The 71,404-nt window shown below is 47.5% G+C and overlaps 1 protein-coding gene across 3 annotated transcripts; it reads right to left on the bottom strand.

The window, feature by feature from the left end:
• Positions 1 to 12,200: 12,200 nt before the first annotated feature.
• Positions 12,201 to 58,524, bottom strand: EPHB2 (EPH receptor B2). Of its 3 annotated transcripts, none has more exons than XM_063317581.1 (15): positions 58,465 to 58,524; positions 54,051 to 54,735; positions 33,676 to 33,831; positions 31,838 to 32,173; positions 24,806 to 24,930; positions 21,590 to 21,752; positions 20,999 to 21,107; positions 19,750 to 19,814; positions 18,808 to 18,930; positions 17,749 to 17,996; positions 16,419 to 16,634; positions 15,207 to 15,356; positions 14,309 to 14,502; positions 13,297 to 13,452; positions 12,201 to 12,309 (listed from the first exon to the last, which is right to left on the bottom strand). In XM_063317581.1, the coding sequence occupies exons 1-15, from the start codon at positions 58,519 to 58,521 to the stop codon at positions 12,201 to 12,203; spliced, it is 2,892 nt and encodes a 963-aa protein (XP_063173651.1). In that variant the 5' UTR covers positions 58,522 to 58,524. The 3 variants fall into 3 exon arrangements, with proteins under 3 accessions (XP_063173651.1, XP_063173649.1, XP_063173650.1); XM_063317579.1 differs by having other exon boundaries at positions 19,711 to 19,817; positions 58,465 to 58,521; XM_063317580.1 differs by having other exon boundaries at positions 21,569 to 21,752; positions 58,465 to 58,521.
• Between the last annotated feature and the right edge of the window lie 12,880 nt (positions 58,525 to 71,404).

A 71,404-nucleotide genomic window follows, 5' to 3' on the forward strand; every position in this document is an offset into this window, starting at 1 on the left:
GGGCTGTTCTCGGGTTGGGATCCTGGATTCGAAACTTGGCTAGGCAGAGGACTGGGCTGGACGCAAGAGCTGGCAGAAGATCGGCAGCAGAGGAGGAACAGTTGAGGAGCGAACCGTTTTTCAGTCTCATTGCTGACATCCCTTTCCCTGTTGGCCTTCCTCTGGCCAGATGTTCCCCAGATATCTCACCTATATTCTGAACGACCTTGGAAGACACGTTCAAAAGAAACAGGGCTGGCTTGGTCAAAAAGGTCAAGATGGCATCCAAGCTCCGCCTGCTTTTTATGTACTCAGACGTAAAAACAGGCGGGACTTCAGTGGCATCCTCTTGGCTGCCATCTTTTTTTTTTTTTTTTGTAGAGTTGAAGTCCACACATCTTAAAGTTCCCAAGGCTGAGAAACACTGTTCTAGAGTACAGGTAGTCCCCACTTAGTGACTGCAATGGGCCTGGAATTTTGGTTGCTAAGCAAAGCTGTCATTAAGCAAATCTGACCTTTTTTACTACTAAGTGAATCACTGCGAGTGTTAAGCAAACCACATGGTCGTTAAGCAAGCCATATGGCTCCCCACTGATTTTGCTTGCCAGAAGCTGGCTGGGAAGGTAAAAAATGGCGACCCCATGAACACGGGATGCTGTGACGGTCATAAAGGCGAACCAGTTGCCACTCGCCCAAATTGTGATCCTGTGACCATGGGGACTCTGCAATGGTCATAAGTGTGAGAACCGGTCATAACTTGTTTTCTCCAGCACCGTTGTAAGTCCGAGCTGTCGCTAAACAAATGGTTGTTAAGCGAGGACTACCTGTATAATAAGAGCTGTTCAGGAAATATGTGTTTCTTTAGGCAGGGCATGGGCTGGCCGGCCTAAGTTAAGCGTCCTGCTTCTAAGTCAGCCAGAGCAAGGTGGTGCTCCAGATGTAGCTGAGTTTTCCTCCCTTGAGCTACAGCCAGCATTGCTGGTTTAGCGACAGTGGAGGTCGCAGCAACAGAGAAGACAAGACTTATGGAACAAAGTCATTTATTTTGGCTCATTCCAGGACTGTTTCGTTATTCTTCTCCCCCGCCTTCGAGCCTAGAGGAAGAGGGCACCAGCATCCGTCCGTTCAGACATTTTCTAGGGAACAAAGACCCAGCAAAGTTGGAAACTGGTTAATTCATCCCATTGTTGCCTTGTTCTTCTCTTCCTTCAAAGCACACAGAAGGGTGGCCTGAAACGACAAGGCTCTAAGTTCAGAATTGCCTCTTTGCTTAATTTCTGTTTGGCTTGTAAACACGTGTTTGAGAAGGCAGCGGCAACATCTCTGTTACTGCTGGGTGCGGCACAAGGGGCACGTGTGTGTGTGTGTGTGTGTGCCATTCCTTCCTTCTCCCCCCCACCCACCTTGAACCTGGAAGGAAGAGCCACTCCCCTGCTTTTTGATTGCCTTGAAAGTTGCCATATTCCACCCCACCGGTGGCTGCCACCTCCAAAGGACTAGGATTTCCTTCCGGAATCACTGATCCTGAGTGCAAAGCTGGGGGAGCAAGACCTTCTGGTAGACTCCCCTCTCCTGGGAAAGCCAAAAGGCACCAGTGGAGCTAAATAGGGATGTGCGAAATGAATCACAGAAGCACAGACCCATGGAACCGTGGAACCGTGGAATCACAATCATGGGATTATGGAATCACAATCATGGGATCGTGGGATCGTGGGATCGTGGAATCATGGAATCATGGAATCATGGAATCATGGAATCATGGAATCGGAATCATGGAACCGTGGAACCGTGGAACCACAATCATGGGATTATGGAATCACAATCATGGGATCATGGGATTGTGGAATCATGGAATCATGGAATCATGGAATCGGAATCATGGAACCGTGGAATCGTGGAATCACAATCATGGGATTATGGAATCACAATCATGGGATCATGGGATCGTGGAATCATGGAATCATGGAATCATGGAATCGGAATCATGGAACCGTGGAATCGTGGAATCACAATCATGGGATTATGGAATCACAATCATGGGATCATGGGATCGTGGAATCAGAATCATGGGATTATGGAAGCACAATCATGGGATCATGGGATCGTGGAATCATGGAATCGGGATCATGGGATCATGGGATTGTGGAATCAGAATCACGGAATCACGGAATCACGGAATCAGAATCATGGAATCATGGAATTGTAGAATCAGAATCATGGAATCATGGAATCACAATCATGGATCCAGAATCATGGAATCAAAGGGTTGGGAGGGACCTTGGAGGTCTTCTAGTCCAACCCGCTGCCCAGTGCAGGAGCCCTTAGATTATCCTGGACCAATGGCTGCCCACCCTTTGTTTGAAACCTTCCACTGATGGAGCCCCCACGCCTGCAGGAGGGAGGCCGTTCCACGGCTTCAGAGCTCTCACAGTCAGGAAATTCCTCCTGATTTCAAGGTTGGACCTACCTCTCTCCAGCCCAAATAGTGCCCGTGTGGACCATTCCGTGCACGGAATGGCTGATCCGGGATGGTTGGTGGTCAAGTCAAAACGCGCAGGTTCCAGGCAGAAGGTCTGGGGGGGGGGTTGGGAGGGAGACATGCCACGGGCCTCTGCAGCAGTGCACAGAGGGTTGGCATGGAGTGGTAGGAAAAGGAAAGCGGCTGGGAGCTTGGTGGGGAAGCGGGCTGGCAGAATACGCTGCCCTTGAAGCTAAGGGCATTGTTGGCAGGAAAACCAAGCGCTGGGGAGACGGGCCGGGGCCATGACACCCGCCACACGGAGGAGGGAGGGAGAGAAGCCAGAGCACAGCAGCCCTGCCTTACTCCCCTGTCAGATCCTCCTGGGGGTTCCTCAAGGTCTGGTCCAAAAAGTCCAGGGCGTGATCTTGTGATGCCATGATGTTGCCCTCAAAGCTTTCTCTTTTATGGGCAGGCAGAGCTTCAGTCGCAACATCATGGCATCCAACTGGACTTTTGGGACCACGCCGCGCACGCACACACACATCCCGAGTCCACCCCAGCTTTTATTTCGGCTGAAATCTCTAGAAACAGAACTTGCTAGGTTTCAATTCAGCGCCGAACCCCAGGCCTCCTGGGGCGGTTTCATCAGACTTCTAAAATGCAATGCGTGTGTTTTGGATGCGATACAAGGCACGTGCTCCTTTTTTGCGCAGCCCATTAGTGATCCAGTGTGGGAAGGCAGGTGGGCCTCAGGAGGTGTGAGCGAAGGAGAGCCATCCAGGAGAACAGATGCCAGAATCAAATTTGGAAGACCAAAGGACCACGTTTCCCCACTGCGGCCCAGAAACCTGAATGGGTGTGGTGTGATATTTAGAGCAGTTTAGGCGCGCACACACACACATGCACGCACCAACTCATCAGTCAGAAACCACTACTTAGTTGCAGGGGAAACGCATCAGACTTTTACAAGCAGATCTGGAGGTGGTGACATGGCTGGACCGAAACTGTGAGGAAGTCCAGCCACAGATGGTGCCAGATAGGAAAAAGTTCTTTGCTTTACAAGGACACTTGGAGTTAGAATAAGGCACATATGAAGCACTAAGAAAAACTTGGAAATGTCAAAGCTAAGATTACAGCTGCAGGCTTTAGGAAGGGTGGACTGGAATAAGCTACTTCCAATCAGATGATTTTACGATATTAAAACCATCAGCAAATGTGGCTGAAGTATATTTTGGCCATGAACGACAGGATCATACCTTAGTGGATATTCAATCAACATCAGAGTAATAGAAGTCTATATGGTGGGGGAAGACCCTGAGGAATCTGGTGGCAAAATGCAAGAATTGCTTGATGCAACGTCTAAAAATGGTGTAAAGGACGATTGGAGAAATGGAGGAATCTGGAATGCCAGGAAACAGTGACTGAGTAAACATAATACTGGAAAAGAGTTTTCATAATTCTGTTTTATGGATAGAAAGCTTGTTCACTGACCGTGCCTACTTCAGGCAAAGTAAATGCAGAGGCTACCAGGGGGATCCCAAAATGACAACCTCGTGATGTCATTGCACCAAGGATGCAATGTGCATTTGGGTCACGTTGCATGATGCATGGGGCAAGTATTGTGAATTGTGTCATGCCCTACATAAGGACATCCTGCATTTGCTTATCGTCAGGTCAACAACATCAAAATCACATCAACTATTTAATATGAAGGTGGAGGATTGTAATCCAGCGGCGTAAGGACAATTTTAGGCGCAGAGTGTAGAACAGACCATGAATTATTGACATCAAGTAAATGGGTTAAAGTTAAATTTAAAAAGACTAAGCGTTGAACATCTGATTATTCTTTTGAGGAACCTCAAAAACAACCAGAACATCTGATTATTCTTTTGAGGAACCTCAAAAACAACCAGAACATCTGATTATTCTTTTGAGGAACCTCAAAAACAACCAGAACATCTGATTATTCTTTTGAGGAACCTCAAAAACAACCAGAACATCTGATTATTCTTTTGAGGAACCTCAAAAACAACCAGAACATCTGATTGATTATTCTTTTGAGGAACCTCAAAAACAACCAGAACATCTGATTATTCTTTTGAGGAACCTCAAAAACAACCAGAACATCTGATTGATTATTCTTTTGAGGAACCTCAAAAACAACCAGAACATCTGATTGATTATTCTTTTGAGGAACCTCAAAAACAACCAGAACATCTGATTATTCTTTTGAGGAACCTCAAAAACAACCAGAACATCTGATTATTCTTTTGAGGAACCTCAAAAACAACCAGAACATCTGATTATTCTTTTGAGGAACCTCAAAAACAACCAGAACATCTGATTATTCTTTTGAGGAACCTCAAAAACAACCAGAACATCTGATTATTCTTTTGAGGAACCTCAAAAACAACCAGAACATCTGATTGATTATTCTTTTGAGGAACCTCAAAAACAACCAGAACATCTGATTATTCTTTTGAGGAACCTCAAAAACAACCAGAACATCTGATTATTCTTTTGAGGAACCTCAAAAACAACCAGAACATCTGATTATTCTTTTGAGGAACCTCAAAAACAACCAGAACATCTGATTATTCTTTTGAGGAACCTCAAAAACAACCAGAACATCTGATTGATTATTCTTTTGAGGAACCTCAAAAACAACCAGAACATCTGATTATTCTTTTGAGGAACCTCAAAAACAACCAGAACATCTGATTATTCTTTTGAGGAACCTCAAAAACAACCAGAACATCTGATTATTCTTTTGAGGAACCTCAAAAACAACCAGAACATCTGATTATTCTTTTGAGGAACCTCAAAAACAACCAGAACATCTGATTGATTATTCTTTTGAGGAACCTCAAAAACAACCAGAACATCTGATTGATTATTCTTTTGAGGAACCTCAAAAACAACCAGAACATCTGATTATTCTTTTGAGGAACCTCAAAAACAACCAGAACATCTGATTATTCTTTTGAGGAACCTCAAAAACAACCAGAACATCTGATTATGGGAGCAAGAAAACGAAGCAGCTTGTACATGGAATGGCATGATTGAAAGAGTTGAGAGCTGGAGTCAAAACTGGAGCTCCAAGGACTAACCATTTTGCGATCTACAGACCGTATCTCTTTGTTATTCCAAAAGAAAGAAGAACAAAGTCTTATTAGAGAAGATGGAATGAAAAATGAAATATCTGTTAAATATTAAGAAGAGAAAAGTCATGCCAACTCCATCCTTCGTGAGCTCACATTTGGCAGTGAGGAAGTTTTGTTTCTTTGGAATCAAGAATAAACAACAATGTACATGGTGCTAGGGAAGAAAGCAACAATAAAGTTAGATAACGATCAGGGACGTTTTTCAGGGTTTTCCTGAATGGGAATGCACGGCTGTGAAAAATGAGAAAAAGAAGAGAAATGCCTTTGAAGTATGGACCCGAAGAATCCATGGGCTCGTAGGAGTACCACAAATCACAGGAAGAACCTATTATTTGGTCTTGGATCAAATGAAAACTGCTTTCTTGAGGTGATCATCAAGACAACAGAAACTCATATGGCAGGTGGTGGATTAGAAGAAAAATGGCCACGCTTGACCAAGTTGAGGGAAGAGAAGACAAACATGACTGGAACATCACCGAGGGCCAGTCAAGGTGGTGGCCCTGTCCGTACTTTCTCCAGTTGTCTCATTTGAAGCTGACCAATTCGATTTTGACAAACCTGAATGCACCAACTGCGTCACTCTGAAGGTCAACGGTTTCATTGGACGGACTGAAGAACTGAAAACGTCCATTCAGCACAGGAAATTGTCAAAGCCCTGTTCAATCATTTCAGCAGGAGATTCACACCACCTCAACGTGCCAATTACTCTTGCGTTTCTTTCCTTCTGCTCTAGACCACACGCATCCCATGAAAGACCAAGGCCAGCTCTCCTCTTGTTGCTTGATACAACCAAACACCACCACTTCGCTGCTGTCCACCATCTCTCGAGAGGGATTTTGAACTCCAGAACTCACAGCGGACACACCCAACCTAATTTTGGGACTTCCCCTGTTTCTTCCCATCCCCTTCTGCCCTCAACCTCACCCTAGCTGACCAGGTTTCCCAGAAAACTTTATGGTGGTGTCACTCTCAGGGGCCTTTGGCATCACATCCCCCAGGTGGACCCAGTGGAGGCAGAAATGTGCCATCTGCAGATGTTTCCAGCTTTAGCACTGAGTGTGGTTTCTCCTTCTATTCAACAGCGGAGCCGTGCCTGGGAGATCAAAGGTGCCAAGAGTCAACAGAAAACAATGGAGGAAGGACCAGTTTCACACTTCACATTTATTTTGGAAAAAAAAGTCTTCTTAAAAATACTCCTACAAAGATATCGGAGTAGCGGGTTCTGCTTGTCCTTTATAAATACATCTCGTTTCATTTCTTCCTTCTCCCCTTCCCAACAACATCCAAAGATGTCTGATGAAGTCAGAAGAAAGCCCTGGTTGGAATGGAAGACACGCCCTTGGGTGACAAGGGCTGGCAAACCACCTATTATTCACATTTTTTTTTCTTTTGTAAAAATACAAATACTGTCAAGGGTAAAGGACAAATGTTGCATGTGAGGCCACGGCTCGTGACCAGCCAGAGATAAAGCAGTATCCCTGAGATGGGGACCTGCCAATGAATTGAGTCACATTTTCATGAAGGTTCAAATCATTCAAAGCCATAAGAAAGAAGCAGGTGGACATCTGATGGTCCATTCAATGTTCTAGACACTCCAATTCCACCCCCCCCCAAAAAGATTACAGACAAAACTCTTAATTTTTTTGATTTTAAATAAATACTTGCTACTGTTTGCAGTCACTTCCCCTCCATATTCTTTCAGCACAAATCACCCATCTCCCTGTTCCAAGTTCACATCCAACTGAAAGCCAAGAGCTTGGCTGAAGATGGCACCCAATTTATCTGAGCAGCATAATGCCCCCTTCTAGATTAAGGACGGCGTTTCCCACATTGCTCAAATGGGCAATTCTTGTCAATCCCCCACTTTTCTTCCAACTCTGAAACAGAATTAGCCCTTTTTATTCATCCCTACACTTCCTTTCTTGGATGGAAGTCGAATTCTAAGAGCAAAAACTATTTATTGAATTTGGGACGGGGCTTTAGCGACAATGTCAGGCGTCTTTCCCCCCTACGTGAATTCCTCAAGGCTCACACACACCCAGTGAAACAAAACCCATCGATCAAACAAGCAGAGATTCCTGGATTAGATGATGTCCTCTGAAGCAGGGTTTATCAACCTTAACAACTTTAAGATGGTTGGACTTCAGCTGCCAGAATTTTGGGAGCTGAAGTCCATGGATGCTGGCTGGGGAATTCTGGGGGTTGAAGTCCATGGAAGCTGGCTGAGGAATTCTGGGGGTTGAAGTCCATGGAAGCTGGCTGAGGAATTCTGGGGGTTGAAGTCCATGGAAGCTGGCTGAGGAATTCTGGGGGTTGAAGTCCATGGAAGCTGGCTGAGGAATTCTGGGGGTTGAAGTCCACATTTCTTAAAGTTGCCAAGGTTGAGAAACTCTGCTCTAAAGCTTACATTTAGTGATTCTATGGGAGACCAAAAAAAAAAAAACAGATTCAGGCCAAGTAGCCTAATACAAACTAACATGAAACCAAGCCAGCTAGCTCCCTTCTGTGTCAAGGTCTATCAAGACTACTTTTGAGGTATACCTCATTTGTGGTGTCAGTCCATGGTCAACACTATTCCCACTGAGAAGAGTGTCAGTTATAGCCCTTTCTCCAGATCCCACCCTTGCTATTAACCATGTTGACTGAAGAGACACAGGAGGAACAAGGTTCTAGCATGCCAACACTTCAATCCAACCCACATGAGCAAACTGGTCTGACAAGCAGCATGGAGGGGTCCCCTCTTCCTTGCTCCAGAATCAGCTAGATTTATTTTCTTGGGAGAAATTTTGAAGTCTTTCCAGTTCTTAGAAAGACAGGGAAGGCCATTACGAGTGTCTCCCTCGCCTCAGCCTAATTTTCAGCCCCCCTTTTCCCAACCATACATCATTTCGTTCAAGGGGCCATGCAATTATATCTCAGCTTTAAGTGCAAAGGGTTGGCACGTGCCAGCCCAGAATCCTTCCTTTACTGTAGCCCACCCCATTCTGGCATGGAAGGTGTGGCTCACGCTTACCTACCACCAGCTCCCTCTGCCTTGCATTCACCCCACTGCAGTCCACAAACTACCAGTGAATAATCTGGAGCAGGGTTACTCTGGTGGCATAACCACAGTTTGTTGAGAAGCATCTTCCAGGACAGGGTGGCCCCATCCATCTTCAGTTCCCTCCTGAGAACAGGCTTTGTCACAGGAGCAAATTTTAACCCAGAAATATTCCTTCTAATTTGGAGAATGCCATGCTGAAAATTTCCCCGGCGTTTTCCCACCGTTCGCCTTCCGTTTAATGAAAAGCATTTGCTTCTGAGGATCAAGGGACAGCCGGAGGGACATGATCCTGAATACTTTCACTTTATGGGATTACAAGGTGGGGGGCAATCAGAGAGAACAGACCCTTAACAGCAGCTTCCTCTGCTGTCTTCAGTGATCAGTGCAGCTCAGAAGCGCCCCTGAAGAAATTTGGAAGAATTCTCAAAACCCCACCCCCCAATCCCCTGAATAAGGTAGAAAAAACAGTTGTGAGTTTTCTTGGTTTGATTTTGAGGGGTGAAAACTTTTGGGAACAATTGCAAGGTGGAATTCTACACGGCCTCTCTTATTGTCTGGCTTCTTGCAAACAAAATCACAGTGAAAAGCCTGGCTTGGTCTTATAAGCTCTCTGTTCTCTGTTTTCTCCTCCAAGGGGTGGCCTTTGCAGGAAAAACCTGGACCCCTCCCTGCACAAGCATCCCTCCCAGCTGGATGGCAGCATCCCCAAGCCTGGCATTTTATTGCTTTGTCTGGCAGAATGGGGCAACCACATTGCAGTCTCAGGACGGTGGGCATGGGCTTGGTGAAGCAGATGGGGGGCGGGGGTGGGAATGAGAGGATGGGGAAGAATGGGCGGGGTTTAGAAGAGGGCCAAGATGTTGGGGTGCAAGCCACAAAGGCCAACGCCGGCATGCCACTGGCACGCCGAGATGCTCCAGGTAAGATCAGCTGAGCTCACATGCTTGAAAAGCACTCTGTTGGCCAGCGTACGGATGGAAAAGCTCATTTGGTTTAAAAGAGTTTGGCACTGGGAGCCGAGCCCCCCCAACTTAAAGCGGAAGAAACAAGGCAAGTTTTGAGCAGCATTCTCATGCAAAGCCGTCAATGTTGAATTTTTGATTTGGGGGTGCCTCCCCTTCTCACGCATGTGTGAAATGTTCCGTGTGTGTGCGCATGTGTGTGTTCTTCCTTCCTCTCAGAGCAGCAAGATATAAGAATCAAAGGGCCTCCTTCTGAAGCAGTGTTTCTCAACCTTGGCAAGTTTAAGGTGGGTGGACTTCAACTCCCAGAATTCCCCAGCCTGGCTGGGGAATTCTGGGAGTTGAAGTCCACCCACCTTAAACTTGCCATGGTCGAGAAACACTGATCAAAGGAATAAAGAGATAGAGTCTTATGCAAAGCAAAGACACTTTCCTTGCTCCTTCATAAAAAACATCCAAGAAAAATATTTTTTTTTTTTGTTGCCTGAAACGAGAGCTCTGTCTTGCCATAGTGTGGAGCAATATCCTCAATTTGAAAATCAACGTGTCTAAACTGCTTAAAAAGGAGGCTTGTTTGGACAATATGCTTTGCTCAATGAAACTTGCTTGCAGGATTCAACACCCTTAAACCAAAGGGCTGTGTTCACACATGCATACAGAAACCGTACCAGGTTTAAAACTTTCCAGAGTTCGCATGTTGTGTCTGATGCAGCCTTTAGATCTTTAATTAGGCTGCAAATGTTGTGTGAATCCAGCCAGTTTGCCTTTTGGGTATATCTCCCACCTTCCCATCCTGATGTTGGAAGTTTACTTTCCGGTTCAGACATACTGCAAGAAGCTATGGTACAAGTTGGGTCTTGCCTGCATAACAGCTCAGCATGAAGGCTGAATCCAGCACTGGGGCTGCTTCAACCAACCATGGTTAAAGCAAACCATGGTTTAGCCGAGTATGAAAAATCGGGTGAAATAATGGGTGGTGTCCTCGTTCCTGGCTTGGCACGTTGTGTGCATGTGGCCCCTGGGGCTGATAAATCACAGCTTAGGGTTCCACAAATTTCAGCCGCTGTGATTTATTCCATCCAGCTGTCTTAAACCAACCCTGGTTTAAGTTGGTTGAACCAACCAAGGACATGGCAATGGTTGGACAACTCTGTGGGGGTTTTCCCCTGCTTTTTACCATGCCAAGGCCAGAACCTGGTCAAAGGGGACAGAATTGGCAGCGGTCTGACACACACACACACATGCTTTGGAAAATATGAGGACTGCATGTGACAAATATCTCAACCGACTGGAGGCCTGCCCTGTGGCTGCTAAGCCTGAGCTCTGCCAGGCTGTTCTGAGCTTCTACAACCTTGCATTTTCACTGACATTCCTTAATTTTCCTTGTAAATTCCCCAGAATCTGAAGGAGACTGGTGAGAATCCCAGATTACTCATTTCAGTGTCTGCTTCTTACTCCGAGCTGGCCTTCTCCATTCGTGGTTCCCTGGGAGCGTTTTTTCCCCCTTTTTTGCACATGTAGGAGAGATCAATTCAGCCAACATCTGCTCCTAAGATCCTGTGTGAGGAGGCAGAGGGCAGGCAACGGTTTTCTTGCGATGAATATCTGGCAGGCCCATTGACTGCAAAGGAAAATGAGAAAAGAAATAGGACCTCGCACGCACGCACACACACACACACACACCTGGGAGCATCCTGGCCAACGGACCAGGGTGGGTGTAAATCCTTGCACCCCTTGGAAGTGGAGGAAGAGGAGTGGGCCCCCCAGACACACAAAGGAGGTCATTGTTGCATTTGAGGGGGGGCGAAAACAACGCAAAGCAGCCCAAACCGTCCTCGGGACCCATTGCAAAATGAAGGCGGAAACATGGGACGACCACAACAGAAATGCACGTCAAGTCTACAGCACGCTATGGGGGGGAAGGCCTGGTGGACATCTCGAGGGTGTCCGAGCTGCCGCTGGGGGTGCGGGGGAAGCGGTCCAGGGAAGCACCGGACTCGATGCAATCCCAACACAATCCCAACACAACAGGGTCCCGAACCGTAGGAGGCCCCTCTGCGAGGCAAAGATGGCTCTGTCCCCAGGAGAAAGGCCGGAGAGGAGATGAATCTAAAAAACCGCTTCTTCGGGTTTCTGTCCGTCAAAGGAAAGAGGGTTTAAAAAGACCCGTCCATCTGAGAAGTCCCTTGCTATGGAAAATAGCTTCCCGTCTCTTCCCGGTCTTCAGTCCAGCCCAAAGAGCTGTTGGGGGGGAATCACGTCCAGCAAAGCTTGAAGGCAACGGAGCTTCCCCAGCCCCATTCCAGATGTTCGGGGCCCTTCTGGGAAGGTTGGGGGACCGAGAAGAGCCGTTTGCAATCCCTTAGCCCTTGAGGAGAAGGCCCACGTCAATGACGTTGTGTTGGGAGCATCCTTCTAAATAAGAATCCCCGGTTGCCCTGCTCTGCTCAGAGTCTGCAGCCGCTCGGCACTCCGGTCTCCGCAGCGGCCATCTCCTTTGGGGGCCCCAGGGCCCGTGGAAAACCTGGACACACACTAGGACAGTGAGGGAGCAGGGCCTCAAGCTCGTGGCCATGTGCAAGCACCACGTCTCAAACTTCCACGGACTGGATCTGGTTCATCTGCGTGCGCATCACTTGAATGCTGTTCAGGATCTTCTTTTGGTGGCCGGCCAGCGTCACTCCGACTCGCAGGATGTCTCTGGGGCCGGGAAGAAGAGTGGGGGGGAGAAGATTAGCAGGAGGGAAGCCAGCCTAGTTTCGCTTTCAGTTCTTGCTTTAAGAAACAGAAGTAAAGGCAAAATGCAAAAAAGAGAAAACAAAAATACAGGGTGCCCTCGACTTACGACCGTTCCTCTAACGACGGTCCGAAGTTACGACGGTCCCAAGTTACGACAGCTTCGGAGTGGGTGCTTTACAGCCTTTACAGCCTGTAAAGCACTGCTGAGTGTCACAAAACATCACATGCACCCCATGGTCACATGACCGACTCACATTTATGACTGGTTGCAGCATCCCATGGTCACATGACTGCATTTGCAATGTTTTTTGCCGTTTTCTGGCAAAAAACGCCCTTTGGGGAAGCTGGATTCGCTTAACGACTGCAATGATTCACTTAACAACCTGTGATTCACTTAACGACCCATGATTTGCTTAACCACCACCATAAAATCGTCTTAAACCAGGTCTGGTCATGTGGCAACTCAACTTACAACTGCAATGACTTACAATGGAAATTCCGGTCCCAATTGTGGTCATAAACAAAGGATAACCTGTAGGACATTTCTGGGGCCAGGAAGAAGACTAGAAGATAAGTGGGAGCGAAGCATCAGGTCACTGCCTGATGTAGGCTTTGTTTTGTTTTATTATTTTTTATTTATTTTCCCCATAAAAACAGGCAGAGCTTCAACTGCACCGCCACGGCTCCATCTTGACTTTTTTGACCACACCCCATGGACACCCCTGCCAGTCCCTGTCTATGAATCAGCCTCCCCATTTTGATACCATTCAGGTGTGCTGATAAAATTCCCAGTACCAGGTCAGAGCAAGGTGCTGTAAACCTCAGAGGTGCCTGCAGGGGAAGGTCAAACGAGTCAAGATGGCGGCTGCAACAGAGCAATCCAAGCCCCGCCCCTCGTTAATGCGGGACGCGTCACTTTGCGAATCCGGGGCCAAGACCTGTCCTTACTCCATGGTCATCTGGGAAACCAGGTCGAAGCTGGTGAAACCGTTGCTGGCAAAACTGTCTTTATATTGGCCCATCTTGATCGCTTCAAGCCATTCATCGACCGTGTTGAAGCTGGAATAGTCCGGGATCGTGCGGTCCAACAAGGGGAGATTAATCCTGCAAGACAACCACAACAGACTCTGGTCCCAACCTGGCACATTTCTAAACTACACAAGCCTGGGAATGCTTCCAAAAACTGCCTCCTCAAGTCCTCTTCTTTTAAACCAGGTCAACACTTAGCAAATTCTCCACTTTTTCATTTGTTATTGTAGAATTTTATCAGCCCCTCCAATTCCCTAATTCTCCTCTAATTTATGCCCTCAATGGAAATGGTTCATCCTTGAAAACCTTGGTACAATGCTGCAGTGTCGCAACACCACAATTTTGGGCTGAGTGCAACGACCTGCACATACGTTTCCACGCATTACCAAAATAACCGCCCAGAGGGATGGGCGGGGACAAATTGGATAAATAAATAAATTCAATAAATAAATAAAAATGCTGTAAGAAAACAACTTAATTTTATTGCATAGTTAGAGGTATTAGATACACACACACACACACACACACACACACATATTTCCAGATAAGTTTTGTGCAGTGTTTTACCATGAAACAGAACCAGGGGAATAAAAGATGCAACGGGCTGAACAAACTGAACGCCGAGGGAAGCTGGGGAAAACCAGTCTGGGGAAAACTTTTAGAAATTCAACCATGAGAAAGGTGGGCTTTCGTGGCACAAAAGAAACAGAAGCGTGTGTGTGTGTGTGTGCGTGGGTGTGGGTTTGTGTTTCGGGGAGGGAACCTTATTCCAGCTTTTCCTAACCTTGGTGACCGTCTTCCATTTCTAACCCCGTGATAGATCCCCACGTTGCACATCCAGCCATCCCACGTGAAAGACCTCTTCCAATCCATGAAGAAGACACAAGGTCTTCTTCAGTGTCAAAGTCAAAGGCTTGCTCTGCTTCCTTACCCTGAGGAAAGGGGTGCCATGGCTTTCAGGCTGTTGGGGTTTCGGATCATCTTGTCTAAGGTGTTGACAATCTGTCCAAATTTGGGCCGGTGGTTGCGGTCCTTCTGCCAGCAGTCCAACATGAGCTGATGAAGAGCATTGGGACAGTCCATGGATGGTGGCAATCGATAGTCTTGCTCAATGGCATTGATTACCTGGAAATGAATGACTCATGGGTGGGCACGAGCTTTACACCAGCGGGGGCCTCTCGAACCCTGAGTGAATGTTATGCTCGATGGCCCCAGCTTTGTGTTATTGGGGTTCTACTTCCAAAAACGAACAAGCTGCACCCATCCACCGCTTCACTTTCTGAGAAGGCTTTTTGCAAGTTTGGAAAGAGAAGGGTCTGAGAAATGGAACTGCTGAAAGCATAACCTTCAGCATTAGGAAGACAAAAAAAATTGTCCTCCTGCCTTTGAGGACCATCAACCCTTCCAGGCTAGCACAATCATCTTGTTTGAAGAACAGGGAGGTGGTCTAAAGGGTGGTTAGAGGGTAGCAGGTTGAAAATGGTGCTTTAGAAATCAAATCAAATCAAATCAAATCAAATCAAATCAAATCAACCTGTATTATGGTCACAAACCAGCAGAGTTTAGATGACAAAGATTCTGAGTTAGGAGGGATGGTTTGGATTAAAGCCTTTCTCTCACCCCTCTATAGAAAAGCAGGAGCAGCATCCCAAACAATGCAAGATTCCCACAAGATTCCCTTCCCCTTTTTTCCCGAAGCAGCCAATTATTTCTGAAAATCCCCCGGTTTCTGCTGTCTAGGCTGACAGGTGAGGCCACTCCTATCACTCGAAGCTGTACCCATCTACCACGCCCAGTGATTCCCCAGATGTCCTGGAGCTGCGACTTACGTCCTGGTTGGTCATATCCCAATAAGGCCTCTCCCCATAGGAGGTCACCTCCCACATGACAATGCCGTAGCTCCACACATCACTGGCGGAAGTGAACTTTCGATACTGGATGGCTTCAGGCGCCGTCCAGCGGATCGGGATCTTCCCACCCTGCAAAGGCGAGGAGAAGAATTGGTTCAAGAAAAGGATATTCAGTGGGTGGGTGGGGTGGATGCACTACTTGTCTTTTGAGGGAGGGGACAATTCTTGGTTGCACAGTGAGAAAGAAAAGTTTTGGGGAAGAGGGACCCATGCAGAGCACCCTGACACTTCCTTGGTTAGACAGCCTGTTCTGTCTCTCTTCTTTGAGACAGGTAGTCCTCACTTAATGACCACAATAGAGACCGGAAAACTGGTGGTGAAGTGGTGTGGTCGTTAAGCGAGTCACCACACGACTGGACCTGATTTTATGACCATTTTTACGACAGTCATTAAGCGAATCCAGCTTCCTCAATGGAGGTTTTTTGCTGGAAACCGGCAAAAAAGGTCACAAATCACGACCACGTGACTTGCAGGATGCTGCAACGGGTCGTAAATGCAAGTCGGCTGCCGAGTGCCCAAATTGTGATCGTGTGACTGCAGGTGCGGTGTGATGTTTTGTAATGGTCATAAGCGGGAGTACAGGTCGTAAAGCACTTTTCCGGAGGCCATTGTAACTTTGGACCATCATTAAACGAACGGTCGTTAAGCGAGGACTGCCTGTATTCAAGACTGACCATTCCCAGCCTCCTTCAAGAGCCACTGATCCACTTGGACTTGGAGAAACTGAGGGGGGAGTAATGGGCTGGTCACAGCATAGCCACAATTCAGTGACGAGGCACTTGTCTTGCGTGCGAGGCCTTGGTCTCGTCAGGGAAGAAGAGCCTTCACCCATCGGAGGAGATCAGAATCCCATAACCTGGCCCTTTTCAGCCATTTTGGACTACAATTCCCAGGCTTCCCATTGCTGTCTGGAAACTGTCATTCAGCACGTCTCCAGAGGGCCAGATCAGGGTTGGCTGGCATGAACTAGACACGGCCAGTCTACAGCCTGAGGGCCGTATGTCAGCTCCTCAGGAGAAAGAGAAGAAGCAGGAAGTGTCAGGAAGGAAGTCTTGGCCTGCCCCCCGTCTTGCCTCAGTAAGCTTTCAAATTCTTGGCCCACCACCTCCACCCCTCCTTGCAGCATCTTACCAGAGCGCTGGTATAGGTGGGGTCCGAGGTATCGTCTTCCAAAAAGCGGGAGAGCCCAAAGTCAGAGACCTTGCAGACCAGGTTGCTGTTGACCAGGATGTTGCGTGCCGCCAAGTCACGGTGGACGTAGTTCATGTCAGCGAGGTATTTCATGCCAGCGGCGATGCCCCTTAGCATCCCCACCAACTGGATCACAGTAAATTGCCCATCATTTTGCTGAGGAGAAGAACATGAGGACAGGAAAGCTGGGTGGCATCCAGGGCAGGTGATGGGAGGTGTGAGCTGGCCACTGGGGTTCAAGGATCTCCTAGCCAGGAGACCTGGTTTCCCTCATCTCAAAAGCTGAACTTCAGATAGCTGTAGAACAAGTCATCCTCAGTCTTGCCTGTGGACCTTCCTGATGCATCGGAGTGGCCTCTACGTGACATAGACCTTTGGCCTGATTCAACAGGACTCCTGTTCACACAACCTCCTCAACCTAGTCAACCACTAACCCATTCAAATCTCCTAAAAGCATAGAATCATGCTAACCAGGACATAAGCCATCACTGGGGAGAATGTGCTCAGCTGTTCCTCTACTCCAGCAATTTTCTCAGAAGGTGAGGTAGACCATCAGAGGTGGCTGAATGGCCTTCAGTGTCCCTAAACCATGGCTGGTGAACATAGTTAATTCCACCTCAGGCAACTGACTCTTTTTGACATGCTCACAACCCTGTGGAGTCCTTGGTGTCCTCTGAGCTTGGTTCTTTTCTTGCAGATGTTTCGTTGCCCAACTAGGCAACGTCTTCAGAGAACCAAGCTCAGAGAGCACCAAGGACTCCACCATTCAACCTTGAGCTGCAGATACTCTGTTCTGTTGATTCGCACAACACGCTTAACCAGGTCAATGCAGGTCCAGTGGGTGCATTCACACAGAACCCCACATGTGCTTACTGTTGGCTATTTTTTTTCACAGAATCAGGGAGTTAGAAGAGGCCCATGCGGCCATCAAGACCAACCTCCTGCCCAATGCCAGAATCCTGGGCAGATGTCCTTCAAGCCTCTGCTTGAACAGAAGAAGTTCACTGGCAAACCCTTCTCATTTAGGACACCCTTCTTTTCATCTTCTGTTGGGGTTCAATGTATCACGCAAACCAGGCAACCCAGGTTTGGGATGTTGTGTGAACGACTCCATTGAGCAAAACGATTGCTTTGCGGGAGGGGGGCTAGAAAAATAAATGCTTTCTTTGCTTGTGCAAATGGAGGTCGAGAGTCCCGTGCCCCCTCTTTCCCTAAGGGCGGGATGTGACCTGCGAGGGAGAAGCTGCTGCACCCCGTTTTGGGATCTTACCCGGAGGAAGGAATCCAAGGAACCGTTCTCCATGAATTCGGTGACTATCATGACTGGGGAGCTCTTTGTCACCACCCCCTCCAAGTGGATCACGTTGGGGTGGTCGAACTGACCCATGATGCTGGCTTCGCTCAGGAAATCCCGCCGCTGCTTCTCGGTGTACCCCGATTTCAGAGTCTTGATGGCCACAAAGCTCTCCCTTTTGCCCGGCAACTTCAGGTGGCCGCTGCACACCTCACCAAATTCTCCTGGTGGAGTGGGGGGGGGGATCAAGAATAGAGAAACACACTTGGCCCCTCTGAAACCTCAGCTTTCTACATTTCGGTCCCCAAGAGATCCTCGGATGCGGCTTCATCCTGTCCCCGCCGCTGTTCAATGAACCATTTCGTTGATCCCCTGTACGGCGAGGGGGGGGGCAGTTCATCATCCCCCCCACTTGATGGGGTCCCCCTTTGATGGGGTGGCCCCCGCTCTCTGCACAATTCATTTCTGCTTTCGGATGTTCGTAATCCGCCCCATAAGTGAGATCACAGATTGACTTAGAACGCTAGGAGCAGCAATAATGCAATAAAACACGTTCAACCAGAGGGGGGAAGACTCGAGATTAAAATGATTTAAAAGCCACTATATTCTGGCGCAAGATAAATGCGCTCCTGGAAGCTTCATGAGCATTGAAGACGATTGCCGGGGATATTCCTTCGGATTTCCAGTGAAAAGAAAGGGAAAAAAATCAGGTCCAAGACTGCTTAGCTTTTTCAAGATCAGTCCCGTGATATTGGGGCATCCACTGAGGGTGGGTGGGGAGGTCAAAATAGTCAAGATGGTGTGAGTGACCAGCATTGCAGACACCATCTTGACTTTTTTGACCCCCTTTGCAGGAAGCCCATACAAGCTGGGCCAGGGTGAGCCTCTACATTTCTACCCCAAATGCCTCAAACTAGTACAGGTCATTCCAGGGGGCTAAAAAGGTTGTTGAATGGATTTTCTTGGGCCGTTTAAAAAGTCAGCAGCAAAAGAAGATAAATTCCCAGCAACCAGGGTTCCTGATGTTGGCCTTACCTGCCCCAATCACCTGCTCGATTTTGACACACGAGATGTCAATCTCCTTCGCAAACTCCCTGACGGCCTCATTGGGGTCTTCGTAGGTGAAGGGATCGATGTAGATCTTCATGCCAGGAGTAACTGCTCCAAGGAGAAAAAGCAGATTTTTGTCATTTGCTCACCCCATTACAGGTAGTCCTCGCTTAACAACCATTTGTTTAGCGACGGTTCGGACTTATGACAGTGCTAAACCCAACTTGCAGCCGTCCTCACGCTTACGACCATCACAGCATCACATGGTCTCGGGATCGACATTTTTGACCTTCCTGGCCAGCTTCCGGCAAGCAAAATCAATGGGGAACCGTGTGATTTGCTTAACAACCATGTGGTTCACTTAACAACCACCACAAAAAAGGCTGTAAAATTGGGTTGGATTTGCTTAATGACCGCTTTGCTTAGAACTGAAATTCTGGTTGTTAAGTAAGGACTACCTGTACACCCTGCGAGCATGGGTCAGGGCACCCCAAGTTTATTGGGGGAGAGGTGTTTTGTTTTCCCCTTCCCACAACAACCCTGCAAGCTAGGCTATGCCAAAAGTTAGTTGTTAGTTAACATCAACCCAGCTTAACCAACCCCACAAGCCACATTGCTGGGTCTTAACACTTTCTTGCATGATTGCAGGAAATGCAATCGCCAGCCTGTGGTTTCCCATCACACCGAATGCATTCTTACAATCAAGTGCACCTTCCCAGTCATGGCCGGGCCTAAATCTAAAAGTGGGACCCCCCCAATCAAAAAGCAAGCAGGGTGTAAATGACTAAACGGCATCTATGTGAGTGTACGGTAGTGGCGTTCGCGTTTTGGTGCGCGGGTTATCGCTCCGATGCCAGCCCGCCTTGCGGTGAACGCTGCTCTTCCCACTGCCCCCGACTGGCCCAAATCTGCCCCCTTCATACATACTGTGGCCACTGGTGTAATGCTGCAGCTTGTCGGTGTACTCAGAATCGGCGCGCTCAAATCCACGTCTTCTGGAAGGAGAGCATCGGGCTGAGCGGTGGGCAGATGGACTAGCAGAGCAGGGGGCAAGGCTGGGCTTCAGCAGTCAGCCCAGAGGCAGCGTCCCCCCACCCCAGCCAAGACCTCCCCAGCCCTTCCTTCCCCAGCGAGACTGAGCTCGCCCCCCTCGAATGCAGCTCAGAGCTGCAGAGTTGCAGGTCCGCGCAGATAAGGGTGCGCAGTTAACTCACAGCCTTCTCAACCACCTGCACACAGGTAAAATCTCTCCCGTATCCCTCCCTCCTGCTTTTGAATTCCAGAGTCTCCCTGGCTTCATCTCAAAGGAAAATGTTGGGGGGGGTTGTCTGCAAGGCATGGTCAAAAAAGTCAAGATGGCCACTGCCATTGTGCAATCGAAGTGCTGCCTGAGTTTTACTATTTATCTATTTACAGGTAGTCCTCACTTAACAACCACAGTTGGGATCAGCATTTTGGTTGCTAAGCAAAGCAGTCATTCAGTGAATCTGACCTGATTTTATGACCTCTTTGTGATAGTTGTTAAGTGACTCACCACCGGCCTTAAGCAAACCATGTGGTCGTTAAGTGAATCACGCGGTTCCCCATTGATTTTGCTTGCCAGAAGCTATCTGGGAAGGTTGAAAACTGAGATCATGCGACTACGGGATGCTGCAATGGTCAGAAATGTGAACCAGTTGCCAAGTGCCCAAACTGTGATCATGGGGATGCTGCAATGGCTGTAAGTGTGAGGACCAGTCGCAAGTCGATTTTTTCAGCACCGTCGTAAGTCTGAATCATCACTAAACAAATAGTTGTTAAGCGAGGACTACCTGTATTTCCAATTTAGACACGGCCTGACTCCAACTGACTCTGGGTGCTTCACAGAAAAACATAGATGGCACTCCAATCACACCACGGCAGCTGCCATCTTGACTTTTTTGACCACACCCTGTGGACACCCCTGACTGGGAGCTTCTCCCAGGGAGGGCTTGAAAAATCAGAAAATGGGGGCGGCCAGGGAAGCTGTAGAGGGGGGGAAAGGAAACCGACGCCAGGCATCCAGGGAGTGTGGGATATTCAAACTGTATCCTGGGCAAGAGGCAGAAAAACGGAAGCCTCTTTAAAATGGTCTACCTCTTCCTGCTTTTTCCAAATTTCCCTCCCTGAGAACCCCTTGGGCCAGATCTCTGCCTACCTGTTGCACACAAGGACGATGACCACCAGGGCAATGAGGAAGACCAGGCCTGCTGCTGAGGAGCCAATAATCAGGGGCAGCTTCTCCTGGATGCTGGTCTGGTACTCAGCTGCCACGACACGGAGAAAAAGTTTAACTGTCAGCTCAGCAAGGCCTGCCTCCGTGGTGGGCATCAGCAGGGAGGCAAGGCATGTCACTTCTGCTAGGATGTCATAGGATCATAGCAGGGAAAGGCCAGAAGGGATCTCCGAGGTCATCCAGTCCCACCCCATGCTCAGTGCAGAAATCCACTTGCACAGCATTCGTGACAGCCTCAGTTTAAACATGGCCAGCCAGAGGAGTGTGGAACCATTCCTCCCCTTAGGAAAAGGTGTCCGACTGAAATCTACTTCTCGTAATTTCAAAGAATCATGACATGGAAGCAGGTAAGGGACACTGGAGATCATCTAGTCCAACCCCCTGCCAGTGCAGAACTCCACCACTGCAGCACCCCAACAGACAGACAGCCCTCCAGAGACCAGATATACGTGTGGCCTGATGGATGCCCATGACTCCCTAGGCCAGCCCAACCTCGGTGCCCCCGCCTCTCACCTTCTGTCATGGTCTGGAAGTACATCTTCCCGCTGTAGCGCCCGTAGCCGGCCACCGTGCGGGCTCGCACCTGGAAGACGTAAATGGTCCCGGCCTTGAGGTTGGGGATGGTCACGGTGTTGGTGGGACTCTTGACCGCCGTGGCATTGAACTCGCTCAGATCCTGCTGAGGACAGACAACCACGGTTATTCTGGGAAAGAAGGAGAACAGGCAGGCTGATGTGGCCTTGGCGAGGCCACCGGACCGTGATGTGGCGTTGGGTAGAATATCACATCTTGGAGTTGGGAGGGGTCCGTGAGGCCATCCAGTCCAACCCCCGCTCGGGGCAAGGCTACAAAGTAAAGTATCCTGAGCAATGGCTGCTCACCCTCTGCTTGATCCCATGAAGGGAACCCATTTCTTCTCTGGGACATCCTTCACATATGGGAAGAATCCTAGGGTCTTTTCTTAAGGGCACATCTGTATCTGGCTCCCTCAATCTCTGTTCACAGGGTCAGTTTCTGCCAGCCTTGCCAGGTAGACCAGACAGGACGCACGGACAGATGAGCTCATTCTACTTTATTGTAAGGCTACATTGACAGAATCTTGCAAGTCTGAAAGGACAAATCTCCCCTGTCTCTTTTACAGCCCGAGAAACCAGGGAGGGTCCCTCCTGAGCCTCTTTCTCCACCCGTTATGCAGCTGTGGGCTAAGCTCCCTCTTATCCGACAGTTCCCTTGGCAAGATCTCTTTGCTCCATCTCCCAAGGTCTTTCCCACATACATTACATCTTCTAAACCAGCCCCCCTCCCCCCCACAATCCTCACTGGCCTTCTTTGAACCTGTCCCCATTTCCCTGACTCTTTCTTCAAGGTTGGGCCCAGGACATAAAATGGGGTCTGACCAATACATAAGAGAACCGCATCTGCCTGTTTTGCAGCAACGTAACACTGCTGGCTCAACACGTGAAATCCATTATTACCCCAAAGTCTTTTTCGCAGTAATCTAAATCTGCCATCCCCCATACTATACTTGGAAATTTGATTTGGGTTTCATTTATTGAAGACCTTTGCACCTCATTTCTGTTTCAGTGTATCGTAGGAATCTATATATTATCTTGGCACGTTGTACAGACTAGTATGGTTTAATTGTATGAGCCTGTTAATGGGACGCAGCAATTGCAGAGGGGGTGGGTGGGATTCAAAGTCCCAGGAATGGAGCCTTCCAGAGAACTCTAGAATATTATTTTCCTCCTCCAGACCTCTCCTGTCTCATCTAAACATCACGCTGCTTCCAGTTTGGGGAATTAACTTCCAGGAAACCAGCTGAACTTTCAGCCTGGTGAAGCCTGAAAGACAGGACATTTCATACCAAAGGTCTCTAGAACAGGGTTTTTCAAACCGTGGTACATGAGAGTTTGTGGGATACGCTGGCTGGGGAATTCTGGGAGTTGAAGTCCACACATCTTCAAAGTTTCCAAGGTTGGAAAACACTGACTTGAATGTCCTAGGGCATCTGTTGCAATTTTTCAAAGGAACAGCAATCACGTCCCAGTAACTGAACATCGATTTGTTTGATTAAAACATTAAAATCCCAAATAACGGTGACTTTTTTCAATTTTGTGCATTGGAAAGATTAATTTTGCCTTTACCATAAACAGTTCACTTTTTATACCTACAATAAGTGATGCTTTAGGCCATTAATTGGGGCATCCATTTTTGTGAAATTCAAGTAACTACAGTATATCCATACGGTATACAATATATACAGTATATATTACAATGAATAAAAGTTCCCCTTTATTGTCAATTTTCTGTCACTAGACCTTTGATCAGGGATTTCAAAAGTTTTTTTTAAACAAGTTCTGCAGCCTGAAACAGCTTGAAAACCCTTGCTCCATTCCCGCGATGTTCAGATTTTCTTTTCCCTAAATTCCTGCATTCTGTCAAACCCAGGTTTACGGTTTAGCATCTTGCAGAATTTTGTTCTCAGCTGAAAAGCCTCCATTGTGGGTTGCAAGGGGCGTGGCTGGCAATATAACCCAGCAGCTGGGCCAAAATATTTCAACCTGTTTTCTGATATTTAATTGTGTTTAGAATCTGAAAATATTGGTTTACCTCTGCCGGAGACTGGTGCAGGTGCCTGGCCCACTTTCCAAAATCTGCAACTGTCACACAACCCTCTTAATTTTACAGCAGATCTTGTAAAATTATGGGCTTGCTAAGAGAGTGAGCAGAGTTGGTGTTTTGAGTTTGCAAAAATTGGGTAAAAGGAGAAATGCACCGGAAGAGAGAAAGTGTCCCTTTGCCACAGAGCAGAGAGCTGATTTCTGCAAGAGAGCGGGGATGAATTATGCAGCATCAACTCCCCCTGCATTTTTTTCCTCCTGGCAATTGAAAATAGGTCACTGAGCGGATAGAGCATTTGGCTTTTGTAATCTCAGATGGGGAGTGTGTCTGGTGGCCTCTTTTAAGCGCGGTTTTAATTAGCATTTTTTTTAAAAAAACACACATTCTCACCTCCACCAATATCCATGTTCTATTTTCTTGTGCAATGGAGAAGTCTTCCTAACCCCACCACCCTGAGACAAATAGATTCTTATTTCGATCTGTCACAAAAAGGGGCATCTTGGGGGGGAAGGCTGTCCAAAAAAGTGAAGACAATGGCTGTGATGGTGTAATAGATGCCCTGCCCCCTTTTGTATGTGTAAAAAGGCGTGGGGCATCAACTGCACCATCATGGCTGCCATCTTGACTTTTTTGACCCCGTTGCAGGTGCCCCTGGTGATAACAGCATCCTCTTTGGTTGAACGAGATAGGCTTCGAACCTCTCCACAGCTTTATTGTTTTGTTACTGTTTTCATTGTTTCTGGACCACGTCAACTTCACACACGGTTACTCCCTCCCTGCCCTTTCCCCACCTAATGACATGGTTAGTTTATGGCTTGATGTATTGTGCAAGTCCAGAAAACGGATTAATTCAGTAACCATGTTAAACATGCTGTGGGGGAGGATGCAAAGTGGTGGGCAGGACCTTACAGTCCCTGTGTGATTATCTCAAGGGATAAGCTCTGTTTGTGCGGTTATGCGGCACGACCATTCCTGGAAGATATGACCACCGATCAGTGATGGTGGGGACCATGGGAAAAGGAGTAAGGGTAGGGCTTCATTGTGCAGGTCACAATCCAGATGTGGACCATCTTCACCTCCTGGGTCCCCAACCTCTTTCCTTGTTACCTTCTCATAGTACTGCAGTTCATAGTCCAGGATGACCCCATTGGGCTGGTCCGGCTGAGACCACGAGAGGGTGATGCTGTCCACCATCCGGCTCACTTGATGCATGATGGACACCGCTGAAGGAGCTGCAGGAGAAAGAGGTGAAGGTCATCTAAGCACCATTGTTTGATCGTGGGAAGGAAGATCTTTGGTAGAAGCTCTTGAGATACTGCCATGGACTTTTTGGTGACCTTCTAATCAACGCTTAGGGAACATTGCCATGGTGCCTTCATATCAAATATTTACTGCCACACCAACAATGCAGAGTGAGGCTGGGATGTGAAGGGAACAAAGCATCACTCCAGGCCCAGTAGGGAAGGGTGTTGGGATCTCTGGTGGATCAAAGAAAGACCAGTGTCTACAACTACATGATCCTCAATGGGTTGGCCTGATTTCCCCCTTGAAAACTTCCAACAGGGGATCTCTGCTCCTTGTAAGATCTGAAGCTCTAGGAGAGTGCCATTCCAGAGGGCAGAGCAAGCAACATTTTCCCCTTTTTTCAAAATTTAAATTTAACCTTGCCTCCTTCAGTGGAAATAGGGTGAGTTGCCAGATCTCTCTTGAAAATGCCAATGAACGAAATTAAAAGGGGGTGGGCAGGCCAAAGCCAGAGAGAAGCCAATGGTCAAATCAATCCCTCTGTTTTTGCTATCTTCCTCTTCCTCACTGGGTTTCTGGCCTGACCCTGGATCCCATCTGACATTAACATCCAGAAGAAGACCTAAGTGGGCCATCGTTGATCCTCCACTCACTCCAGGCTTTCTCACTTATGTGGAAAAGTAGGAGAGAAGGCGACTTTCAAGGGGAAGAGGAAGTTGTGTTCAGACCACGGTGGGTGTCTGTGCGTCTGTGTGTCTGTGAAGGGGATGCTGAAATGCTCCTTGGCATCTTCCGGGGCATGGTGCCATTCCCCCACAGGTAACGCAGAATGACTTGGTTTGGAATCAGCTCAGGATGTGGGCACTGTTCCCCCTCGAAGGCGGGTAAGTCTACGTAATTCAAGCCCCGGTGGGCAATACCATCAGTGTGTATGCACAACAACACAACAGCCCCGTTGCCTGCAAGTCCATTGCCCCCGTGGCTTTGCGTATCTGCAGGGGGGTTCTAAGTAAAGAGATTCACATATCTACTTTTTGGCTTAAAACAAAAAAGTTAGTTTATACATGTGCCAAATAGTGAAGGGGCTTTTCCCCATGCTCAATTTTTTTTCCCCCAATGTTGCTAGACTGGAATGGAACTGTCATGAATAATAATAGCAATAATAATAGCAATAATAATAGCAATAATAATAATAATAATAATAGGAACAGCTTACATCCTGCAACGATCCTTTAATATTATTAAAAAACAACATCTGCCTATCCCAGGTCCTTGGGAAGGACTCGATAGGTGGAGAAAAATGCCAAATCTTGTCTGAACATCTGGCTGACTGTATGATCAACCATAATATATTATAATGAGGGTCACTTGTGTTTGCAAGTGTCTATATAAGCAGTTAGAAAGAAGCGTGCTCTATTGTTTAAGGTGTTGGACCGGGGGCCAGGAGATTGACTGGGCGACTTTTTATTTTTTAATTTAATTATTCGGTAAATGTCTCTAGCTGCCGCTCCATTCCGTTCATTTTCTTGGCTCTGGAAAAATAAGGTATCAAAATATGCAAATTGCTGCATAAACAGGAGAAGGAGAACTTGAGATTTAAACGGTGAAAAAGGAAGACGGCAGAGGGAAAGCTAAGACGCGCATCTGTAAATCCATTTATCACAACTGGGGGATGCTTTCCATGCTCCTGGCTCAGCCAGATGTTGAAGGATGCTCCTTCGCTCCGTCAATCACCCCATCGACTAAGCCTGGATGTTCCCTGGCACAACCAAGTTGGTTTTGCAATCTATCCCCAGTTGAGGATGTTCCTGGTCTCTGGGAAAGGGCTGCATAATGCTCACTAGCATTTTTGCCCCCCACCCAAAGCTAGAACAAAGTAAGAATCTCTTTCTTCTCATCTCTCATCTATCTGTCTCTATCTAGCATCTGTCTATCTAGCTGTAAGTCACTTTTTTCAGTGCTGTTGTAACAGTCGCTAAACGAATGGTCATAAGTCGAGGACCGCCTGTATATTAGTGTTACGATATTTCAGATTTACTGTTTATCTGTCCGTATTTCACTACCTCTACCTGATTCTTCTATTTATACTGTCTAATTCTTATTCTTTCAAAAATATATCACAATAAAATGAAGAGGGGGAAATGGTGTGTCAGCTGGGTAACCAGGCTGAGTGCATTGTGCAAACACAGGCTGGGATTGAGTTGGATCCTCAACTTTGATCCTCAATGTGGAGGATCCTCAGCTTTGATCCCTGAGTGGGATCCCCAACTTGAGGACAGCTCTGGCTTGGCCAAAGGGGTCAGAACATGGCTTATCCTTGGCTTGGTGCAGGCATCTGGATCCTCTGATGTTGTCAGCCTATTTGCAGCAAGACACACCGCCTGTGCTTCCTTGGATACCAAGAAAAGAGAATGTGCACTCATGCCAGAATGCCTTGGAGCGCATGGATTTTTAAAAGCCATCCCCGCCTTCTGTTGCTATGGGAACTGTCTTTGATTGACATCACTGCTGGGGGGAGGAATGGGGCCGGGGGGGGGCTGGGGAAGAGGTCCAGCAGAGAAGCACCATCCCACTCCGTCCCGTCCCACCAGAAAGTCCATTTGCAAACTAAAGTTAAAAAATGATTATTTTTCTTCCCTCCCACCACTGCAACCTTCAGCTATGAGACAGACCACCTTTCTCTCTTGCTGTCTGTCTTATGTGGGGGGTGGGGGGGAGGGCTCAACTGTTAGGGGTCTATCAGGACCCCGGACACATGCCCGGCAGAATAACTGCCACCATCTCCAGTTTCTTTTTAAGGCCTGAAAGGCTGCCAGCTCCAATCCATCCTGTCCTCCCGCAATGCCTGTCTGGTGTCAGCTGCCAATTCTGCCAGCAAACTCCCCCTGCCCCCCAAGTCAGTCCTGGATTAATCAAAGCAGCCCAGCCAGCTTGGATCGCGTTAATCCTCATAATGCGGGTGATGTCTCGGGAAAGAGCTAGGAATGGGACGCAGCAAGGGGGAAGGAGGGGGCAGCTGGGGGGGTCTTCCCCCCTCCCAACCTCCATTCAGAAGTTCTTCTCGGAGTGTCAGGTTACCAGCGGCCACCGCTGAGCCAAGAGGGAATTTTGCTATTTTCAATTACCGTCCGGCAGACAGGGCTCTGCTCAGAGCTCAGGTCAGAAATGTGGCAAGGGGTGGGGGGGTGGGGGGCTGGGAAGGCAGCGGGTGCAGCAAAAATTGGGGAGGGGGGCTGTTGAGGAAGGCTCTGGAGAGGGAGGGAGCTGCCTTCAAAAAAGAACCTGGGGAAAAGGGAGGTTTATGATTAATCGTTATTAATGATCATGCTTGTGGCGTTGGGGTGCAGAAATGCAAACGGTGGGCGCTTGGCCATGCGATCCTAGGCAAGGTTGGGCCCAGTTAGCAACTTTGAAGCCGGACTTTGCTCAAGAGAGCATGGATGTCTTATTTTGGTGTTGCGCCTCTCCTCTTTCTTTGTTTGGCAGAGAAAAAGGGGGATGCTCGCACCGGGATTGGGTTAAGCCCCTGGCGTGCATCGCCCGGAAGGTCGAGATAGACTGCCTTTGAACAGGGGTGCTCCATCACAGTCAAGGGTTGTGGCTAGAAGCATCCTCCATCACTGTGTTTAATCAGAGGGATGCGGAGGTTGAGTTGTGAAGCCAATCATGGAAAGCTGGTTACTAGATAGACCAGTGTTTCTCAACCTCAGCAATTTTAAGATGTCTGGACTTCAACTCCCAGAATTCCCCAGGGTCTGGCTTCTTTAGAGAACAGACTCTATGATTGCTGGAGCTCAGTGGGTTGGTTTACCCAATGCTTTAAGCTAATGTTTCTCAACCTTGGCATCTTTAAGATGTCTGGACTTCAACGCCCAGAATTCCCCAGCCAGCCATGCTGGCTGGGGAATTCTGGGAGTTGAAGTCCAGACATCTTAAAGTTGCTGAGGTTGAGAAACACTTAGATAGACCAACCTGACATACTGGATTGAATGGGAGGAAAACCAGCAGATTTCCAAGTCTTCAGAAGATTCAACAACACCCAAATCACTGCCCGGAACGGAGTTGCCAAAATTATTCATTGGAAACTTTGCCTGAGGTTTGGATTTGAGGGGAGGAAGAACCACTGGGACCATCAAGTTGAGAAAGTTTTGGAAAATGAGTGGGCTAAATATTACGGGACTTTAAAAACCAAACAGACGGGCACCTTCTTCATAACACACCTGATATAACAGTCATTGAAAAGAAGAAAATCTGTTTCCTTGATGTTGCTATACCGGGTAACGCTTGGATTGAGGAAAAGCAATTGGAAAAAATTAGGCAATAGCAGGACTCACAGATCAAAGCTGAACGCTTATGGAAAAGAAATCCACTGTTACGTCAATTGTGATTGGAGCCCTTGGGGCAATACCTAGAGGGCTCCCTCGATATTTGGAAATTTTGAATTTATCAGACTTGAACACCCTAATTTTACGAAAAAATACCTTGCTTGGAACTGCCTATATCCTCAGACGCCTCCTTAATACAACTAGTCCTTAACTTACGGCCAATCGTTTAATGACAGTTCGAAGTTAGGATAGCACTGCAAAAAGCAACTTATGACTGGTCCTCGCATTTACGACGGCTGCAGCATCCTGGGGCCGCGTGATCGCCATCTGCGACCTTCCCAGGGGGCTTCCAACAAGCAAAGTCAATGAGGGACCGCATGATTCACTTAAAGGCTGCAGCAAAAAAGGTTGTACAACTGAGCATGACTCGCTTGACTGCCCCACTTAGTGACGGACGTTGCGGTCCCAATTTTAATATCTCTTGGCTATATTTATATGTAACTTTGTGTATTGTTTGAATTGTTTGTTTTTTTACGATTGTCAGCTGCCCAGAGTCACTGGTCTGAGATGGGAAGCTAAAAGAATTGAATGAATGAATGAATGAATGAATAAATAAATAAATAAATAAATTGTGGTTGTAAGTCGAGGACTACCTGTAATTCTTAAGGACTTTAATTATTAAGTTTCTGCCAGTCTTTGACTGTGAATCTGATCGTAGATTACCAATAATAATAATGATGATAATAGATTACATTTTTATGCTGCCTGACTCCCAGCGACATTATGCATCGGACAACGGGGAATTTACATGTGCCGGCTGCTGGGATGAAGGAGCATTGCCGGTGTGGCCTTGAGACAGGCCAAGAGTTCAAACTAGCCAGCCCTGATGGACATGACCTAAAACTGGGGGGCTTTGATTTGACAAGCATTGGATCCCCCACCAGCTTTGGGGGAAAAAAGCAAAACAAAAGTGCTTTCCGGTCACCGCACATGGGCAGGAACCTCTTCAGCTGCTGGGGGTGTTGGAGGGGTGACGCAAGGACCTGCAACGTGGGCAGTGCACCCCTGCCCAGTGACCCTGCAGGGCGGGTGGGAAGGGGTTGATCTGGCTGTGCCACAATTCTCCTTCCTTCCGTGCTGCCAGTTCCTTATTTTTCCAAACCCTGGATCTTTTTTCCCCCTCCCTCTCCGCTTTCTGGTTGGCCTCCGCAGCTTCTGTTTCCAGCCCCTAATGAGAAACATCAAGGCTGCCAAGCTGTGCAGCGAACGCCGAAAGGATCCTGCCTCTCTAATTATAGGAGAATTAGCAAGCAGACAGATACTGTTTAGCTCTAATGAATAGATTCATCACACCAGGATAGGGGCTTGTGTTCAGAGGATAATCAGGCTGGGCCAGCCTGGAGCACGTGGGAACAGTGGAAGTGCAACGAGGGATTTTTCACTCTACCCCTCCCAAAAGCCACACACTTCCCCTCCTTCACGCTGGAAAGGTGACAGTGTTCACAGCTGCTGCAACAAGCTCACAACTGTGCGGCTTAATTGCAGCAGGCGAGATTGTGGCAAGCCAGGCAGAGTTGGGCGGGCGCTCCCCGCCCCACACAATGCAGCCCACCCCCCAGCAAACTGGAAGGTTTGATCTGGGATCCCTTGCACGTGGGCGCACACCCACCCACCCACCCACCGGGTTAATGCGTGGATGGGAATTTTCTTCTTGGATGCAACATAGTGCAAGGGATGGTAAAAGACTTGAGTAACCCTTTAAATTGGGGTCATCCGCGAGAGGTCACTCGGGGCTCCCTGGGCGATCACGATTTATTTCAAAAGTTGGTTCAAGTTTGGGCAACTTCACATTAAAGAGGGAAGTTTCGTTGGTTATTTTCAGTTTAAGACCACTGTGAGTGCATATAGACAGGCCTACCCATGAAATAAATGTAGTAATTTTATAACTTCTGGCCTCTATTTGAGCCTGAATGGGCAGGGGTTCCCTGAGGCCGGAAAAATATTTCAAGGAGTCCTCCAGGGTCGAAAGGTTGAGGAAGGCTGCTTTAAATGCTCATTTGGCAATCCTTTGCATCCTAAAACGGCAGATTCTTTTGGAAATGTTGCTGCGTGGATCCAGACCAGGACGGGATGGGGTGGGGGGATCAGCTCCCCCTGTCCCTTTGCTGTAAGCAAACACCCCAATGACATTTTCCTGCTAGTGACTTAGAGTATTTTCGGCACATCACCAAGCCCAGATGCATCAGCATGCCTTTATGTGTGAATAAAATCAAGGTAGCAGCCAGAACCACGGGATCAAAGCCACGCCCCTTCCCATGCACATTGCAATGCACATAACAAGGGGCGGGTCCTCAGCTGCACCGTCACAGCTGCCATCTTGACTTTTTTGACTCCCCGTGGCCAAGCCCTTACTGACGAGATAGAAAACTTGTTCGGGTTACTTTTCTTTCAAAGAAAAGGCTGAAAACGCAGGGAGCAAAGGCTTAAGAACAAGGAAGGAAAACAGAAGCCCCTTTCACCCAGGAAGAAAACTTTTGGATATAGCAATGAAGAGAACGTAAATTCTTACCGGCTTGGTTGGTGGTGATGTTGACGGAGGCAAAGTGGGGCGAGAAAGGGCTCTGGTCGGTGACGCCGTTCACCGCTTGGATCTCAAAGGTGTACTGCGTGTGGGCTAAGAGATCGCTGATATACACGCGGGGCTCGGTCAGGCCCAGCTGACGCGGCGTGAACTGGACATTGTCCCCGCAGCGGGTGCAGGCTCTGCGCCCAGACCCACAGCTCTTGCAGATGATGTTATAGACCAGATCCTCGCGGCCCCCAGAATCCCGGGGCGGGCTCCATTCCAGCATCAAAGAGGTTTCGTTCACGCTAGAAATGACAGTCTGGGGAGCTGATGGGATGGCTGCCAGAAAATGAAAAGGAAAGAGAAAGGGAGAAGTGCTGAAATGTCCCTTTATGTTATGTTCCTTTATGTTAGGGTTTGCAGGTCTCGGGGCAATAATACCCAAAGAGAGGGGGAGGGGGTGGACTAGATGACCTCTGAGTTCCCTTCCCACTCAATGGCTGTATGGATGCTGAAGGAGCCTTCTCCAGATGTACGATGGGAGGGGCACAGAGGGGGCAGCTCCCTTCCTCTGAACCAGCTCACCCCTCAAGGCAGGTATTGCCCCCACTGTTATGGCCATCCAGAGAATATTTGTTCTGGAATGGGTTTTGAGATTAAATCACATTTAATCTATTGTTTGATGGCTTCTTTAGATTATATGAGCTTATAATCTGGTATATGTAGTTATTTATTAGCGTTATATCCCTTTGTAACTGGAGCGCAAGGTGGCGTCCAGAGTGCCCCCTCCTCCTATTTTCCCCCACAACAACCCTGCGAGGTAGGTCAGGCCAGTTTCCATGGCTGATGGGAGGACTAGAACCTGGGTCTCCCTCCTCCTAGTCCAACACCTTCCCCACTTCACCACCCTGAGTCTCAGTTGCATTATTGCTTGGAGCCTTGGATTATGATTGTAGTTTGTACACCACCATGAATCTTGATCAATCCAAAAAATGAATCTATTATTCCGTTCCCAGGCGGGCACCAAACGCTGAGACTGGCCTGTGTTCCCACAACCGGGTCAGCCAATCACTTGTCACTTGGACACACAGTGCGGAAGGAGCGTGTGACGGGGCCATTGGCCAGAGTCTACGGGTATCACGACCCCTGGAAGGATGGAGCCCCCAGTCTGGAGCCCCCAGTCTGGAGCACAGCCTAGAATTTTGATGGGGAAAATCTCCTGGTTCAATTGTCATGTAGCCTTCCAAGGTAGAACAGACAGGAGACACGACCAGATGAGCTAATTCTACTTTACTGTAAGGCTACATTAACAAAATCTTGCCAAGTCTGAAAGTTAAATCCTCCCCCCCACACCCACCGACTCCTTTCCTGCCCGAGAAACCAGGGAGGGTCCCTCCTGAGCCTCTTTCTCCGCCCATTATGCAGCTGAGGGCTTTGCCCTCCCTTATCTGACCCTTCCCTAGGTGTCAGCCTTCCCAGGTAGACCAAACATGAACAGATGAGCTAATTCTACTTTATTGTAAGGCTACATTGGCAGAATCTTGCAAGTCCGAAAGGACAAATCTCCCGCCGTCTCCTTTACAGCCCGAGAAACCAGGGAGGGTCCCTCCTGAGCCTCTTTCTCCACCCATTATGCAGCTGAGGGCTTTGCCCTCCCTTATCTGACCCTTCCCCAGGCAGCGTCTCTTCGCCTGTATCCCAAGGTCTTTCTCACACTTGATTACCCATAGCAAAGATAGGACAGGGGGAAATTTGGCTGGCCGAGGTTCAGGAGAACCAGGCAGCTGGGATCAGGGTCCTTCCATTCACACCCTCCTCTCCGCCTTGTCGGAGGAACGTACTGGTGCAGGGCATGTCCAGCGGATCCGAGTCCGCGCGGTAATAGCTGTTCCGGCAGACGCAGTTGGTGGCACCCTCCGACGTGGTCCGGCTGTTGATGGGACAGTGGATGCAGCTTTCATCACCTTGGTTGGCTTTGAATGTCCCAGAAGGGCAGCCTGGAAGGGAAAGAAAGACAGGCCGGGTGGGCTGAGGGCATCTAACTGCGGGGAGAGATTTATATGATCCAAAGAGAATGCAGACTGTTTGGTTTGGACGCCGTAAGAATGCTCCACGCACCAGCCCAGGCAGCTCATCTAGCACAGGTTTTCCCAACTTGGCAATTTTAAGATGGGTGGACCTCAATTCAGTTGAAGTCCACCCGTCTTAAAGTTGCCAAGTTGAGAAGCACCGGCACGTTCGCCTTCCTTGTAGCTGAAGGATCTGTTTCCTCTACTTCCTTATATTGTATTTATTTATTGTTATATATTTTATTTCCTTGTATTTCCTCTTTTATCTACTATTCTTTTATTTGGCCCCCTGTGCCGTACTTTTAAGGGACGCGGTGGCGCTGCGAGTTAAACCGCTGAGCTGCTGGGCTTGCCGATCGGAAGGTCGGCGGTTCGAATCCGCGTGGCGGGGTGAGCTCCCGTGGCTAGTCCCAGCTCCTGCCAACCTAGCAGTTCGAAAACATGCAAATGTGAGTAGATTAATAGGCACCGCTTCGGCGGGCAGGTAACGGCGTTCCGTGTGGTCATGCCGGCCACATGACCACGGAGGAAGTGTCTTTGGACAAACGCCGGCTCTTCGGCTTTGAAACAGAGATGAGCACCGCCCCCTAGAGTCGGACACGACTGGACTTAATGTCAAGGGAAACCTTTACCTTACCGTACTTTTATATTCTATAAATCAATATTCTCTATCCTATCCTATCCTATCCTATCCTATCCTATATTCCATCCTCATTCCTTGCTACATCTCTTATATTTATACATACTGCTTGCCAACTTATATATATTTATGTTCACTTACTTTACAGGTTTTACACTGCTGTTTTCTGGCCTTATGGCTGTAATAAAGTGATGTGAAGTGATGTGATGTGATTTGATTTGATTTGAAGACGGGGGAGCGCACCCCAGAAGGGTCGCCAAGCCGTGGAAATCCAGCCTTGCACATTTGAGATTCCCCCAGACACTCCAAAGCTCGGGGTTTCTAAAAGTTCCTTCTCCAGTTACTTCTGGGTAATTTGCAAATCGCTCCATCCCTTGGCGACAGAGGCTGGGCCAGCTATCCCCTTACCTCTTCTGCCTGTTCTAAGTCCCTCTCCCCAGCCTCCGGTCCTCAAATCTGCAAGAACGAGAAGGGGACCCGCGCGCCTGAGTCTCCCCCCCACTGTCCCTTGGGGCCAGAGCAGCTGTAAAGGCAAACTTGAGATTCTCCTTCTCTCTGGCTCAGATTGTCCAGGGAAATGAGGCCCAAAATTCCTGTCCTGTAGAGCAGCTTCAAATCTAATCCCAGCCTTCTCTGCTTTAGTCACTTCCACTCTTTGTCAGGTGGAGATGCTGATTTATATCCCATTTTTAATTCAGGAGCTCAGGGCAAAGCACATAAACTTGCTCCTATTTTTCTGTACAACAACCTTGTGAGGTAGGGACTGCCCAAAGTCACTCAGGGGTTCTGTGTTAAGAGCAGACCTGAATCTGGCCTCCCTGTTCCTAGTTCAGCACTATAATCACAATACCACACCGGCTCTCTGTACAGGTAGTCCTCGACTTACGACCATTTGTTTAGTGACCATTCAAAGTCACAACAGTGCTGAAAAAAGTGACTTACGACCAGTCCTCACACTTATGACATCCCCATGGTCACGTGATCAAAATTCAGGCACTTGGCAACTGCCATGTATTTACAACAGTTGCAGCATCCTGGGGTCACGTGATCGCCATTTGCAACCTTCCCAGCCGGCTTCCGACAAGCAAAATCAGTGGGGGAAGCCGGATTCACTTAACGACCACAGTGATTTGCTTAATGACCATGGTAAAAAAGGTCATAAAAACAGGCACAGTTGCATGGTGTTTCACTTAATGACTGCATCGCTTAGTGACCAAAGTTCCGGTCCCAATTGTGGTCATAAGTCGAAGACCATCTGTAATCAAGTTACTTTGATATCTTTTAGCTTAGTGTCTGCTGGATCCAAGAGGTTCAGGAGCACAGTGCCCATCCAATAAGGTGGGGGACACTGACGACATAATGATGTCACCATCCTAATTTATGTACAGTCGATCCTCATTTTTCACAGATTCTGTATTCGCAAATTCGCCTACTTGCTAAAATTTACTTCCAGCCCCCAAATTAACACTCGCGGTCATTTGTAAACATGCACACAGCAGCCAAAATTTGAGTCGCTCGACACGCACATTCCCAACTGAGTTTGAACTTGTTTCAGCTCTCATACTGTAAACAAGGGTCCTTTTCACAGTCCATTAAGTGCCACAGTGTTTGCATTTTGGTGCTGAAAATTATATTAAGGTGGCTTTAACCCAAAACACACGTAAAATAAGGTTGTGCATTGACGGGGTGACGAAAATGTTGCATCCAGAAGCTCGCAGGAACCATACCTTGCATTTCCCAGGAGTAGCAAATTAATTTGCTGAATTCATTGTTCACAGCAACTTTATAGAAATGAATTGAAATGAATTTGCTAAGCATTGTTCGCAGCAATTTTATAGAAATGAATTTGCTAATTCATTGTTCATGCCAATTTTATAGAACATAACTACCGCAAATAACGAGAATCAACCTGCATTATTTGCAAATAATTTGACCTGCAAATACATAATTTGTGTCATGTCACAATGACATTTTGCTGCATACAATCGACACTTTGCCATCATGGCTTGCAGTGGGCCTCACAAATCTAGATTACCTTAGCTTAATGAGGATGCCACTTTTGGTTACTTACCTGAGGGGTAACCCCATTTTCTTCTGCCCCTTAAATTTGGGCAGCCCCACAAAGACTTGAGTGTGGCCCCCAGAAGAGATTCAAATGTTGCAACTGAATAATAATTTGGAAGAAAAAAAGATTAAATACAAGACTGGAGAAGAACCACATGAATGATCTTTCCTTTTAATTCTCTGCAAATGAAGTCCAATTTAGATTTTTATCCTGGGATTCCACCCAGAGCAGAAATCAAACCCAGGCCAAATTGGGCCTCCTGAAGTATAACTTTCGTGGGTTAGAAACGGATGCAAGCAAAAAAAAATTATATCCAAAATTTAGCAAAGAAAATGGAGTAACAGGATGCTTTATTAAGCATATTATACCACTGATAACTGAAATCAATTTACAAGAAAACTGATTTTCTTGTAAGAAAGACTCCATTGAATTCAATGGGATCTCTGCAAAAAGCCCTTTTCAGAAGAACTCAGATGGAATCAAGAATTCTCTCTTTTTTCCTTGGGAGGAGACCAAGATGGCACACTCTTTAGGATCCCTTCCTGACCCTTTTCTGCTCTGCCACACAATGGAGCCAAGACAAAGCTGTGGGAGCGTGCAAGGATGGGATTCTCTACAGCTATTACCAGGCCAAGGTTAATCAGATGAGCGAATGGCTTTTTCACAGATCACCGGAGTGTTGTGCATGCCCAGGATCACTAATTATTTATCCTGGCCTAGGTGGCTGGGCCTTGAAAAGCATCGCAACTTGAATTAGATCACCATGGCCTGGATCTCTGATCGCTTGCCCCGGCGCGGGCTGGGGTGCCCTGCAGTACATCTGGCCTGGATCTCCGATCGCTTGCCCCGGCGCGGGCTGGGGTGCCCTGCAGAACATCTGGCCTGGATCTCCGATCGCTTGCCCCGGCATGGGCTCAGGTGCCCTGCAGAACATCTGGCCTGGATCTCTGATTGCTTGCCCCGGCGCGGGGAATTCTGAGAGTTGAAGCCCACATATCTTAAAATGGCTAAGGTTGAGAAATGCTGGTCTAAGTAGTCTTGAAGAGTAGCAAAGATGGATTACAAATGTTTAAACGTGGAATATAAATGGAGCAAATGCTCTTCAAAAGAGGGAAAAAAATTTAATTATTTGAAAAATTAAAGCAAGACATTCTTTGCCTACGAGGGACTCATCAGGCAAAAAGATATTAAAAAACTGAATTATAAATCTCTGGGCAAAGAATTTATTCCGGCAGAAATAGGGAAGAATTTCCTGATCGTGAGAACTACGAAGCTGAGGAACAGCCTGCCTTCTGAATCGTGGATGTCCACCACTGGAGGTTTTCAAGGACAGGTTAAACCGCCATTTGTCTTAGGATGGCTTGAGAATTTCTGCTCTGGGCGGGGGTGGACTAGAAGACCTCCAGGGTCCCTTTCAACTTTAGGATTCTAGGATTCCACTCGAGGATCTGGATACATGATTAGTGAACCATAGCAAACAACTAATAATAAAGGCACAGCCATTTGCCCAGGATGGCTTGAGGATTCCTGCACTGACGGGGTTGGACTAGATGACCTCTGGGACTCCTTCTGACCCTATGATTCTAGGATTCTCCTGAAGTATGCAGGAAACAATTGGCAGAGATCTTCGGTGTGAGATAACTGAAGCATATCAGAGCACTGGAGTCTATCCATGGTATAATAATAAATAATAATAATAATAAATAGTAACACAGTGTCTGAGTAACAAACTTATTTTGTATCATTTTTACAGGGACCTCACAAAGTAACTCTCATGATTTCCCCTTAATTGAAAACTGAAAAAGGTTTTGGGGGGCAGGAGTTGGGAATAATGAGAGACATGTTCACCCCAACTGAGGGCACCGGGTTGGGGAAGGGTGCCCTACCTTTATTTGAAGAAGCCACGGTCCTGTGGTCAAGCCTCTGGCTTTCTACATAGAAAGCCCCCGATTCAACCCACAACGGAGCAAGTTGTCAATGCCGGCAATTTTGAGCTGATTCCTTAGATTCATAGAATCACCCAGTCGGAGGGGTGCTAGAGGTCATCTAGTCCAGCCCTCAACTTAGCGCAGGGTTCTCTAGAAGATCATTTCCGACAGATGACCACATAGCCTCTGTTTGACCCACTAAACTGGCACAAAAGATGATCTGATTCACAGGATTCTCGCCTTTCTCTCCAAGATATCACCAACTCTGAGCAGAAAATGCTGTTTTCTGGTTGAACTTCCTAACGAAACTAAACCAAATTCTCTCCACATTTAGACGAAGAGCTTGGCTTCGGAGCAATGCACGAGAGACTACATCTCTGGTGGCTAAAAACTCCAGTTTCAGGGAACTTTCTGACTTAAAATTATCTACAACTTAGCGGGTGAGGCCAGAAGCCAGCACTGAGCCAACCTTGGCTGGATTTTAAAAAGCCTGCTTAGATTTGGGATGAGGAAGAAAGTCCCAAAGCTATAGACTGCACAAATCGACAACTGCAAAGTAATCAATAGAAGCCACACACTTTACCAAGAAAAACTAACTGGCAGTGGAGTTCAATTCCAAGACCATTCATTTAGCAACAGTTCGGACTTATGATGGTGCTGAAAAAAAACGACTTACGACCAGTCCTCACACTTACAACCATCAGAGCGTCCCTGCATTCATGTGATCACCATTTTCAACCTTCCCGGTCAAGCAGCCGGCAATCAAAATCAATGGGGAACCATGCGATTCGCTTAATGACCGCATGGTTCACTTAACGACTGCGGTGATTTGCTTAACAACCGCCACAAAAAAGGTCATAAAATTGGGTCGGATTCTCTTAATGGCCACTTCGCTTAGCAACTGAAATTCTGGTCCCAACTGTGGTCATTAAGCAAGGACTATCTGTAATTGCAACAGGGCACCGGGATGGGAGACCACCAGGAGATCCCAAAGCAGGATGCCAGATGGAAAATTGGGGAAAAAAAATCACAGGAGGCTGTGAGAAAGCACTTATCTACTGCTACGTTTATTGCTATGAAGTCAGCCAAGTCGAGTTTCCCTTGGGATTTTTGATAGACAAGAACATTTGGGAAGCCATGATTAACAGGGGAAGGAGGTGCTGTGTTTACAAATGCTTCTAAAAAACCCAGATTGGTCCTGGGCAGGTAGACTTGGCTCCGGGAACAAGAAAAACCCCTTCAGAGGAGGGTTATATGCCTCTTCCCCCTTTTAACAGTGCCAGGCAGCCTTGCATTAGAAAAGGAAGCATTTGGGTGAGATCCTTCAAGCCTTCCTGAGTTGGATTTGTTCTGCCATTCTGCGGGGGGTTCTCTGTTATGTGCAACCGATGGCGCATGAGTCCACACGGCCTGCCTTTTTCAAAAATGGGAGGGGTAAATAAGGGGGACCGCGCCGTGGATAGATCAGGATGTGCAGATCCAGAAAAGAAGGACGAAGAGTTGCAAGCAGGAGCTGCGCTTGGCATCCCAATCCAGAAATTAAATTAAAACCGTGGCAGGGACAGTTGATTAAAACAGAATGCGAGACTAATTAGAGGCTCTGACATCAGGGTTGTCAAAATCGGCGGTGTTAATTAGCTGCTTGTTAATGTCAGCTCCCTGCGCTTTGTGGAAATATGAGTCACTTCGGTTGGGGAAATGACCGGGGGTGGGATGGGGGGGAGTCGAAAGCAGGCTTTGAGCTTGGATTAGAGTTAAGTTACCTCCGTGGGGTCCCACGGACATGGTGCAAATGCACGCAATGAGGTCTTGGCTTGTTTGCGGAAGGCAAAACAGGTCAGGGAAGAGGCCGGAGGCCAGGTTGCACTGAGCGTGAGCCCAGCGGCCCTGAGGATTTTAGGATAGATGCTTCACTCTTTCCATTTCAGTTTCCATTTCAGCTGTGGAATTCCAGAGGTATTTTAGAAAAGATTTATTCCCATGCATCTAAGATCTGGCAAGGGGGGGATATTAGGGAGGCGCAAAAAAACAGCGAATGGGGAAAAGGTGAAGGGCCTTTCCAGCTGCTGTGCACTAAATCATCCCCAGATATGTGTAGAGGGTTCCTCCGTCAACAATCACACTGCCGCAGAGAGAAACCAGTTGGGGAATCAGGGTATTTCTCTGCCATTCGTCATTTTGAGCCCTATGTGTGCTGTTTTCCTCTTCCCTCCCTGCTCCTTCTTCCTTTCATGACATACAGGTAGTCCTTGCTTAATGACCACATTTGAGACCGGAATTTCAGTTGCTAAGCAAAGCGGTCATTGAGCAAATCCAACCTGATTTTATGACTGTTTTTGCAGTGGTCGTTAAGTGAATCACCATGGGTGTTAAGCAAACCATGTGGTCGTTAAACAAATCATGAGGATCCACATTGATTTTGCTTGCCAGAAGTTGGCCGGGAAGGTCAAAAATGACGATCACATGACTATGGGATGCTGCGACGGTCATAAATGCAAACCAGTTGCCAAGCACCCAAATCGTGATCACGTGAGTGTGGGGACACTGCGACAGCCATAAGTGTGAGGACTGGTCACAAGTCAGTTTTTCAGCACCGTCAGACATCCAAACCGTCACTAAACGAATGGTCGTTAAGCGAGGACTACCGGTATCCTTTAAATTAAAATCCTGCAGGAGAAGAATAGCTGTATTTCCCCCTTTTACTTTTTATTAGTGAATAATTCTGGGAGTCTTTTTGGCTACTCAGCATAAGAGCACTGCTCTAAATAATAATTACAAATTCTCCATTAACTTTCTTGGGTGGTCTGGACGTGGGGGCGGGGGGAAGCTTTACCCAGAAGCATAATCCTTTGAAACTGACAGGGACCAGGCTTCAGGCATGCAAAGTTTTCCACCCCGCCATCATTAAATCCAATCTCAGCACATTGTTTCCAAATTCTGAATCCTGCTTAAAAATTATAGGGGTAGTAGTGTTTGCAAAGCCCCCATAATTCCAGTGGGCATGCTTTTGGGGCTGATGGGAAATGAAGTCCAGGATATCTGACTCTCAGCCTAAGTCCATGCCAGTCCTTGGCACAGTTTGGCCTGGATTTGTTTCAAGCCACTGGGGGGGGGGGGGTATGGTGTGGTTTCCAAGTGCAGCATCTCCCCAAAGCATCTGCCTTTTCATAAAACGCAGCCTCCAACAGCTTTTCAACAATGCTAGGCGCTTGGTGGTACCGGCCACTCAGAAAAAAAAAGTCATTTTTAGATGGGAGGGGCCCCAAAGAGGACTCTGAAAGCACATGGGCTCTTTGGGAGGGAGGCAGCAAAGGGGGGGTTAAGAGGGATGAAATAAAATTAAGTTGCTCTTCAGCTTCTGGAACCAAACCACTTCTGAGGCAGCCCAGAAGCTTTTAGGAACGGCTTGTCTTCTAAGCTGGCTAACGTCCTAACTTTGGACCTGGGCTGTCTACAAATGGGCAAACACCGTTTAATTTGTCAATTCTTCTAGGAAGTCTGCAGACAAAGGGATCTTTTAATATCCCCAACTTTGCATCTGTCTTGGAAAATGCCCTGCCTGGCTATCTTTCTACTAGCAGGGAGAAGATGCCCCTCTCCTCCTCCTTCCTTCCTTCTTTCCTTCCTCTTCTCCTTCCTCTCCTGCTCCTCCTCCTTCTCCCCTCCCTTCCTTTCTTCCTTCCTTCTTCTTCTCCTTCCTCTTCTCCTCTTCCTCCTCCTCTCCTTCTCTCCTTCCTTCCTTCCTTTCTCCCTTCCTTCCTTCCTCTCCTGCTCCTCCTCCTTCTCCCCTTCCTTCCTTTCTTCCTTCCTTCTTCTTCCTCTTCTCCTCCTCCTCCTCCTCTCCTTCTCTCCTTCCTTCCTTCCTTTCTCCCTTCCTTCCTTCCTCTCCTGCTCCTCCTCCTTCTCCCCTTCCTTCCTTTCTTCCTTCCTTCTTCTTCTCCTTCCTCTTCTCCTCCTCCTCTCCTTCTCTCCTTCCTTCCTTCCTTCCTTCCTTCCTTTCTCCCTTCCTTCCTTCCTCTCCTCTCCTCCTCTTTCTCCTCCTCCTCTCCCTGGAATTCCCTGTTGACAGAGAAGGGGGGAACGTCTTTCCTCAAGCAGGCCTGCTGGGCTCTTAAAAAGTGAAATTAGACTGGGAGAGATCCCGGCCAGCTTGCCTAATCCTGCTCAGCCTGCCCAATTCTTTTTCTTTCGATTGTCTTAATCCCTGCGGGGTGGGGGGGCTGAGGAAGCCCACTGCAATCGGAAACCGGAGGATTTTTCTGGCTCCAGAGATCTGCCCCAGCCCAGCTGTCCAACTGTGGATGCTCAGCCCGAGAGCAAAGGTTTCAGCCGGGCAGGATGTGGCTCGCCATCCTGGAATGGCCACAGGAGCTGCAGCCAACGCAGCTCGAAAATCCGGCCGGGCATGCCGGCCGGGCACGGATTCCAGCTGCCGAAAGCGGTTTCCATGGCAATGGGCTCGGAGCCCAGCTGGGGCTTTGGGAAAGACAGGCACCTCCGACCCAGTGAGGAGGAGGAGGCCTGCCAGAGCGTTGAAGGGCGGGTGCAAAACAGCAGACAAGGCCCAGGGAGGAAATCCCACGGTGCCCAGGAGTGCCAGAAGGCTTCAGCTTTTCGTCTCCTGCAATGGCCTCCCGCAGCCAGGGGCTTGGGGACCACAGGGCCGGCCTGGTCATCCCTGGCATAGCCAGTCAGGGTTACGGGTCCAGCCTGGAGGACCACAAACACCTTCATTGCATGCACCGGGCTCCCTTCTGCATGCATGACTCTTGGGGCCTTCTCTGGCAATGCTGCTGAAATCTGGGAAGCACGCAATCGTAAAACGACCCCCTCCCCGGCACCGTTTTGTACCATTGCTCGGTGGGAAGGACCACCCCCCTCCAAATTTATATATCCTAAAAGAGACTTCAGAAAAGCGAAATAATAAAAACAAAACCAGTGGGGAAAAAAAATCCCAACCCAAATCCCCCCCTCTGTTGCATTACATTCTTCATTTTGCGATTCTGTCTCCTTCCGTTCTCAAAACTGTAACGCTCGGCCCCCCAAGGCTTCCAGGCCTGGCAGATGTGCTGCGTTTGAATCTAGCCATTGTGGCTGGTCCAACAACCAACAGCCACCACCTTGATTCTTTTGGCACCCCTCCCTGTGGATGGGCCAAGCTGTGGAATGGGCTCAGGAAAATGGGCACCATTTGAGAGAAGATGCGTGTGGTTTTGAACCTGGAGAGGGAACCATCAATAACACCACCTTGAGAGCCGAAAATGCAAAGGGTCGGCAAGCTCTAGGGATGAAAGTCGAGGAGCAAAGTGAAAAAATGGGGCTAAAATTAAATATAAAGAAGACCAAACTAACAACCACAGGTAGAACAGTTATCCTTAGAATTGGCAATGATGATGTTCATGGTTTCTCAACCTTGGCCACTTTAAGCTGGGTGGACTTCAACTCCCAGAATTCCCCCAGCCAGCAATGCTGGCTGGGGAATTCTGGGAGTTGAAGTCCACCCAGCTTAAAGTGGCCAAGGTTGAGAAACCATGAAGATATCAAAGCACTTGGTAGAGCAGCCATGAAGGCCTTGGAGAAGATATTCAGATGCCGTGATACATCTATACCTACACAAAGATCAGAATCGAGCGAGCCCTGGTCCTCCCAGTGACCCTCCATGGAAGTGAAAGTTGGACGTTGAAGGAGCAGGAGAGGAAGAGCATTGACCCCTTTGAACTTGGGTGTTGGAGAAGACTCCTGAGAAGACCATGGACAGCCAAGAAAACAAACTGATGGATCGTTGAATAAATCAACCTAAAGTTCTCACTTGAGGCACAAATATTTTGGACACATGATGTGAAGACCCAGCTCTCTGGAGAAGGCTCTCTTCTCCAGGTGCGGAAAGGTAGACGGAACGGGGAGAAGAAGATGACCACCAGCAAGGTGGGGGGACTCGGTTACAGTGGTGAAGGGGCGCTGTTGAAGACCTCAAAGACAAGGTAGGGCACCGACTGTCATGAAGAAAATCTGTCTATGTGGTTGCTAAGAGTCAATAACGACTTGATGGCACATAATCAATCAATCAATCAGTCAATGAATTCCAGTGGATACACAGGGCATCACCATTGCTAGGGAAGGAGGGGAAATCTTTAAATTACTGAAGAAAAAAAAAGTGGAAGTGAAACAACAATAACAAATAGTTCCAATAATTAAATACAATCCCTCCTTCCTTCCTTCCTTCCTTCCTTCCTTCCTTCCTTGCTTGCTTGCTTGCTTGCTTGCTTGCTTGCTTGCTTGCTTGCTTGCTTGCTTCCTTCCTTCCTTCCTTCCTTCCTTCCTTTCTTTCTTTCTTTCTTTCTTTCTTTTTCTTTCTTTTCCAGCTCTTGGTTCCCGGAATATTTATTTATTGGTTGTGAGTCATTCTTCAGATCTTTTGTGGTTGCTGCAACTGCGTTCCAGCAATTTACTGGTTGATGCCTCACCTTCTAGTCATTTATCAGTTGCTTTGGAGATTAAAGCTGAGAGGACATGACAAATTAACCCATTTTTTGACTCTGCACAATATCCTGAACTAGAAATGAACCCAGCCACCCTAAGTGGCCAGAACCCCACGGTGATGTGTGAAGGATGCAGATGACCGTCCTTTGCACAGCTTTGCAGCGATGTCGTGATTCCTGCGAAGTCACCTGCTGCCCCTGCGGATGCCCAGGTCAGCCTGCAGGGTTGCTTGACGGCCGAAGAAAACCAACCGAGGTTAACCCAAACCGCGGTGAGCATCTGATGAGCAGGCAGCCACTCATTCGTTATATGACCTTGACTTTTCATTACATTAATTGAATAATTTAACTGAGAAAACCAATGGGATTGTACATTGAATTATTCCACAGACCGAAATCAGGAAACGAAATAAATAATTTCAAAACTTTACAATGAAATAAAGTACGTTCCCGCATCCTTTGAGGGTGAGAACCAAGCTTACTAGCCAAGGAGGCATGGGGGGGGGGTGTCCTGAAGTTTCAAAAGTTTTGGCCTAATTATAAATAGAGAGAGAGAGAGAGGGAGAGGATGGATGGATGGATGGATGGATAGATGACAGATAGAGATGATGGATGGGTGGGTGGATGGATGTTATAGATAGTTAGGAAAGGGGGAATGAATAAATATAGGAGAGTGAGTGTATTACTTGAATTTACTTTTAAAATTTAAATTATATTAACTCAGGAGCAGTTTTTGACCTGACCCTGCATAGACTTTGCTAGGCCAGAAGAAGCTTCAAACTGCATAAAAACAGTTCATTTTGGCTGGAAGACTTTGCCTGCAAAGGATATGGGAAGGCCGGCAACTGGAGAGCGTCACGCATTGAGACCAACACTCTGAAAAGATTTTGGTAAGGCCGTAGTCCAACATCTGCAACTTTTTCCCAGCCAAGGGCCTTGCCTCGCTTTCAGAACAGTCTGCTGGGCTGCCTTCCAAAAAGCAATCAATGAGGTGGGCATGAAGTTTGCAGTCTGATTTGATTCCACTGAGGGTCTTTAAAATTAAACGGTAAGAATAGGACGCTTTTGCATCCCATGAAAAATGACTCCAGGCTGCCAGCAGGCAGGACAAGGAAAAAAGGTGGGTGATGGTTACCTGGAAGAACTGTTGAACTGTGGGTAGTCCTCGCTTAATGACCACAACTAGGACCGGAATTTCAGTTGCTAAGCACAGTGGCTATTAAGTGAATCCGACCCGATTTTATGACCTTTTTTGCAGCAGCGTTAAGCAAATCACCACCGGGGTTAAGCAAACCATGTGGTCGTTAAGCGATCATGCAGTTCCCCGTTGATTTTGCTTGCCAGAAGCCAGCTGGGAAGGTAGAAAATGGTGATCATGGGACTATGGGAGACCATGAAGGTCGTAAATGTGAACTGGTTGCCAAATGTCTGAATCGTGATCACATGACTGTGGGGATGCTGCGACGGTTGTGAGTGTGAGTACCACTTGTAAGTCATTTTTTCCAGCACCGTCATAAGTCCGAACCATCACTAAAGGAATGGTTGTTAAGTGAGGACTAACTGTAATCTAAAGCAGATTCTTGATCTGTGTTGGGTGGACAAGAGTGAAGAAAGGAAGGCAGGGGCGTTTTACAAGCAATTTGAGAGAACCTGAGAAGGAAAGTGGAAGAGGAGGACAAGGCTTAGCCTGGAATCAAACCAAACCATCTTGGCTTGTCTGCTTCATTCTTGGTCCTTAATGGAGCACCCACTAAGGTTCGCCTTCGAAAAGCAGCTTTGCAAATTTGGAAATCACTTGCTGGATAAAGCACAACAGGATGGGTTTCCCCACCGTGCCAAGCCTCTGACCACAGCTTACAAAATTCAGTCTCCAGGTAGCGTAAAGCCATGGTTTGTTTCAATGCTGGTTTGCTGAGCAAGCCAGAGCAACCTGTTTGCCTGGCGTGCCGAGCCGCAGACCAAAGCTTTTGCACCACTTGGTTCGCACGTCTCCTAAGGCGTGTGAATTTTTTGCAGCAGGATGGCATGAACTCAGCAGTGTGGTTTCCTGCAATTTGTAAGGAGGAAATAAATGAAAATGATAGTCTAAACCCATGAAGTGGTTTGACATGCTGTAAAAAAAAAAGTCCAAGCTAGCATTTCTTTGTCATGTGGTTTTGTCTGTTAAAAACGGAACTGTTTCAGGGGGTGGCTTCCCAGAAGATGCTGGTCCACGCACTGGGAAAGATGGCGTCTTGGCTGCATGTTGGGCGAGCTGGGATGTTAAGGCATGCTACGCTTGGCTGGTTTAGGCAATGTGTGTTATGTGAACGCAGCAAAGCACGGACCTTCGGGAATTGGTTCATCTGGGTTTAGGGTTAACAATCCTGTATAAACCCCTTTGCCATTTTCTATAAACCATTTGCTTGTTTTACTTCTCGGGTTGGAATTGTGCCCCATCTCTGGGTTTCAAAACCAACTAACCTCCCACTCACCCCCCTATCTTAAACTCCAGGTTTTCCCTCCTTCCTTCCTTCCTCCCTCCCTCCCTCCATCTTTCTTTCTCTTCCTTACTCCCTTTGTTTTTTCTTTCTCTCTCTTTCTCTGTCTCTGTCTCTTCCTTCTTTCCTTTTCTTCTTTCCTCCTTCCTTCCTCCCTTCCTTCTTCTTTCTTTCTTTCCTTTCTCTCTCTTTCTCTCTCTTCTTTCCCTTCCTTCCTTCCTTCTTTCATTCCTCCTTTTCCTCCCTCTCTCTATTCCCCCTCTTTCTTCCTCCTTTCTTTCATTCCTCCCCTCCCTTCCTTCCCCTACAACAACCCTGCAAGGAAGGTTTGGCTGAAAGAGAGAGAGAGAGACTGGCCCAAAATCACTTGAGGAGATTTTGAGGTTGTAGATGGAGCTGAACCAGGATCCTCGCAATCTCGGTGCAAAACTCTGACCACTACCCCACACTGCCTCTTGCTTCTGATCCAGAAACTGTAAGGAAGTTGAACTGAGATGGAATTTATACAGGTACTGGACTTACAACCATTCGTTTAGCGACCATTCAACGTTATGATGGTGCTAAAAAAGTGACTTACGACAGGTCCTTGCACTTACAACCATCACAGTGTCCCCACAGTCACATGATCAAAATTCAGGTGCTTGGTAGCCAGCATGTATTTATGACAGTTGCAGCATCCCAGGGTCATGTGATTGCTATTTGCGACCTTCCCAGCCAGCTTCCAACAAGCAAAGCCAATGGGGGAAGCCGGATTCACTTAATGACCACATGGTTCACTTAACGGCCATGGCGATTCGCTTAATGACCCTGGCAAAAAAGGTCGTAAAATGAAGGCATGACTCACTTAGCAACTGCCTCGCTTAGTGATAGAACTTCCGGTTCCAACTGTGGTCGTAAGTCGAGGACTACTGTGAACCAACGTTTCAGGATTTTGCAAGAGTCTGGTCTGCCTCCCCCAAGGGAGAGAAGGCAGTTCCCAGTGTGTGTATGAGTGAGTGTGTGTGTGTGTGTGCATGCATGCAGGGTGGCACCCTACCTCAGCCCTCTGCGACCCCCCCTGAATGCAAGGCTGGCGCTTTTTCGTCACCACCAAGCGAGCGAACGCCAGCTCCTTTAATTAAAGACAATTACTGCTTTCAGACCCTCTCTTTGGCTCAGCAGCCTTGTTTGCAAACACACAGCTGTGGGGGCTTTTGTCTCCTTGGGCGCAGGCGGCCCCCTCCCTCTCCCGCCTGCCAAGCCGCACAGATCCGCTTCTGTTAGCAGCACCCGCCCCGAAGCATCCAGGAAGGGCGCAGCCTTGCAACAGGGCTGGAGTGGGGCGGGCAGATGCGGGGGGGGGGGAGCGGGAGGCCTGGCACCTTGTCTTGGGAAAAAAGGCCGTTCGGAAGGGAAATTCTGCGGGCTTCCCCTTTGTTGGCATGCAGCGTGGCATGGAAGCTGCCCTCCCCCTAGGACCACAGAGGGAACCAGACCGCAAGCCAGCAGAGGGAGGAAGTCACCCAGGATTCATTCACACCTTGAAATGCAAAGCAGGTTGCCCAACAGACTCAACCCTTTGCCTAACACCGTTGATGGGAGGGGGGACAGCATATCTCGCTTCTAGACAACTACAGATTGTCCTCGACTTACGACCTTTCGTTTCGCGACCGTTCAAAGTTACGACAGCGCTGAAAAAAGTGACTTACGACCGGTCCTCACACTTACGACCATCGCAACATCCCTGCGGTCACAGGATCAAAATCTGGGCACTTGGCAACTGACATGAATTTACAACAGTGGCAGCATCCCGGGGTCACATAATCGCCTTTTGCGACCTTCCCAGCCAGCTTCTGACAAGCGAGGTCAATGGGGAAGCCAGATTTGCTTAATGACCATGTGATTCACTTAACGGCCATGGAGATTCGCTTAGCGACTGTGGCAAAAAAGGTCGTAAAATCGGGCATGGCTCACTTAACAACCGCCTCGCTTAGCAACAGAAGCTCGGGTCCCAATTGTGGTCGTAAGTCGAGCACTACTTGGAGTCACAGCCAAGCCTGCCTTCCTGAAATAATCCAACTAAACTGGCTGAGGCAATGGACTGTAGACCCCAGCATTATTCTATTCTTGGCTGGCCAATCTTGATCAACAGTTCGTGGCCACAAGACGTATCTGGGATGCTCAACATATTTGGAAGAGGGTAAATGTGAAATGCAGCTGCAAGAGGGGGAAAAATGGCAAATTAAATCCAGGTAGCATCCCCAGATACAGAGTGTCAAGACCAAGAGGCAGCACAGATCTTCTTCCTTCGGCAGGGCGCACCTAGAAAACTGCGCCTGACTCTGGGCTGTGCCTGTTAGGAAGGACAATGACCAACTGGAGCATGTGCAGAGGGCAGCAGCCAAGACAATAAGGGGCCTGGAAGGAAAAAAACCTCAGGAGGGATGTTGGAGGTGCCGGAAGAAAAGGTGTGATGGGATCCTCCAGGATATACTGGTCTGTCATGTAGAAGACGGGGCAAGATGGTTCAGAAGATACAAGATGGTTGAGGATTCCAGAGGTCAGGGCAAAAACAGTGGGCCCTTGTTGCAAGGAAGTCAATTTTGGCTGGATGTGGGGATGAATTTCCTGATGGGAAGAGCTGTACCACAACCGAAGAGGCTGCCTGGGGGCACAGAGGCAATATCTAAACAAAGCCTGCACAGCCAACTTTCCAGGATTCCTGCAGTGGGTGTGGGGCTGGACTAGATGACCTCCAAGATCCCTTTCACCCTCTCATTCCATGATTCTTTGAAATTACAAGGAAGTAGACTCTGGTTGGACATCAGAAGCAGTATCCTCAAAGTAAGAGCTGTGCCCGGGGGTGGGATGGCCTCTTCTTCTTCTTTTTTATTATTATTATTATTATTGTATTTTTATCCTGCCTTTTAAAAAAAAAGTTTGGTCAACTCAAGATGGTGAACAAACTTAGAACTCCTGCCTCCTATTTTCCCCACAACAACCCTGCAAGGCGGGCTGGGCTGAGAGAGAGGACCGGCCCAGTCACCCAGCTGGCTTTCATTGGAGGTGTTTAAACAGAGGCTGGACAGCCATCTATCAGGGATACTGTCATGGTGGATGCCTATATTGGGCTGGGGTGGACTAGATGGTGTTCAAGGTCCCTCCCCACCTTCCCATTGTACAGGTAGTCCTTGCTTAACAACCACAATTGGGACTGGAATTTTGGTTGCTAAGCAAAGCGGTCATTAAGCAAAGCTGACCTGTTTTTACGACTTTTTTTGCAGTGGGTGGTAAGTGAATCACGGCAGGCATTAAGTGAACCATGTGGTCGTTAAGTGAATCATGAAGTTCCCCATTGATTTTGCTTGCCAGAAGCCGGCTGGGAAGGTAAAAAACGGCGATCATGGGACCATGGGAGACCGTGAAGGTCGTAAATGTGAACTGGTTGCCAAGTGCCGAAATCATGATCATGTGATCATGGGGATGCTATGGCAGCCGTAAATGTGAGGACCGGTCACAAGTTGTTTTTTTCAGCACTGTTGTAAGTCTGAACCATCACTAAAGGAATGGTTGTTAAGTGAGGACTACCTATATGCTTTAATGAAGATTGCTGACTGGGCAGGATTCTGATTAATCCAGCCTTTGTTTCCCTCGCTCAAAGCAAAGCTCCACCTTGCTGCAGACAACTAATGGATGTAGGGCTGGTTACGAGAGCCGTGACATTTCAATGGAACCCCGCGCTTGCTTTTTTCATCTGCCCTCCCCCTCCCCCTTTCCTCGCATGCCGCGCCTTTTAGCCCAAGAGCAAGAATGGCCTTGCTTGGTGTTTCTAAGAAGCTTTTTCTTTCAAGAGCAAGGTATGACGACACTTTAAATAAACACAGAGAATAAAGACCCAATGCCTGGGTAAAGGATATTGAAAAGAGAGAGACCCATTACTGGCCAATTCAAGCATCGCACAAAGCATGGGAAAGAGGCCGAGAAAGGAAATGTTCAAAGAATCTTTTCTCGAAGAGCAGAATTGGTTCATGAAAGCATCCGCTGCCTCCACCTTGCAGCTGAGATGCCAAACTAAAGCTTGGCCTTTCCTATGGTGTAACTGGCTGATACTGAACAAATGATGGGAAACGTTAGCAAAAAAACAATCCCATTTTTTGAAAATAAATCCACCAGACCTATAGCAGGCTGGAGTTTTACGGGCATCCTTTCCCTGGGAAATTTTTCTACCACCCCCAACGTACAACGAAGCTCGGCAGATTTACAGAATCTGTTTTTAATTAGTTTTTTCCTCCCCCCCACCCCAAGTCCGCGCAGGGCTCGGCAAAGGCTTAGCAAAACAGAGGTAATTTTCCAAAGTTGGTGAAAGCCAGACAATTGAGATTTAGATTCAGCTGGACAGTCAAGGTGGCTGGCAAAAATGAAAACGTTAAGTTCCAGGATAGAAATATTTTAAAAACATAAATTAAAAGTCGGGCTAAAATTAATTAGCAAGCAATGCTCGAAAGCCTGCCAAAAGAACGGAGTTCTTCTAGATCCTCAGAAACACAGAGAGCTGTGAAAACCCGTACAAAAGGACCGAACTGGGTTGGGTTCGCACAACTCGCTTGACCCTAAATCAGGAGAACCAGGTTCTGTGGCTCTGCTTGTATCCTTTGTTCCAAGATAATATGGTTAAAAATCCCTTTAAAAATCCTCCCCAAAGGTATTTTGGGATGATTGTGTTCTTCTATCTACAATAATTACTGTATATATTCGCGGATAATCCGGCCCTTGAATTCTTGACCAAAATACCATGAAAAATGTGCCACCCACAGAGAGGTTGACCCACATTTTTCATGGTATTTTAGTTAAAAATTCAAGGATCGGCTGATCTGCAGATGGGCTTATTTGCAAATATATATGGGAGACACAGATGCTTTTAAAAAGTATTACCGTATATTCTCATGGACAAGCCCATCTGCAGATAAGCAGAACCTAATTTTGGGGGGGTGTTTTGGCACCTAAAATTCTTGGCTTATCCGCTAGTATATAGGGTGTCCAGGGGGTGTCAAAAAAGTCAAGTGGCAGCCCCAACAGTGCAATCAAAGCTCCACCCCTTTTACGTGTGAACGTAAAAGGGGTGGGATTTTGACTGCATCGGTGCAGTGCCATCTTGACTTTTTTGACCCCAGGCAGATGCCCTTAATCATGGAGGTCCAGCGCAACAGAAATAAAATGTTGAAAGAGAAACAAGATGACGGGCAGTGTGCACTAAGTCACACCTGCATTTGCCTTTTGCCTTTCTCTAACAAACTTGCAGTTCTGAGCCTGAGCAGAAGCTATTGCTTATCAACCTTGCAAGGTAGTCCACACAGGAAGCGCGTGCCGATGAACTAATGCTACTTTATTGTAAGGTAACATTAACAGAATCTTGCAAGTCTGAAAGTAGATCTCTCCCCCCTCACCTTTACAGCCCAAAAAACTAGGGAGGGTCCCTTCTGAGATGCTTCCCACTCCCTCATTCCTGCTGTGGGCTCAGCTGCCTCTTATCCGACAGTCTGCAGCTTTTCCTCCTGTCTCCCAAGGTCATTCCCACAGACCATAACAAATGGCCAGTTTCGCACTTACACTGAGCCATGATGGGTGGCTTCACGCATTGGGTACATCCCAAACAAACCATATTTTAACTTAGAAGGTCCCATCCATTGGCTACAGGCTCTTTAGAAAGATCATATCTGCGCCCTAAGAGAGAAATCTTTCAACATTAGAAAGATAAATTCATGGCTCCTGTTACTCAGTGGATTGAAGACCTGAGATTTCTTGCAATTTAGGAACAAGTTCTTATCAACGTAGACCGTGGGGGTCAGTGACAACAAACTGCACCCTTCCTTAAAACTTTCAGACTTGCAAGGTTGATGTCAGCCTTGTGAGGTAGTCCAGACAAGAAGCACGCCCAGATGAATTAATTCTACTTAATTGTAAGGTTGTGGTGAAAGGCCCCCTGTGCAAGCACCGAGTCATGTCTGACCCTTTGGGATGCTGCTGCTTTTGCGACGTTTTCTTGGCAGACTCTAGCGGGGTGGTTTGCCATTGCCTTCCCCAGTCGTCCCCTTCCCCAGCAAGCTGGGTGCTCACTTTACCGACCTCGGGAAGATGGAAGGCTGAGTCCACCTGAGCTGGCTGCCCGAGAGAGAATCCAGCTTCTGCTGGGATCAAACTCGGGTCGTGGGGAGACTTTCGGTTGCAATACTGCCGCCTACTGCTCTGCAGCACATGAGGCTTATTTAATTAATTTAATTGTAAGGTTACATCAATAAAATCTTGCAAGTCTGAAAGTATTTCTCCCCTCCTCTCCTTAGAAAACTAGGGACGGTCCCCTTTGAGATGCTTCCCACATCCCTTTTCCTTCTGTGGGCTCAGCCGCCTCTTATCTGACTGTTGCCTAGTCTGTGTCTCTTCCTCCTGTCTTCCAAGGTCATTCTCACAGATCATTACATTGCCCCTTTGCAAAATCCTTCCTCTCCTCTCCTCTCCTCGCTTCAGTCAGCCACTCACGAACCCCAGAGCTGAAAACAAGCCACAGCGAAGCTCACTTACCCCTGCAGATGGTGCCATTCTCCACTGATTCGTAGCCGGATTTGCACATGCAGCGCCCGATGGGGACCAGCCATTCCCCATCCCCGTTGCAATACAATTTGATTGGGACGTCCACCTCTTCAGCATTGGGGATGCAGGTGCCTCTGGCCGCTACCAAAGATGTACTCTCCGCTCCAGACAGCGTCTCCTGGAAGATGGCGCCGTTCTGGATGATGCGCAGGCACTTACGGTAGAAGACGCGGACAGCAATTAAGGACATGCAACCCCCATAATCTTGGAAGGCCAAGTAAAATCCGTTCTTGGAGACGGGCCCAAAGCTCCGCACCTCCGTGTTGATCTTCATCACCCGTCCCCCAAGGTCCACCTGTGAGAAGCTCTCGTCGGCCGCAATGGTGTCCACCTTGGCCCAGGGGTTCTCCATCCAGGCGGGAAAGCTCTTTGTAGCTGCGTCGAAGTCCGATTCGTAGTAGTAAAGGTTGAAGGTTTCCTTGCAAGATCCCGGGACGTTGGGAATGCTGCTGCAATCGCGGACGGAGAACTTCATCTCCACGTGGATCCGATGAGCCCCGCGTCTTCGGATATACTTGGTCCGTAACCAGTTATTCTGGCTGGATTCAAAGACGTTGCAGACTTGATATGTCCTTATGGTGTTCATGTTCTCGTTGTAGCCGCTCACCTCCTCCCACTGCAGAGAAGAGACACAAACACAGCCCTGGAGGTCTCCGGCAAGACTACAAAGCCTATGCACCCCTTCCTGGAACGACCCTAAATCTGTGGCTTTGAAATCTCTCCCCCCAAATGACAGCAGCCGGAAGCGTCTTTTCTCCGGACAAAACCGTTTGCAAATCGTGATCTTCTGGCGAACCCGAGACATTGACGCCTTTGTCCAACAAGCATTTTGGCTTTTTAACAAACTGGCTGATTCCAACCGATGGGAAATGAAGAGCATCTGTGTTTTTGTTTTTTCCGAACGAGAAGAATATTTCAATGACATTCTCATTGGTCGAGAATGTGGCTTCTGCACTTTTAGTTACGAGGGAACAAAGGGGTGTCCAGGTTGCAAACCAAGGAAGGAAGGATGTTTCTCGTTTATTGCACTTAAGGAAAATTTTGGAGGTCAGAATGCCTGCAGATGATAGGAGAGGTTGGGTTTCTCCAGTGTTCCTTAGTCCATATTTTCCTTAATTGCAATAAATGAGAAATTTCCTTCCTTCCTTGATTTTTTTTTAAATTAAGAAGTAGGGCCAGCTAAGGAGGCTTGCCAAATGATGGACAGGTATGCCACAAAAAATCAATCATTAAGAACAAACTAAGCTAAGCTAAGCTACAACGCAATCCAATACATTCAATAATGCCCCACTGAAAGCATGCCAAGAATGAGGCAGAAAACCAGAAGCCTCTTTTGCAAAGAGGAATCCGCCTGGGGGAAACTGGAGGATGGCGTTAGCTTGGCGTGCGTTCAGAGTTCAGCTCTGATTCTCTACTACTTAGAACTTACTCAGTGCTACTTACTTAGTACTACTTACTACTTACGGAACACATGCCGACCTAAGGCCATCCGTGCTGCCGTAGGGGAGGCCCACTTGTCCTGAAAACGCTTTGCGCTCGTCATTCCTGACAGCGGAGCTGAGCTGCAAAGGAAACAGTCGGCGGGCTGGATTCTGCCCAAGGCCCAATTGTGCCATTGGCAACTTTGCAGCTTGGAAAAAGAGGCTTTGAAGCCTAACGTGGAATGAAAGCGAGGAGACGCCCGCGGGACCTCCGCCGCTTGATTGCGAGCGCTGCTGTCTCGTGATAGCAAAGCAGACAAGCCCAACCCAGACTGGCACTCAGACCAGGGACGGTTCCTGCTGGAAGACGCCCTGGCCACGCAAGAACCGAGGGGAGACAGTCTCTTCCATCATTATTCATTCCCAGACTCTCCTCCTAGGCCTGTGTAGCTTCACAAACGCATAGACTGTATGTGTGATGATGCATCGCATCCTGAATGATTCATCCTTTCTTGGCCTAGAGATGTAAAGACGGGGAGGTGGGAGGAAACATTCCCCATTTCCCCCCAGGTAGAAATGGCAGTGGTCCAAACCTTCAGAGGAAAACTAAAAGACTCCCCAGGTTTTTTTTCAGGGCGAAACATTTTTTTCCCCCTTGATTTCTGCGGGTTTCGGGAGCTGTGGCCATACCTAGCGGACTCAGGTAAATAGGGAGGTAGAATAAATGAGAATTTGGAGAAATATTTTGACGGGAAGAGCAGATCAGGACCAGACCCTGCTATGTACAGGAGTCCTATGAGAGCTCTGTGGAGCCTCCATGTTCAAAGGCAGTATATCTCTGCAATTTCAGAGAGGGATTTCAGCGGGAAAGTAATTGTTTGCTTGGAGTGAGAATTAGCCTCGGGACATGTGTACAGGTAGTCCTTGACTTACGACCACAATTGGGACTGGAACTTCTGTTGCTAAGCGAGGCAGTCGTTAAGTGAACCACACTCAATTTAATGACCTTTTTTGCCTTGGCCATTAAGCAAATCACATGGTTGTTAAGCGAATCACATGTTTGTTAAGCAAATCCGGCTTCTCCCACTGACTTCGCTTGTCGGAAGCCGGCTGGGAAGGCCGCAAATGGCAATCAGGTGACCCCGGGGATGCTGCAACCATTGTAAATACATCCCAGTTGCCAAGTGCTTGAATTTTGATCATGTGACCGCAGGGACACACGCTGCAACCATCATAAGTGTGAGGACCGGTCGTAAGTCACTTTTTTTCAGTGCCATTGTAACTTGGTCACTAAACGAATGGTCGTAAGTTGAGGACTACTTGTATTCACTTTTTAAAGTATGCAATCCTTGTGTTGGATTTTTATAACTGAATTAAGGGAGAGGGTTTTCTGCAGGGCCTTCTCGGAAATGGTCCCAGGGCCTCTGCTTTTTCTTGTTTTTTCTTTGCTTTTCACCTCAAGCAAAAGCACGGGCACTCCAAAGGGGACTCGGCGCCTCGGCGTGGCTCCTCTGAATCGCCCCCGCTTCCCCAGTATTTTAGGTTTCAATCAGACGTGTCATTTGCATCTGATACCGCCAGCGTTTGAAAAGCATTTGGGGATATTTCGATTCTGCTGTTTGCCTTTCGGAGGCTTCCGTTCAAAATGGTGGAATCCAGAGGATTTTATTCAAAGGAATTAAATTGCCGGGAAGGGATTCCCTTATCCGGTAGGTCATCTCGGGGACAAAGAGAGACCCAAACGCTCGGCAGAAAATCACCTTGGAATCATAAACAGGGATTAATGATTGCTCAGCTCGAAGCGTGCCAGCAGTTCTCAGGGGGAAACCAAGCACTGCCCTAAATTCAGCACCGCTGCATTTTCTGCGAAACATCCAACGCGCAAAGAATAAAGACGGCTGCTGCTCACACCGATCTCCCCACACCCTCCGCTCACAGAGACCCGCACCTCCATTAAACGCCGTATTTTTTTTAATCTGCCGCGAAGTTAATTAATCAACTAATTGCATTCATTAGCGCTGTCAGCCTTATCGGAATGATTCCAGCAGTTTACGGCATTCCAAGAGAAAATTGCCAAGCGGTTTTTCTTGATGCAATTTAAAAATGAGCAGCTAACAGTGATTGCTGTCTTTTTTTTCCCCTCGCCCTGTGTGTTTTCGGGGAGGGCACTCAGATTGGTTTGGGGAGCAAGTTGTTTAAAGCACACAAAATTACATGTATTTGTATGCTGTGGGTTGCTCTTCTCTCTGTCAGTGGCCTGCTGCTTGATGGCACAACCCAGGTGTGCAGAGACCCCCGGTTTAGTGGCGAGGGAGGGAAGAAAGGAAAAAAGGAAGGAAAGAAGGGAGGGAGGGAGGGAAAAAGGAAGAAGAAAAGGAAAAGAAAAGAAAAAGGGAGGGAGAGAGGGAGGGAGGGAGGGAAGGAAGGAAGGAAGGAGGGAGAGAGAGAGAGAAGGAAGGAAGGAGAGAGGGAGAGACAGGAGGAAGGAAGGAAGGAGAGAGAAAAGGAAGGAAGGAAGGAAGGAAGGAAGGAAGGAAGGAAGGAAGGAAGGAAGGAGAGAAAAGGAAGGAAGGAAGGAAGGAAGGAAGGAAGGAAGGAAGGAGAGAGGGAGAGACAGGAGGAAGGAGGGAAGGAGAGAAGGAAGGAAGGAAGGAAGGAAGGAAGGAAGGAAGGAAGGAAGGAGAAAGAAAAGAATTCACCACTCAGATTGGTTTTAAAACACCTTTGCAATTTTCCTTGGCTGTCTTCAAAAACCGAGTTTGCGTATCTTCTGGCAATGCTAATAACCACCCTAAGGATCCCAAAACGCTGTTTTCCTGACATCCTTCGTTTCATGAAGCCTGCACAGGGAGATACCACAAGCCAAGGAGCCTTAACTAGGCTTCGTTGGCTTTAAGCCCCAGCTCCCGCGCCCAGAGACTCACCCCTGATGCTGGGTGCACCGTCCAGCCGAGCTCGGCAGTGGCCGTGGTGGAATCCATCAGGGTTTCTGCAGGAACAGAGAAAACAAGCAGATCCGGTTAGTTCCATCATTTCCCCCTTTGCTTTGGAGCTAAAATGCCCCGATTGACATTTACAAGTTTCCGAAAATCGTGTTAGGCAAAGGAATGTGGGGGCCAAGGGACAAAAATGCCAGCTTGGGCATCAGTTCTTAAAACCAGAATATTGATGATCAGCTAGGAGAAAAAGCTTGTATGAAGTTTCAAAGTCTGCAATTCGGGAAATGCTGTTAAAATACACATTTAAAAAAAAACAAAACCTAATTAGCATTCAAGCAGGTATGTACAGGTAGTCCTCACTTAATGACCATTCGTCTAATGACAGTTTGGACTTTTCAACAGTTTTGAAAAAACTGTCTTACAACTGGTCCTCATACTTATGACCACCACAGTGTCCCCACAGTAACAAGATCACGATTTGGACGCTTGGCAACCGGTTTGCATTTATGACTGTCGCGGTGTCCCGTGGTCACGTGATCGCCATTTTCGGCCTTCCCAGCCAGCTTCTGGCAAGCAAAATCAATGATTCGCTTAATGACCACATGGTTTGCTTAACAATTGCAGTGATTCGCTTAATGACTGCCTCAAAAAGGGTCATAAAATTGGGTCAGATTCGCTTAATGACCACTTCACTTAGCAACCAAAATTCCGGTCCTAATTGTGGTCATTGAGTGAGTACGTGCATTGTACATTCACGTACAAGTGAATGCATGTGCAAAATGCTCTTTCTGCCATCCCTAGTGGAAATGTATGCAGAGTGGCAGGAGCAAACATGACTAGAATGTGCAAAGGGTCAGATAAATATCTTTTTAATAAATAAATCGCAAGTCAGAAAGTCTGTTTCTGACCAACCTGCTCTGGCATCTTTTGCACAACAGGCAGCCATCCAAACGGTACAGTTCAAGTGCGGAGCAGGGCACAGCCAAACGGCTTCTTCCCTGCCAGTTTGGGAAGGGGCCGGGCAGCGTGAAATCGGGACCTGCGCTGGGCAGCCAGCAGAAGAAGCTCAACCTGCTGGCCTGCCTGGCCTGCCTCCTTGTGCTCTGGCTGGGGTTCTCTTTATCTGTCCGGCTACACGCTGCGTCTGGCACTTGGAGGGGAATGGGCAGACGCTGGGCTGGCAGGCTTCCCACCCACCGCCCGGTTAGCTGAGACAGCCTGGCATCCCCTCTTCCGGCCTTTTCGTTAACCCCCCGCAGCTGAGCTGGCAGAGATGCCAAGACAGATTCCCATCTTGGCCCAGGTGCACAAAAAATGCCGCTTTTTAAAAATGGGGTGCGTGAGAAAGAGGGGGGGCTAGGAAGGCCCAGCCTGGCATGGAGAGAGAATGGCCACAGTGGTGTGGGCAGGAGTCCCAGGACTTGAGCTGGAAGATGCCATGGAGGGCAGGGGGTGCTGGGGACCACATTCAGGTGGATCCCCCATCCCTCTCCTTCAACATGCAGGCAGGGAAATTCACCATGGATATGAACTTCCCCACTGACACCAGGGGAGTGGAATTAATTGCCGAGATAATTAAAACCTTCATTTTTCTCTCCCCATTGGCCTTTGTCACTCTGCTTGGAGTAACACTGGATTTAGGAGATGCCCAAGCTCCCTGGCGCTCCCCTTGGCATCAGCGAGGAATGCCACCAAGGGAGTCTGCCTGGTCGGATTCTTCTGTCTTTGGTTAAAAGGGATCAAAGCCCTGATGGGCAACGCAGGTCAGCATTTACGGGCCCATCGGGTAACAATCGTGGCATACTGAAGATTGCAACTCGGGGCGTGGGTGGAGGAAAGGGGAAGATCGTGAATGAGGGAAGGGAATGAATGAAAAAAGAGGAAGAGAGATGCTGAATGTCTGGGAAACAAAGACGGGAAGGATGGGATGGGTCGCCAGGCCTCGGGGCATGGAATTGATGCAGATGTGCAGGGAAGTGAAAGTGGAGGTGTATGAATAAAAGAAAAGTTTAAGTATCAGCGTCATCTGGATTTTATACTATATTTATGCCTTATATTATATTGTATTTGATATTTATGTTTATGGTATTTTAATGTTTTTATTGCTATTGCAAACCATCCAGAGTCCCTCCTTTGGGGGGATGAGGGGCGGTGGCAAAATTTAATAAAAGGAAGGAAGGAAGGGAGGGAGGGAGGGAGGAAGGAAGGAAGGAAGGAAGGAAGAGGGAGGGAGGGAGGGAGGGAGGGAAGAGGAAGGAAGGAAGGAAGGAAGGGAGGGAGGAAGGGAGGGAGGAAGGGAGGAAGGAAGGAGAAAGGAAGGAGAAAGGAAGAAGAAAGAAAGAAAGAGGGAGGGAGGGAGGGAGGGAAGAGGAAGGAAGGGAGGGAGGGAGGGAGGGAGGAAGGAAGGAAGGAAGGAAGGAAGGAAGAAGAAAGGAAGAAGAAAGAAAGGAAGAGGGAGGGAGGGAGGGAAGAGGAAGGAAGGAAGGAAGGAAGGAAGGAAGGAAGGAAGGAAGGAAGGAAGGAAGGAAGGGAGGGAGGGAGGAAGGGAGGGAGGAAGGGAGGAAGGAAGGAGAAAGGAAGGAGAAAGGAAGAAGAAAGAAAGAAAGAGGGAGGGAGGGAGGGAAGAGGAAGGAAGGAAGGAGAAAGGAAGAAGAAAAGAAGAAAGGAAGAAGAAAGGAAGAAGAAAGAAAGGAAGAGGGAGGGAGGGAGGGAGGGAAGAGGAAGGAAGGAAGGAAGGAAGGGCTAAAATCAGGGCAAGAGGAGTCAAGTGGTCACAACAGTCAAGATGACAGCTGCAACGATGCAATCAAAGCTCCGCCCTTGAGTTTTTTGACCACCCCAGGGACATCCCTGATAGGAATCAATGGGTGCAGCTGTAACAGTCGCAAGCTATGCTCCAGAGAGCCTTGCCCCATGCAAGGGGGAAGTTAGCAAGAGAGAATTCCCAAATTGTAGGGGAACTGGAACAGCCCCTCCATGGGGGAGAAGATTGCAGGAGGTCTCCACGGACATCAGCTGCTGGTCAGGAGACACGAGACGGTGGGCCTGAGCCTCTCCAGGGGGCTCAGGTCAACCACCATTTCAACGGGGAAGTGGCTAACGTTTTCAACCAGCCGAATCTAAAAATGCAAGGGAATTCTTAGAAGTTTGGGTGTTCGGACAAATCAGCTGTCCCCAGACGCAGAGTGATAAACCCCATCGGTGAATCCTTTCAAGATATTGCCAAAAGTCAAGGGAGAAAGGAAACAGCCCAGAACGTATTCTTTCTAGAAGGCAACACCCAGTTAAGCAGGAAACAGCACCAGCGTCAGGGAAGAAATGCAGAAAAAGATGGGTTTATTAAAATAATAATAATAATGAAAATATTGAAAGGTATTCACTTTCAGGAGCTGTAGGTCACTTCATTGGAAGTGTAGAATAGCTAGACCATAATTATGTGTGGACTTCAGCTCCCAGAATTCCCCAGCCAGCATGTGTGGACTTCAACTCCCAGAATTCCCCAGCCAGCAAGCTGGCTGGGGAATTCTGGGAGTTGAAGTCCACACATCTTAAAGTTGCTGAGGTTGAGAAACACTGCTCTAAGCAGAAATGAATTCAAAGATAGGCACTTGCTGGAGCGGCTTCCAGCTTTGCAAGTACGGAAACCTCGGAACTCCCTGCCACAGGAGACCAAGCTAAAACCATCTTCATTATGAAGGGAGGACTATGGCGGGCAGCAGTCCAACAGGGCTCCAGGCAGAGGTTTCCAGCCCTGCCTGGATATGCAAAGGGTTGAACTTGATGCCAAGCCTAGGCAAATCCAGGATTCTATCATGGAAATATACATGGTCTCTCTGGACATCATCTGCAGCTCTTTTGAGAGAGAACCCTTGGTTGACAGGGACTAGAAGCTTGAAATTAAAACCAAGGAGATTTGGGCTGTATATCAGAAGGTGTTTCCTGACCAGAAGAATTAATAGACAGTGGAAAAGTCTATCAGGTTTCCTTTCTCATGTGGGCTGGATGGACACTTTTCAGGGATTCCTGCATTAAGCAAGGGGCTGGACTAGATGACCTTCAAGGTCCCTTCCATTCTGTGGAACAAGCCACAGTGGCCTTTAGATAAAACTAAAGGCCCAGTTTCCTCCAAATCATGCCTTGCTGGCTTCATATTCAGGGGCTCTGCCAAAATAAACCAGATGCCAGCCACAACTGCACAGTCTCCATCTTGATTTTTTTGCCACGCCCAGCAGATGTTTCTGCACTGCTTACTGGGCAGCCATACAGAAGACGTTTTCTACTTCTTCCTCTTGATGGTTTATTTTTTTTTAGTGGCCAACCCAGCCTACAATTTTATGATTTCCTTGTGGTCTTCCATCCCTGTACTAACCCTGCTTAGCTCCTGAGGCCAGCCAAGGTTGCGAGATGCCACCACTGGCCCTAAACCAGGGATGGCCAATTTGCAATTGAATTTAGGCAGTTTTCCACATCTGACTGAAACCTTTCCTGCTGCTTGAGAGAGAGATGTGTTCAAGATGGAAGGAAGAATTAAGGGAAAGAGAACGTGTGTTGGCATTGTGCATGAAACCATGTTTAGTAAACCCTTTTGCTAAGCCAGAATCGCAATCCCCAATTGCTGTTTTCGTGCACTGCTCTAGGTCGAAAGCAAAACCACACATTTATTATTTCAGCGCAAGATCTGGCCCCAGAGGGACCGGTGGTTAGGCTGAGCTTAAGATGGCTCCCTAACGAACAAAACACACTGAACCATCATTTAAAAACCCAGCAGCCACATTTGCACGATGGGCTAAACTTGGATAATGTTAGTTTGCTTGTTTGCATTTTGAAGGCTCGGTGGACGGTGCTCGGCCACCAAAATAGATTCGGGAGCCGAGAGAGGCGTGGTCTGTGAAGGTCCGGCTGTGAGCAAATGCTCGAAAGAAAGAGCCGGCCTGACAGATGCTCTTCCCTCCTGCTGACTCCGGGCAAATGATTAATGAGCTTCCAGAAGGAAAAAAGAGTGTGATTTTCAGATGCAGCCGTTATGGGTGGTGGTGGGAATGACGAGAGACGAGATCCCTGGGTGCCAGAAGATCCAAGAAGGATCGAGCCACGTTTTGAAGGATTCTAGGCACATGTTAGAGTCACGTCCAGGACTGAAGTCCTCCCCTGATTTCACTTGGGGCCCTGAAGGATCACAGCAGCTGCCTCCTTCTGGGCCAGGGGGACTGCAGCTCCCATCATTCCCAGCTGAGCAATACAGGAGGGGCCAGGAGGAGAAGGCACTCCACGCCAATTGCCGGCACTGCCATCTTTAAGAGTCCAGCAGGGACGGGCGTCTGGGCCAGGGGGAAATAGCTGGGGGATCCTGCATCGTGGGGAGGCGGGCAAACGGTTCCCCACACCAAGACCTGAGAAGGCTGCTCTCCTTTCCGAGCCACGCACACCCCTGGGGAGGAGCATGATGGCAACCGGCCCAAGCACCTCGGGAATGCATCAGAAAAGTCTCCAAGTTCCTGGCCCCAAATTTCAGCTTAAAAAGAGTGAGCTTCCAATGGATGGAAGGGAGGGAGGGAGGGAGGAGAAGTGAAGGAAGGAAGGAGAGGGAGGGAGGAAGGAAGGGAGGGAAGGAGAGAGGGAGGGAGGGAGGGAGGGAGGGAGGGAGGGAGGGAGGAAGGAAGGGGAGAGAGAAGGAAGGAAAAGGAAGGGAAGGAGGAGAAGGAAGGGAGGGAGGAGGAGTAGGAAGGGAGGGAGGAAGGAAGGAAGGAAGGAAAGAAGGAGGGAGGGAGGGAGAGAGAAGGGAAGGAGGGAGGGAGGGAAGGAAGGAAGGAAGAAAGGAGGGAGGGAGGGCGGAGGGAAGGAGGGAGGGAGGGAGGGAGGGGGGAGAAGGGAGGGAGGGAGGGAGGGGGGAAGGCGGGCAGGCAGGCAATTGCAAGCAATACATTTCATATGATCTCAGCCTGGCCAAGTGGGTGGGGTTGATGGAAACTGTAGTCTTGCAAGTTCTGGAATACCATGAGGCAGAGGGAAGGAAGCAAGGCAATTCATGCTCTCTAAGCTTAACAAACACGGGGCTTTGAGAAACGGCGGGGAAGCGTCTCTGTGGCTGTGGTGGTGGCGGTGACTATTATTCCATGAATTTCCGACTGCGGGAGAATGGGACCTTCATTCTGCTGAACTTTAAAGGTGTGGGGTGCTGGCTGGGATTCTGAGGGTATTTCTCCTCCCGCTGAGCGTTTCCCCGCATGCAGAAAATCAGCCTTTCAAGGCTGCAGCTGAGCCATCTGACTGACATGCTAGATGTCTATATGGGTATATTATCTGCCTATAATCTGGAACGCTATCTCCAACAAAGAAACACACTCAGCACCATTCTGTTTGATCAAAGGATGCCTTCACTTCACTGGAACTTAATGAAGGTTCCTCTTCATGCCTTGCAAACACGGTCTTTGGCACAGATTATTCCAAAAACCACAGCCCAACAGGCATTTAGCAAGCAAACCAAGCCTTGGGAGACAGACGACGGCATCTTAATGGATGCTGACAGGAGGTCCCCGAAGGGCCAAACTCTGCTAGCAAAGGAAGGACCCAGTGGAGCGGACAATGGATGCGGAAAATAATGTATTTATTGTACGTCTCCGCCATGCAAAGCTTGTCAGGGCAGCAAAAGGTGGCTGGCTAGCAGTAAATTGAAACGGGGGGGACAGACAAACCGGCTTCTAATGTGCAACGGTATTAGGGGTGCAAGTTGGCCAGACTTTGGCACACCACGTCAAGAGAACCCCCGAGGTGGGGATGGTTCAAGCCCAGTGTTTCTCAACCTTGGTGACTTTCAGATGGGTGGACTTCAACTCCCAGAATTCCCCAGCCAGCCATGGGTTGGACTAGATGGTCTCTGGGTTCCCCACCAACCTTACATTTTATAATACCATGAAAGACAACACACCCACATAAACACACCCACCCACACGTCCCCTTTTAAGCCAAGCATCAATGCCAGGCTGCTGTCACACTTGAAGTCCACCGAAGTAACCCCAACTTCTAAATCAGTGTTTCTCAACCTTGGCAACTTTCAGATGAGGGGACTTCAACTCCCAGAATTCCCCAGCCAGCCAAGCTTTGCTACAATCATTCTATTCCCATCTCTTATAGAAAAGCAGGAATCTAGAAACCTGCTATGTACTGATTACCTGGAACTGTTCCAGTTTCAGCTAAGAACAATGCTGGAGCTTGCTTTTTTTCTTCCTCCCTCCCCTCCTCTCTTCCTTATGTGTCATGACTCTTGGGACTGTAAGCTGGCTGGGGAATTCTGGGAGTTGAAGTCCACACATTTTAAAGTCACCAAGGTTGAGAAACACTGGTTCAATCTTTTCATTAAAGGCTTGAAAGCAGAGGTTCATCAGAGTCTGCAAATTTGCAGGTAGACCCAAACTGGATGGACAGTTAATAAGACCGAAACGCCATTCAAAATAACCGCAGTCTTTGTAAACATCGGGAGAACTGAAAGACTGCTGAGAAATTGCAATATTCAGAAATGGGAACTGGGAAAATTAAGCGAATTTGGTGTGGCACTAAACCCACAACGGTGAAGATGGAGCTTGCAGAGACGGCTCAATTAACGTCCTTGATCAGAGAAAAGACAATATCTACATTTATGGCCGACTGGAAACCCCTTATTGGCTTTTTGCATGGAGCGGGGAAAAATGCACTTAGACTTGTGGTTTGGATGATTAGAAAAGAATTAAAATAATAGAAAAAGGTGAGCTTTTTTTGTAATCACAGGGTAAGAGATAATTTTGTAATCATACTTATATTTGCTGCAAAGGAAATCAGAAGCTTCCTCTTTCTATTTCCTTTTATTCTTTTTCACTGCATTTTTGTCCTTTCTTTCTTTCTTTCTTTCTTTCTTTCTTTCTTTCTTTCTTTCTTTCTTTCTTTCTTCTGAATTAGTTTGTGTTAGTTTTTCTGCTCTCTTTAAAGCTTCTAATAAAATTTAAATAATAGAGTTAGTAATAATAATAAACTTTTAATAAAATTTGCATCCGTCTGTGAACATTTAGAAAACCGTGATCAAGTGCTGCTGTGGGTTTGTGACAGTGAGCAGTTTGATAAACCACGAGAGATGTACTTTATTTTTTAAAACAGTTCATAAAGTGTCTTACATCCTTATGAACAAGATAGGTAAGCGAGACCTACTACAGTATAAGAGATTTGCAACTGGTTGAACAGTGGTACCCAGAGTGCATTCATTCAAGTATTTCTCATTTAACAACCATTCTTTTAGTGACAGTTTGGACTTACAGTGGTGTTGAAAAAAAGACTTATGACCTTTTCTCACACTTATGACCATCACAGCGTCCCGTGATCTCCATTTTCAACCTTCCCGACCAGCTTCGGGCAAGCAAAATCAATGGGGAACTGCGTGATTCACTTAATGACCACGTGGTGAGCTTAATGACTATGGTGATTCGCTTAATGACTGCCGCAGAAAAGATCATAAAATTGAGTCAGATTCGCTTAATGACTGCTTCACTTAGCAACCAAAATTCCAGTCCCAATTGTGGTCATTAAGTGAGGACTACCTGTAATTGTTTCAGCATCAAGTGAGATTGCTCCGCGCACCATCTTTGGCTCAGCGCTGTTCAGAATGGTTACGAATGGCCCAAAAGATGGACAGAAGGGGGTGGCTAAATTTGCAGATGATCACAAGGTTACTACTGGTTAACCACAAGGTTACCACCACTGGCTGCTACTACTTTAGAGGACAACGTCACGACTCTAAATGACCTCATCAGATTCAAAGCAACAGGGTGATGTTCAATCATGACTGACTGGTCTAGTCCTACATCAGACTAAGAAAAATCATTGGTACAGAATTAATTCTGTGGCAGTGCATGAAGGATCCACGACGATTGGATCCCCACTGAACATGAGCAAGCAGTGTGATCCTGCAGCTAAAAAGGCTAATGCAATCTCGGGCTACATTAAGAGAACCATCGTGTCCACCTTACAGGATGTAACTGTTCCATTATACTCTGAGCTGGTTAGACAGCATTTGGAGTAGTGAGTAGTGTGCATTCAACAGGACATTGGAAAGTGCTCTGGGTTCAAAAGAAGAGCTACCAGTATGATAGGGAATTGCCAGCTAGGGAATTGTAGGAGTTGAAGCCCACCCCTCTTAAAGTTGCCAAGATTGAGAAACACTGGATTAGAGGCATGGACTGACAACGGAATTCAACAGATGGACGCAAATAATCTTTCCTTAGGAAAAAGAAAATACATAGGCAAGTATAGAATGGGAAATCCTGGATTGGATTGACCTGTTGATCAGAAGCAGGCCGGGAGCCAGCTGTGTGAGGCAGCTGCAGAAATAGGAAACACAATTTTAGGCCGCCACAATAGGATAGTTTGCAAATCTTAGCCGTGCTTTAAGGAAGATTCAGGGACGCCGGAGCGGGTTCAAAGAAGGGCAGAAAGGACGAAAAAGGAGTGGAAAATCTTACTGGGGAACTAGTCATATTCAGCCTTGAGAACAAAAGGAGGTGGGGAGGGGGGGACTCACGATAGCCTTCTTCAAACACTTAAAAGGATGTTTCACAGAAGATTAAGGCTTGTTCTGTGAGATTTCAGACTGCAGGAGGCAGTAAAATGACTTATATGGCAGGAAGGAATATTAGAATATTAGGACATTCTAACTGAATATTAGAAAAAAATGTTAGGGGGCAAAAAAGGAGGCCTAACAGAAAATGGGGTGTTCTTAGAAAAGGGATGGGGGGTTGCATTTAGGCACCTCCACTCATTAGGTATAAATTTTTAACAGACCCAAAAACCCTTCCTTTCCCCCAAGGTCAGGTAAGGGCAGATTTCCCAATCCATCCCCCAAATATATCCTGGCTAAAGGTCCCATGATGGACCAGGGTGGAAAACTTTCCAAATCCCACCAAAGTTTGCTCTGGTCTAACCCAACAGAAGTATCCAGGAACGTCAGAAACACTCTTCCTCAGCCACAGCTCTGTAACATCCAGAGCTTAAGGTAGGCTGCCTCTAAACATGGGGGTTCTACAGCCATTAACCAGAAGCAGGTTTCCCTCTGTCCCTAATTCTTAACTCCCAAAATTGGAGTCCTGAACCCCCCTTGGCCTTGTCACTGTGTTTTCCATTGCCAACAAAGATCACATTTTTCAAGATTTTGGACCAAATTTGCAGTTGGTTTTGCTGTTGTTCACCCCTTCCCCTTATATGGGCAGAGAAACCGGCAGGGGCTGGTGCAAAACAGCACTGAAATTTGGGACCCCCCTTGTAGGTTTTCTTGCCTACAAAAAAAAAGGTTTGCATTTTGTATCGTTCCAACCGCCCAGCGTGGTGCCGGCGAGGAGGCAAAATACATCCCAGTTTCTTGCTGCACACGGCTTAGCCGTTCGCCAGCCTCCCTGGCTGCCCTCTTCCCTTAGGATATTACTAACATGTAATGTTCCTTTTTAAGAATAAATTAATTTTGTTTAATCAACAAAATCAAAGCACTCCTCCCTTCCAGTGGCCAAATGCCCAGAAGGAAAGGAAAAAGGAAAAGAAATATATAAATATATATTTATAGAAAAGATATAAATTCCTATATTCTTTTTTTTTCTTTCCTATTTTTCTTCCTATTTTTTCTTTTTGCCTCTGCACCTTCTATTTTTTTTTAGTTTGCATTAGTTTTATTGTTGTCAGTTGTAATCTTTAATACAATTACTATAAAAAAGAAGGAAAGGAAAAAAGCAAAAGAAATTATATATTTATATGTTTATAGAAAATATATAAGCTATATATTTCCTTTCCTTTATTCTTTTTTCTTTCCTATTTTTCCATTTTTTTCTTCTCTGCACCTTCTATTTTTTCTTTTTACTCTTTTTTTTACTTTGCATTAGTTTTATTGTTGTCAGTTGCAATCTTTAATAAAATTACTATAAAAAGGAAGGAAAGGAAAAAGGCAGACATTTCTATCCAGGTCCCCCCCAGCGGTGGCCACCCAGGAATACAAAAAGTTGTCAATGCGAGCATCAGCTTGGGACAGCCCCCCACCCCTGGAACCAAGACCCAGATCCCCAGATCACTGGCCTTAATGCTCTGTTGATAAAGTGCCTTTTTTCCAGGAGGGTGAGTAACATAATCTCAGCTACAGAGTTTCCCCAACTGTGATTCAGGTCTTGGCACCATCCCACCTCCTGTTTAAAGCAAAAAGCTGGAGGAGGCCCAGGGACCGATGGAGCACAGCAAAGGTTGGCCGAGAGAAACAGGGGTGTCCATAAACCCCAGCCTGCCCCCCTGAATTCAGTGCCCCCCAATAAAAACAAATAAATGAGAAGTAAGAAATAAGTCAGAAAATTATTTCAATATATGATTACTGCAGCACGATTATTGTATAGGGAGTCCTCGCTTAACAACCATTTGTTGAGTGATGAGTCAAACTTATGACAGTGCTGGAAAAGACAACTTGCAACTGGTCCTCACACTTACGACCGTCGCGGTGTCCCTGGGGTCATGTGATCGCCATTTTTGACCTTCCTGGCCAGCTTCTCACAAGCAAAATCAATGGGGAAACACATGATTCACTTAACGACCATGTGGTTCGCTTAACACCCACAGTGATTCGCTTAATGGCTGCCACAAAAAAAGTTCATAAAATCTAATTGGATTTGCTTAATGACCACTTCGCTTAGCAACCAAAATGTCAGTCCCAATTGTGGTTGTTAAGCGAGGACCAACTCTATGCAGAGATTTAAAGACTCCATACTACCCACTACGGAGGATTGGCTGGTGAAAATGACAGATCTTGCTGAGATGGACAAATTGACTTCTCTGATTAAAGAAAGAACAATATCTACATTTATTGAGGACTGGAAACCTCTTAGGGACTTTTGGCATAAAAGTGAAAAAAAAAAGGAAGGGTGATTTAGGACTTTGATGATTAGACTGGAGAGATTACAGAAAGAAGAGTGCTATGCTGTAACTTCAGAAAGAGCACTTAAAATGGAATTGTACTTATGACTGCTGTGAAGAATATTGGAAGCTGTATCTTTTTCCTTCTTTCTTTTTCTTTTTTTCTCCACTTTTTTTTTCTTTTCTTGCACGTATTTCTGATCTCTTTGTCCTTCTTTTCTCTTTCTTGCTTTATATTAGTTTGTGTTAGTTTTCATATTCTTTTTAAAATCTTTAATAAAATGATAGACAGACCGACGGCAGACGGATGGAGGGAGAGATGGAGACGGATATATAAAAAGAAGATTGCTGAAAAGCAAAATACCAGCCTCCAGCATTGTTGGCTTTTTGCTTTCTTTTACCAAACCGCATCTGGGACCACGGGCATTCCCAGAAGACCAAAATGGTAAATGGGATGTGCTGATACCCCATGCCTAGAAAAAAGACATAATGGTACCCTGGCATGGCACAGTTTTTCTATACCACTCCAGCTTACCTTTGCGCCATTATGCATCTCCCATGGCTGCCATTTTGTGAGAGCCCCCACGAGCTCTCAAACGGGCTGACTGGCCCCAAATGGCCAGCTTCTCTTCGGGATCTTGGCGACAGATGGACCTGCTGCTTACTGGCTGATCCTTAACTAGTTACTGAAATGAATACTTAACTATTAATTAAATAAGGATGATGGTTGAATGATAACCAAAACCTGGTTCAACCAAGCTCACATGCTGGGTTCACATAATGTGCTATACCCAAGCGTGGTTGAGCGTGTTGACCTGCTTCACACAACAGGCTGAGAAAATTGGCATTTAAGCTGTCCACCCCACCCCCTGCTTCCAATATAGAAAAATAACTTGGGCAAGGCAGGGGGTCCCTTCCAACCCTATGATTGATGGATACACAGCCAACATAGAGAAAAAGCAAATAATTTTTCCCCCCTTCATCTTCTGTAATGCAATGGATGGATCACCATGTGGAGATGAACACC

This window comes from Candoia aspera, chromosome 18, assembly GCF_035149785.1.
Source record: "Candoia aspera isolate rCanAsp1 chromosome 18, rCanAsp1.hap2, whole genome shotgun sequence".
Lineage (NCBI taxonomy): Eukaryota > Metazoa > Chordata > Lepidosauria > Squamata > Boidae > Candoia > Candoia aspera.

Excerpts from the sequence above, each read along its gene's own strand:
- EPHB2 (XM_063317579.1), bottom strand. The coding sequence starts at position 58,521 with ATGGATTCCACCACGGCCACTGCCGAGCTCGGCTGGACGGTGCACCCA. Across the intron at positions 24,931-31,837 it reads CATCACCACCAACCAAGCCG|CTCCTTCAGCGGTGTCCATC; the intron begins GTAAGAATTTAC and ends TTTCTCCTGCAG. Across the intron at positions 14,503-15,206 it reads GGGATATGACCAACCAGGAC|GTAATCAATGCCATTGAGCA; the intron begins GTAAGTCGCAGC and ends ATTCATTTCCAG.